Raw genomic sequence first — 72089 nt, 5'->3', positions numbered from 1 at the left:
TGTTTGATGTTGTGTAATTGTTGATGTGTTGTTAGTTTAATGCTCCTGTTCATTTGTAATTGTTCCTGTTTAGTTCTAGGTGTTAGCATGTTCTAATTCACCACTAGGGTGAAGATGAAACCTTAATGCCACTGTGTAGGAGACTACAATTTTGGCCTCTCATCACTTTGCTCTCACATTGTATGTCAGGCATACATTGTAGTTAGGATACCACTGTGATTGAAAGTGCAGCAGCCCATGTTAATTGATTATGGTCCAAACCTCAGACTAGTTATGCTCTAATCAGATAGCTAGTACCTTGGGAGGATAATTTGGTTGCAATTGGAATATCCGACTTAGTCTAGGTTAAGAGGTGGAATCAATGCCCTAGTTTGCCATCAACCTTCATTCTCATCCACAATTCCATCTTCTACTGTTTAACTTTGCTTTCTTGTTTTCTTTCATTTGTTTTACTTTCACTTCTCATTTGCTTTACCTGCACTGCTGCATTACTACTTGCATTTCTGTTTTGCACTTTCTTTACTACTTGTTTGACCTGCAACTCTGTTGCATTTCTGCTTTGCATTTACTGCACTGCTGCTACAGCTCTGTTGCTACTGCACTGCTGTGCATTTTCTGTTGCTGCTGTAGCTTCTTCAGCTGCTGCTGCCTCTCTTGCACTCCTGCTGCTTGCTTTGCTCTCCAAGGCTCACTTCACTCCTGAGCCCAAGTCCAATTCAGTGAAACCAAAGGCTAAAGGCCCAACCAACTGAGCCCAAAGCTCAGTTCACTCCCAAAAGCCTCTGAAGCCCAGTTAAGGCCAAAGCCTAGTTCACTACTAAGCCCAACTCACAAGTGAATTGTTAAGCCCAACGCTCAAACCAGTTTCCAGAACCAAAGCCCATTTGCACTTCAAAGATAACTGAGCCCAAGCTCAGTTCATTTTATTTTTAACAAACCCACTAAGCCCAATTCATTCAAAGGGCATTCAAACCCATTAGTACTCAAGCCCAATTTAAGCCAAAAGGCTTCTAAGCCCAAAGCAAATCTAGGAACCCAATTAGCTAAACACTCCAAAACACACCCGATCTCTGTGGATCGACCCGTACTTGCACGAGCTACAACTGACGACCGTGCACTTGCGGTATTACTGTAGGCCCGTTTTTATTGCGCTCATTTTTATACACTCTTCCGGACCTGCCAAGTTTTTGGCGCCGTTGCCGGGGATAAATTCTATACCCTTTTCCAAGCCTACCAAGTTTTTGGCGCCGTTGCCGGGGATTGGTGCTGTGTTTTTCTTGTTGTTTTGTTAGCTATTTTTGCATTTCACTGCATAGCATTTGCATCTGCATCTGCTTCACTTCATTTGCTGTTGGACCTGCTGTTTTGAACCTGTTTTTCCTCTGCTGGGACGCCACCAAGGAAAAGAACCAAAACCCAACTGGGTTTTTGCAACAATATCAGAGCAGCTGGGCTGTGCTAAAAAGGTAAGCCTAAACCCATTCAATTGAGAGAACCCAACCTGTGGGCTTCCAAATTTATTTAATTGTGGGCTTGTAATAATTAACCCAATTTTTTTGGGCTTTTTATTTTTCTATTTGGGCTTGTAATAATTTATTTTTGGGCTTGTTGTTTAATTTGTGGGCTTGTATTTATTTTGTGTGGGCTTGTTTAAATTTTTCCATTGGACTTGTATTTTGGACTCTGGGTTTAAACCCAGCTGATTACCGATTGTGGGCCGCAGCCTTCCTTCCATTTCATTAGAGGCTTGCACAGTGGGCCGCAAAAATAATTTTGCTCCTAATTTCAAAAACCAAAACTTTTCTCCCATTCAAAAAACCAAATTTTACTTGCTCCCATTTCAAAAACCAAATTTTATTTTCTTAATTTTATTTTCTTAAAAAAAAAAAAAAAAAAAAAAAAAAAAAAAAAATTTTCTTGCTCCCATTTTAAACCAAACTTTTCTTTTATCCCATCAAAAACCAAATTTTCCCATTTAAAACCAAATAGTGGGCTTTGTGTCATTTCAAAATGGGCCAACCTCGTGCTCTCCATGAATACATGTATCCATCAATACAAATTCCATTATCATGTATTGTCTTACCTCAAACCAATAACCCTTTTAAAATAAATGCAAGCATGATACAAATACTTCCTATATTTCGAGGGTTCGATTCTGAGAACCCCTATACTCATGTAAGGAGTTTGAACAAATTTGTCGGACTATGCAACCTGATCATTGTCCGAAGACTCTCTGAAATTGCGTTTGTTTACATTTTCTTTAAAGGAAAGGGCCAAAACATGGTTTTACGGTTTGAGACCACAATCAATCACCACTTGGGAACAACTCACTAATCAATTTTTCCAAAAATTCTTTCCACATCACAGGACCATCGCTATTCGTCAAAATCAATTGTTTTGTCCAATTGGATGAGGAAACTGTTTTTCACTATTTTGAACGTTTTAATGATTTGTTGAGTGAATGTCCGCACCATGGAATTGAGAAGTGGAGACTTGTCGTCATCCTCTATGAGGGACTAGACTTTAAATCTCGAACCATGGTTGAGTCTATGTGTAATGGTGAGTTTATTGATAAATCTGTGGATGATGCATGGAATTTTTTAGCCGAGATTGCAGAGAAAACCCATCAATGGGAATCCGTTAGGGAAACAGGAACAACACCACATGATATGAGTCACCCCATGAATTAGAGTTTTATTCTTGTAATAGCTCCGACCTTAGGATTGAAAATTATCCTAGATTGCAAAATGCCTATCATGATGATGATGATGATTATGATGTTATGTTAGAAGAACATGTCTATACTGAAAATGTTATGGAACCTTTGGGTTCAAATACATTAGGCTTCTCTGCCCCGACCTTAATGCATGATATTTCTTCTAGTATTCCATGTGATGTTTCCCCTGATGTGCCGATACACGAGAATAAATCTGTTGATGATGTTGATAATTCTGATTGTGATCTTGCCAATTTGATTGATGATTGTGAGCATGATGTGACATGTGTAGATGAGTTAGAAGATTTTGATTTGATTGATAATGATATGCCTATTCTTCTACCTAAGTCACAATCTGATGGCCTTCCACCCAACCTAGATTTGGTTTGTACCAATATAAACCAATTTTTCTGAAAATTCCTAATCTAGGATTGGAACTGTGTGCTTCCCAAGTCCTCTTGGACTATTTTGCTTCAAAATATAACACTTTTAAAGAGCCACAGTTGGAAATTGCATGTTTGCCCATCCCGAAAACAGTCCATTATGAGTTAGACCTTTTGAATCCTGAACCCTAAAATTAAAATTTTGTGCTTAAAAGTAAACCTGTTGAAAATTTAGGTTTAGGGTATTCATTCGGTTTTTCACTCTCATCCCATTTAAGTCCAATTTTAGTGTTTTGAAACTTCTTTGTCTCTACACTTTGTCTTTTGGGTTGATCCTCAACTCTTTAGATTGTTAGTGTATGGTGAATTTTTTGTATATAATCCAGTAGATAAAATTTTAAAAACCCTTTTGTTCCTTTTGTATATATTTTGCTAATCCAATATGATCTCGGCTGAAATATGTTGGATTTTTGCCTTGAATAACGGAGTTTTAATTCTGCTTTCGCCGAAATCGGGTATTCTCTCTCCTTTTACTCTACTCAGCATGTCCCTTTCCATATGTTGCATTTTAATTCTTTCCATATTTTGAAACATTGAGGACAATGTTTAGTTTAGGTTTGGGGGTATAGAGTAGATACCACGATAATATGCTATAATTGAAAACGAACTCCTTCTTCTTTTTGAAAAAATTGAAAAATTCCAAAAAAATTAAAAAACAAAATTCAAAAAAATTAAAAAATGAAAAATCATAAAAATGGAGCTCATTTACCTTGAAATGTTGACTCTTGTGCAAATATGTATTTTATTAGGAGTCTTAGTCTAGATATTTAGGCACCCTGATTCTAGCACAATTCACATAGTGATAAGAAATTTGCACGCGCACGATCTACCAATACATGTATGGCCTCGATCTTCAAGGTGTTGGATAGGAAGTTACGATTGCCAATCACTTTAGAATACTGAACGAAACTTGACTAGCTTGTTCTTTGGTTGGTTGGGATAGAAGGTGGAGGTTACATTAAGAAAGACAACCATCGAATTTAACTGGGTGCATCAAAAAGGGCTACCTCTTGCAAAGTGTCATGTAATCTTTTTTTCCTTTTGTATATGTATCAAAAGTGTTTCCTTGTTCAAAAAAAAAAAAAAAAAAAAAAAAAAAAAAAAAAAAAAAAAAAACGATGTATATATTCAGAAAAAAAAAAAAAAAAAAAAAAAAAAAAATACAAAAAAAAAAAAAAAAAATCAAGTATTTATCAATTCCATCATCTCTTGTTCCAAAAATAAAAGAGAATAGTCAATGTAAATAAGAGTCATGTAAAGTCATTTTTTGTTTCTTGTAATAAGCAAGGAGGGTGTATGCCATTGATGTACAACGCGAGTAATTGTGAAATACCTCCAACTCATTCACAATTCTCGTAAAGTCCGGACAGCTAGCTAGATTTCGACCTCAGTTCTTAGCCTGAGAAACTATCTCTTGGTGATTAGTAGTCATAACTTCAGATCTTTCTTTACACATGTGTAGATACACTTTACACTCTTATCACATGTCTTTTTTGTTATCAGTGCTAGGATTGTGCCTTCGATAGCTAGATTGACATCTCCATTTTGCTGTGAGCTTAACTGTTTTGCACATGTCACATTTGATGGAATCTGAGCTTATATTTTGTCCTTAGGTTTTGTAGGCACACCTCTGGTAAACCTTCACGAGACTTCAACTCGTCCACTAGGGACACTTAGTGGTTTAAAAGGCTTAGTGCATACGCTAAATGCATTCGAGAGACCAGCGACAGTGGTATAGTTAGGATTTCCTTAGTTTTGTTTTACTTGAGGACAAGTAAAATTCAGGTTTGGGGGTATTTGATGAGTGCCAAATATTGTATATATTTATCCCTTTTTGTTGGCATTTAACTCATCTTTTGCGCATTAATTCTACATTTTATCCCATATTCTGTATTTTCATTGTTTTCAAGAATAAATATTTTCTTACTTAATTTTGCATTTTTAGGTAACAAATAAAGTCTGGATGAAGTGCGGAGCAAAAAGAGCAGAAAAGTAGTGAAAAGCCGGGAGGAATTACGCAAGGAAGCCGCGAAGAATGTTGCGCACAAGACCAAAAAGCTAGGAATGGGCTCAAGAAGGAAGAATTGTTCTTAAAGAAGATATGGGCTTGGCATACCCAAGGCCCAAAACCCTTACCCAAATCCATTTCCTTTATCCATACCCATTTCCATGAGAGCCGTCAGATTGGATCCATCTTGTCATCCAACGGTCACCTCATCACTGTGCATCAAATCCCGATGATTCCGCCCAACACTACAGCACCTAACCTAATCTAGCACCGTTGACTTCGTTGTGTTCCACATCCAACGGTCGCTACAAACTGCTTCTCTCTTAGCCGTCCGATCTACCTACCATCTCCATATCCAGCGTCTCAGCTCGCCAAACATCGAACCAGATGCTCCCGCTTCACACCCTAGCACCGAATCCTATTATCCACCCAAACAACCCATCGCCCCAAAACTTCATCTCCTTCACCCGACAGTTGCAGAGCTCTGCAACTCCACCACCTCCCCTCTCTGCCGCTGTCACTTCCGTCACCACCACCAGTTCCATCACTGCCACTACTATCTCCATACCGACAACACCCCCATATCCCTAGCCTAGTTATTTTCTTCATCTCACAACCTCTGAAACCCTAGGTTTTGGGGTGAGTAAATAACTCGAAATTAGGGGACAATAGGAGCAGAGGAAGAGCATCAAGGACTAGAGGAGGCATGGGTCGAGCAGATTTTGGGAGTTTGTAAGTTAAATTTTGTTTAATTTAAGAAAACCCTAATTTGTAATTTGGGGGAAACCCTAATTTTATTGTCTGGGTATAAATTGAGGGTTGGGTATCACTGTTAAAACTTGTTCTTGGACTAGCCAAGTTTCCCCCTAATTGGGTTAGGTTTGATTTTAATTTCATTGTCAATTTTCATCATTTGCATATTTTTCTTCTTGTTCACTGTGTTGTGTTTGATGTTGTGTAATTGTTGATTGTTGTTAGTTTAATGCTCCTGTTCATTTGTAATTGTTCCTGTTTAGTTCTAGGTGTTAGCATGTTCTAATTCACCACTAGGGTGAAGATGAAACCTTAATGCCACTGTGTAGGAGACTACAATTTTGGCCTCTCATCACTTTGCTCTCACATTGTATGTCAGGCATACATTGTAGTTAGGATACCCCTGTGATTGAAAGTGCAGCAGCCCATGTTAATTGATTATGGTCCAAACCTCAGACTAGTTATGCTCTAATCAGATAGCTAGTACCTTGGGAGGATAATTTGGTTGCAATTGGAATATCCGACTTAGTCTAGGTTAAGAGGTGGAATCAATGCCCTAGTTTGCCATCAACCTTCATTCTCATCCACAATTCCATCTTCTACTGTTTAACTTTGCTTTCTTGTTTTCTTTCATTTGTTTTACTTTCACTTCTCATTTGCTTTACCTGCACTGCTGCATTACTACTTGCATTTCTGTTTTGCACTTTCTTTACTACTTGTTTGACCTGCAACTCTGTTGCATTTCTGCTTTGCATTTACTGCACTGCTGCTACAACTCTGTTGCTACTGCACTGCTGTGCATTTTCTGTTGCTGCTGTAGCTTCTTCAGCTGCTGCTGCCTCTCTTGCACTCCTGCTGCTTGCTTTGCTCTCCAAGGCTCACTTCACTCCTGAGCCCAAGTCCAATTCAGTGAAACCAAAGGCTAAAGGCCCAACCAACTGAGCCCAAAGCTCAGTTCACTCCCAAAAGCCTCTGAAGCCCAGTTAAGGCCAAAGCCTAGTTCACTACTAAGCCCAACTCACAAGTGAATTGTTAAGCCCAACGCTCAAACCAGTTTCCAGAACCAAAGCCCATTTGCACTTCAAAGATAACTAAGCCCAAGCTCAGTTCATTTTATTTTTAACAAACCCACTAAGCCCAATTCATTCAAAGGGCATTCAAACCCATTAGTACTCAAGCCCAATTTAAGCCAAAAGGCTTCTAAGCCCAAAGCAAATCTAGGAACCCAATTAGCTAAACACTCCAAAACACACCCGATCTCTGTGGATCGACCCGTACTTGCACGAGCTACAACCGACGACCGTGCACTTGCGGTATTACTGTAGGCCCGTTTTCATTGCGCTCATTTTTATACACTCTTCCGGACCTGCCATTAAGCTACAAGATCTCTATAGAAACCTAAGGTTAAAGGAGAATAGATTCTATCTTACAACTAGTATCACACAAGAGGTGTAGGTTTAGGTTTCCCAGTTGTTAGAGTTCTCCTTTGTATAGTCTTCAAATCAGGGTTTGCAATCTAAGTTACCTTGGTAACAAAGCATTCAATATTCACCGTTAGATGAAAACCTGATTAGATTCAAGCTAATATATTTCAACCATTAGATCGAACTTAGCTTGTTATACACACATGAAAAGTAACTTCATTTAGTTTTGAGTAACCGTACCTAAACGTGTACTAGTCGTTGGTTCCACGGTAGTTAACCATAGGTTAGCCATATGAGCACTTTCATATCAACCTTATTCTTCTTTACCACAACTAGTTCAAATGACCCAAATGAACTAGTTAGAGAGTTGTTCAATTTCTTAGATCTTATAGAAGTATACAAGACACAATCAAAACAAAAACAGTTTTGATTCACTTGAATCGATTCATGAATATTATATCCACGGTTTGCAAAGATTGCACTCCTTAATATATAAATGTCTTAGTTCACGAATTAAACAGTTTTTAGAAAATAACCTACTTAAGTAAGCATACTAGTACGCAGGCTTAAGTACCCGGATTAAGTTTGTTTTCATTTCACAAAATCCAGCAGAAATTCACGGGATGTGAACTTTCGACAGTGCGCGTACTGGTACGCGGACTTTAGTTCCGATTATCCTGAGCAGCAAAGTACGCATACTTTGGTTCAAGGATATTGGACTTACACACATATGAGTTGTCTCACAATGTTTATATCCAACCATGATTATGTATTATAAACTCTCATTTCAATCATTGAAACATTCTTAGAGGACGTTATATAGTTGTTGTTCACAAACTATTTTTCGTCAAAGCGATTTTCAAGTAATTGAAACTAATATGACTTTCATCACTGGTAAAGATGAACTTGGACAAAGTGAAAGCTTACCAACACATATTTTGAGAAATAGATAAGCGAGATAAACCCAGCTCGAAATAGTACATGTTTATAATCATAGTCTATATAGCAATACGACTTTCGTCTCAAGATAGGAGATAAAGTAGACTTTTGAGTGATTGATAAATTCAAGTCTCCACGTACCTTTTTATCGATGAAGTTCCACCAGTTCCTTGAGTAGTTCTTCGTCTTTGCATAATGAACTCCGTGGAGTCTAGAGCTTAACTACACTTTTTATCCTAGTCTGAGACTTAGCTATTAGTAGACTAGAAATCAAGACTTATAGTTTTGGCAACTAAACTTGACAAACAATCTTGAGATATCAACGCTTGCGAGTTCGACCGAGCAGTGCTCTAACACATTGGCCTTTGGTACTGTCCAAGTTATTTCTCATATCAATCAGGCTGGCGGATTTCTATCTGGTTGATTTGCTAATTGTATTGAGAAAGAGATATAAACTCTTTGATTTATTCTTGATTGAGTCTCGCTTTTAAGTTGGTGCTCTCGTAATTAAGTTGCAGTTTAGTCCATACAGATTGTCGAATGAATTATTGGGTGTGATTGTTATACCCCCATTTTTTCAATTGGTATCAGAGAAGGCAAATACGCTAAGACCTCATAAGTCTGTGTTTGTAGCAATATGATTTTTATGGAAGAGTTTATCTCTAATAACGTACCAGTTCAGAAATTACCAGAAGTTTTTCAAAGCTTAAATTCACCTGAGAAAACTGTCACATCTAGGTCAATATCTAAACATCCTCGTGATGTAGAAACTGTTGATAACTTGGAAACACACCTATAAGAACAGTTAGATGAACTTTTTGACGAAGGTGACTCAGATATTAATAGAGATGTTGATGAGGAAATCTCAGAGTATGTTAAGTTGTTGAAACAAGTGAAAACGTTGAAGACTTCTTCTGTCACTCCTTTTCTAACCCATCTATGTCGAGAAAATAAGAAATTGAGAAGAATTTACTCAAGTATTTATTCTTGGAATAACATTAACTATTCGATGCTCAAAGATCGTGTGAATGACCTAAGTAAAAAATCACTTGAATGTGATAATGTTCGTATAGATTTCTTTAAGTTGGAATAAAAACTTGCAGCAAATGAAGCAAGAATTAACTCCCAACAAACAAGTTTTGATGACAGAGAAAGCACTTATCTCGATCGAGAAAAATGTTGTGAGGCTGATTTAACTTCTTCTCTTGATAAGATTAAGATGTTGGAAGATGAGTTGAAAAAGTTCAATACTAGTTCAAGCAAATTAACCATAATGCTAGGATAAAGTAAAAATCATCGTGATACACGAGGACTGGGTTCTATAAAAAAACATTTTTAGATTACAGTCTTATAGGGTTGGATCGCACCAAACACAAATAGTTAGATCTTTCCATCTTTTCCTGCTCTGATACCAATTGAAAAGACGAGGGTACCCAAATACACCACAATCTTTTATTTATCAACCTATAAGTCTTTTACCAAGTGTGATCGTCTTTGGACAGAGTCGACACAATACAACAACTTCGGTACACACTTCGTGTTATCATCTATGGATACGAGATCGAGACAATACAACAACAATATTACTTGTGTGATTGACCATGGATTCAAGATCGAGACGATACAACAACGAAGTGATCACTTGATAATAGGTTCGGTAATAACTGAACAATATAGGATCAATATCAAATGTTACAGATTAAAGTACAAGTGCAATATACTTTAATTATGATAAAAAAATTATAATGCGAAATAATAAAGTAAATGACACAACAAGATTTTGTTAACGAGGAAACCGCAAATGTAGAAAAACCCTGGGACCTTGGCCAGTTTTGAATACTCTCAGAATTAAGCCGCGATAAAAACTCTAATACCAACTTCGTATAGTTGAGACCAAGTAGACTACCCCTAGATAATCAGTTTCCTTAGTATCCCTGCACCTTCGACTTCTAGAGTCACGTACGTGAATCACAACTCCTTTGGATCGTATTACAAATAGTAAATGATAAAAATTTGTTTGGTAACAACTCTATTCAATCTTCGTGATATGAGTTTGACAAAGACTCTTCCGTTTAATCTAATAAACTCCTTTGTCGGGTTTAGATCAATCTAAACTTTGATTACTAAAATAATCAAATTCTAGATTTACAACTAATCATATTCAGACACTGAAAAATGCCACCAAATGATAGTTGCCGATCTCACGCAACTAATAAATCAAGTCTATCAAAGATAAACCGATTCTAGTTGAATCCCAGCTGATCAAGTTTTGTGCACACAATTCACAAGATACGAAAACTAATAAGAAAAACTTCGTCGTCTTCAAATCTTCGCTTGTGTTTAATAATAACCTGCACAACACCACTTGAAATCCCTTGTGATCAATCATGCACAGATGGATTCTGTTAACAATGGATCATCACAAGATGTCTTTAGATCCGAAAATCATTCTAAAGATTCCGTCAATACTTTGATCTATTTTGAGTGAGCATTATATCAGAAGACAATTTTCTCAAGAATAAACAAACCAGGTGCAATCAGAGTTTCAACAACCCTTAATCAATCAAATCAATAATCGAAAACTACAATATGCAATTATCTAGTTTCCCACCAGCGGTACTCGTAGATCTTCTTGATACACAAAAGTATTTAAACGAGCGGTCGTAAGAGATTTCGCCTAATTAGGGTACTTTCCTCTTTGGATAGACGGGTCCACGAGAAACAACAAGAATGAAGTTTTCCCGGTCTTAGGATAGTTTGAAAGAAATGCAAACTCAAATATTATACACCAAGGTTGTTTGGACAACAAGGAAATTCTAAAACCGAAAATATTCTCAAGATACTCTCATTAAAGTACCTAATTTCGGTTTTCAACACTCGTATAAAACTTCTATTTTTAGTCTAGCATATTAACTAATAATATTTTCCAGAGGATATGCTTTAATTCTTGGTAATTAAAACATACATGATGAAAATCATAATTAAAATTTTCACATTTTCAGATATGGGATCACCTTAAGTATCAATGAATATCTTTGAACAATTAAAGATAAGAGTTATTTACATGTTCAAATAATGTTGGCATCTAGAATCTTCTCATATTAGCAAACCCAAAACCCTAATTCACACACATCATGAAGAAATATTTGAATCATGGAAACTTGGTTTTGCTCATGGAACCGATCATACCATCACTCCAAAATATGTTGTGACCGGTTATAACATGATTCCCAAGACAGTCTTTAATCGGTTACACCTTTCTCCACAAAGTAGCTTGTGACCGGTTACACCTTGCTTCCCGAAGTAGCTTGTGATTGGTTACACCTTTTTTCACAAAGGTAGCTTGTGACCGATTACAACTAATTTCCCAATTCATCTTGTGACCAGTTATACTTTGGATCCCAAAGTATCTTGTGAATGGTTCAACTTGCATTCCAATATAGCTTGTGATCGGTTAAACCTTGATTTCCAATATAAATTGTGACCGGTTATAACTAGCTATGTTATATAGGCTATGACCGGTTATACCATAAATCTCAGCAAGTTAAGATAGGTTCTACCTTGTCATCTTATATTGGTCAATCAAAAGATATTCAATAAAGAACCTGACCAATCATGGTTTCTTTTTGATTATGAAACAAGTTCATATATGTACTTCTTTTAAACAAATGCTATAAAACATCGTTTCTCAGTGTGAAATCATGCTTATATAATGCACACATAATCCAACAAATATATACAATGATTTATGTCGATGTAGTATTTATGAAGTTCAAAAGATAATCGTTATACTTCTCAATAAATTCCTTGACACTTTGATCATAATGCTATGACCAAGTCTATAACCACTAGAGTATTATTTATATACATCTTCGCATATTATGTTTTCAATATAATCCGACTTGAAATATACTTTAGGAATGAAAAAAAGATGAAGTCAATATTACTAACCTCAAGAGGAAGGATGATGTCATTGTTATAGTCATCACTTCTTCACATTCTTCAGGTCTTCGGAGTAATACTTCTACTTCTCGACATTCCTAGACTTTCTAGTCCAACCTAAACGAAGTTGTCTCTAGTATTTAATCAAGCGACTCTAGATGAGTTTTGATACTAAAATATGACAACCAAACTTGACATACCAACACTTGGTGGGTTAAACCGAGCTCTGCTCTAACATAAATTGGTTGATGGTAACTAGCATCCGAGAGATATTGTACCCTTAAAAACGACGGAAATTATTTGTTGTATTCGATGACCCTTGAAGAATAAAACATATGTGTGATTGCTTATAAAGAATTATGGGGTAATTCGATGAGCATTTGCAAGGTAAATTCAAATTGGTTAGAAAAATTTGAATTTATGGTTTCTCGATTGCGTATCAGATAATCGGAGCTTGCCAAGCGGGTTGTAACCCAACCCGTTGGGAGCAAAATATTTCTAATCCGGCACAAAAAGATTTTTAATTGAAGAGATTGATCAATGGACAACATAATATCAACCTAGTAAGATATTCAAATAAGATTTCAAGGATAAATCATACTTTGCATCTTCTTCCAACACTCATATATCAGAAAAAATCCAACAAAGACACGAAACTGCGGCCAAAACTATACTTGCATCAACACCAACAAATAATAGCCTGAAATGACGAGGGTACCCAAATACACCACAATCTTTCGTTTCAACTTATGAGTCCAATATCTTGTGTGATTGCCTATAGACAAAGTCAAAACAATACGACAACAAGATATTTACTTGAAAATAGTTGCGGTACTTAAACTGATTGACTATATGATCAATGTGAAGTAATATGGATTAACCTACAAGTGTATTTACTTTATCATAACTAAAGAATTATAATGCAGAAATAAAGTAAATAACACAAACAAGAGTTTGTTAACGAGGAAACCGCAAATGTACAAAAACCCCGAGACTTGTCCAGTTTTGAATACTCTCAAAATTAAGCCGCTATGCAAAGAACAAAATCCAACTTCATATAGTTGAGACCAAGTAAACTATCCCTAGTTACTTAGTTCCCTAAGTATCCATGCATCTTCTACCTTTTGGTCACGTTTATTTGCTTTACAAAGTAAATTCTTATGTACTCAAATCCTTTTGATCATATTCCAAACAGTAAAGGAACAAATCATTTTGGAAACCACTTAAATTCAATCTTTGGTAAAATTTATGTTGAGTTGTTGACAAAGGCTCTTATGTTTAATCTAATAAACTCCTTTTTCGGGTAAGATCAATCTGAATCAGTATCTTAGATTCATATTTAGAACTATCAGATTCAAATATTGAAGAATACCACCAAATAATAGTTGTCGATCTAAACGAATTTATGATTAGAAAAATCTAATCTAAGTCAGATCCTAGCCGATCAAGATGTGTGCACAAAATTCACAAGATACGAAAACTAATCAGATAAATCTTCTTCGTCTTTAAATCTTCAATTATCTATTAAGTACATGCACACAAAAACTTGAATCCTCTTGTGATCAATCACTTATAGAACGGAGTATGTTAACAATGGATTATCACAAAATATATTTAGAGCTAACAACAGTTATAAATATCAATACTTTGCATTAGTTTGAGTGACCCTTATGTCAGAAGAGAAGGCTCTCAAGTGCAATCAAACTAGGCGCAATCAAAGTTTCAAGGGCTTTTTGATAAAGTACCCTTACTTTTCACATTACACTAAAAAAAGTGCCCCCGTTTTTTAGAAATTTGTTAAAGTACCTCGTTTTATTCAAAAGACAAATTCCATCTAGTTAAGTGCCAGGTGGCAGTTATCTTTCCAATTAAAAGTCATATTTATCCCTGAACTACATCTCCTTGGCGGGGAGGGTATATGATCCGACGATCCTGTAAACGATGTAACGATCCTGAGCCAGGCTCGACGAACCTAAAAAATGTTGTATAAGGTCGATTTTCCTCCAACCAAAAACCCCAAAACACTTGAAGTGGTGAACCCTTTTTGGGAAATGATGTAACGAACCTGAAAGCGGTGTAACGATCCTAAACCGGACTCGACGAACCTGAAAAATGATGTAGAAAATCAATGTGGCAATAAGTAAAGGCCAAATATGTAAAATAAATTAGTCTTAACTAACACTGGATGGAAAAACTAACGTAAGGGTACTTTAACAAATTTCAAAATAACGGGGCCATTTTTTTTTTGGGTTCCTGAGAGAAGGTACTTATCAAAATTCTCAAGTTTCAACAACCGTTAGTCAATCATATCAATAATTGATAACTAAAATAACAACACAATTATCTAGTTTCCCACCAACGGTACTCGTAGAGCTTCTTGATCCCAAAAAAGTCTTTAAACAAGAGGTCGTAAGAGATTTCACCTAATTAGGGTACTTTCCCCTCCAGATAGACGGCTCCACCAGAAACAACACGAATAAAGTTTGCCTAGCTCTTAGGATAGTTTGCAATAAATACAAACTCAACTATTTATAGACCCAGGTTGTTTGGACAACAAGGAAATTCCAAAACGAAAATATTCTCAAGATATGCAATAAGTTCCTAATTTCAGTTTTCCTATTTCCAATTAATGTCAAACAATAATGCCAAAACCTCTCATAGAAAAACTTATAATATTAGTTTAGCATATTACTAATATTCATTTTTCTAGAGCTATGTTTTAATTGCTGGAAGTAAAACCTAAATAATAGAAAATCTTAATTAAAAGATTCTCAATATTTCGGTTTGGGATCACCTTGAGTATCAAAGAATATCTTTGAACAATTAAGAATCAGAATTGTGCATATGTTCAAATTATGCCTACATCTATAATTCTTCGATCTTAGCAAACCGTATTTCCAAACTCACATAAATCCTTGAAGTAGTATATGTGTGAACTTGAGATTCGATTTTTTCCTTTGGGACCGGTTCTACCATGATACCTAACATAGGTTAAGATTTGGTTCTGCCAAGTCTCCAACATGGGTAAGGATCAGTTCCAACTTGGTTCCTAACATAAGTTAAGGAATCAGTCATACCAAGTTCTTGAAATGGGTAGGGATCGGTTCCACCATGGTTCCCAACATAAGTAAAGAACTGGTCATACGTACCAAGTTCCCAATATAGGTAAAGACCGGTTCTACCTAGATTCTCAGCATAAGTTTAATAATCGGTTATACCAGCTTCCCAAGATAGGTAAGGGTCGGTTCTACCTTGACTCTCAACATAAGTTTAAGAATCATTTATACCACATATCCTACCATATGTATGATTCCATAATAAAAGACATTCATGAGAAACCAGACCAACATACCTATTGATTTCCTTTTGATGACGAAACAAGTATAGATACTTCCTTTAAATAAATGTTATAGAACATTTTTTCCTAGGACGAAACAACACATACATCCCATACCCACAATCGAGTAATAAGTTACATAGATTATGTTGATGTCACACTTACAGAGTTCAGAAGATAAGCATTTTACTTCGTAATTCAATATACTTCCTTAACACTTTGATCATATTAATATGACCAAGTCTAATACTTTCATATATATATAAACTCGCATATTATGTTTCCAATAAAAAACGACTTGAAATATACGTTAGGAATGTAAACAAGTTCATATTACTAACCTCAAGTGGAAGGATAATCTCTTCGTTGTAGTGGTTGCTTCTTCACATTCTTCAGGTCTTCCGAGTAATACTTCTAAGTCTCAACATTCCTAGACTTTCTAGTTTTAACTTAAACAAAGTTGACCCTAATAATTAATCATGCGAATCTAAATAAGTTTTGATACTAAAATATGACAACCAACCTTGATAATTGTATAGTTGGAATTGGTGTTATCTGTGATAGAGATGGAAGCGCAGTAACTTACGTTGTTATTATTATGGACAAGAGTTGTAGTTTGGGGTTGATGTGGTGCTGATATAGTATGAACCTAGATGTATGTTTAGGACATGATTTGAAAAGAAATGACTAATGCAATGGTGAGTCCAGAAAAAGGTTTTCTGATGATATAATTGCAGCTAAAATTTTGGATGGTTGTGGTGATGAACATAAATACAATTGGTGATACGACTGAAGTTGTGATGTTATTATTGTTGTTATTATTTGAGATGAAGCAAAAAAATTGCAGTTAGAGGAGTTAGGTTATGTTGCACTATGTTTATGGTGTGCAATTATTGGTGTTTTACAGGGTTTGAATTGAGGCTTCTTGTTGAAGCTGAATTGCAGGACGTCGTATAAATAATAATTACTGTAAATGAAGGAGTGTGTAGATGAATGATTAGGATTGAAGTTCTAGTGAAGATGATGCAACGCAGTGAAGTGGTGTGCGGCTGAGACATAATTGGTGGTGCTAGACATGTGAGGTTGCAGGTGTAGAAATGGTTATGAGTCTCAACTAGAGTGTAGGGGATGATGAGTTGAAGTTGTTGCAGTGTAGCTGGTAGAAGTTAGGTTACACATGAAAGGGTGAAGCGATATCATAGCTGGAGTTGAACTAATAGTGCAGCACCATGGCATAGAAAAGCTTAGGCATGTGCAATATGGTAATGACATTGAACCAACTCAACCGGTTAGCCTCTGACTCACTTATGACATCACTAAGTTGATTCCACTGACGCAGTCTGACTTTGATCCAGCTAACTCATTTGACCCGACCGAATTGAATAACTTGACCTGTGTCCGTTGACTTTTCCAGTCATTTGAGTTATTTTTTGTCCGATTTCCGTCCATTTTTCAGGACTTCCGGTGGCAGAGTTTCTACATGGGTCCTTCTCACATATGGGCTTTAGGGACTACTTTGTTATGGACTTTTGATAACTTGACCTAGTTTTATAAACAATGATAGATAGAAAAAGGGACGACTTCTACAAATTTTGGATATCTCGTATACTACTACATAAAGCTTTTGGAGATAGCCTATTACGTTTATAGGGTTTTCTTTGGTTATTTTTCATCTTCTTTTATTAATTTATTATGTTGATGAACTCGATGGCTATGAGTAGCTAAATACTTATTGTTGGTTAGGGATTAAGTTGATTTCTCAAACATGGTATTTGATTCAATGAATTAGTTTGGTTACTACTACTAGTAGTGATACATCTCAATAATCTCTATACTTGTAGTGATACATCAACCAATTTTACAAATTATTAGTACCATCCCGTCCCCATCCAATTCTCAATGGAAGCAATAGGCTTCACTCATTCCTACCTTCCAACATTTTATTTTCCATCATATTGGAAATGACTTAACAACCCATATCCAGGCTAACTAGATCCCGCACTTCCCGAATTTTGGCATGGCACAATGTTACCCCATCCAAATGGTAGTAGATATCATTGATCCTCTTTCTCATAACTGGATACATGAGAAGTTAAACAACCTACAGGTCTTGCATCCTAAAGAATCGTAAACATCTACCTACCACAAGAACGCCCCCAAGATGTGATTATTTGGCCGCATACCAAATCAGGAAAGTACAGAACTTGTTCTGGATATAAATGCCTAACCCAAGAGGATGATCAATCTCGTCAGAACCCCCTCATATTTACCAAGTTCTCGTGGACCTTACCATGTCACTAAAAAGTCAAATTTTCTTGTAGAAAGTAATTAATGAAGGCCTCCCGACTTTCTATATCATGAACCACATCTATCTCGCAAATTCTAACCTATACCCCAGTGCAATTCCGATTTAAAAACGATTGATTAATTCCTCATCCACTTCCCCAAAACAGTGACAGCCTGGAATATCCTTCTCCCACGGATCCCAATCATGACAAATACCAATGATAACACTCCAAATGTTATAACTCATCAAATAACAATTGCTCGTCTCCTAGAAGAATCATCCCCAACTCAGCTATTACATCATTATGCTTCATGTTCTTGTTTTTATGAATAATCATAAATGAGATAATTTAACGCCAAAAGCAATCAACATCGAAGGACTTTTTTTTATCTTGGGCCTTGAAGCAACGACATGAGTACACATGGAAAAACAAACCCATCATCCGGTGTTACCTGGCGATCCACCATCTAACCCCCATGATGACACCAAATCATCAACAACCATTTCAGTTGTCTGGTCCAACCCTGATATAGACTGGATAATGATCAATATAGATGGAGATGTCAGAGGTCACCTGGGGTTTGCAGATGCAGGATTCATTTGCAGGATTTCACAGGCGAGAACTGGAATGGCAATAACACAACCACTAGGAATTACAACTACGTTTACTGCTGAAACTTGGGACTTGCTACTGTCAACCAGAACCACAACAAAAATGCAATGACCAAAGGTCCTTTTTGAGACATTTAAAAAAAAATATCTCTGTTCGTTAGCTCTCATGCTACACCACCTTGGTGGTGGATGAAATAAAAAAGAAATGCATCGAATACCACACTCTGTCATCCAACACAACTACGTGGAAGGAAACTATGCGTCAGATGGTCTAGCAACCACCAGGATAGGGAAGTCAAGCTGGAAACTTGTCGACAAAAATCTTGGACCAGGTAATCCCGATTTTTCTGAATCAAATTGTTCTAAACGACCACAGCTGCACAAGACCTATCCGACTTACCCGAACCCCCCGTACCGATAAATATGTGGGTTTTTAACTCAGTGCCCACCAAATGCAAAGTATCAATAGTTTAATTTGGCCGACAGAAAAATCTATTTTGATACCACAATCGACTGCAACAACGACTAGCACCTAGAAAAATAGCAAACTTTTCTTGTTTTGGGTTTCACTTGTAATGAATAACACTAGAGTCAGTTTATTAACTTATTGTATTCCTTTTTACGCAATCAAGCAATAGATCAGAGATAATTGACAAACATATATAAAAAGAAACAAACCAAATATATCTACATTTTCAGTCAAGACGCGAACTGGGTTATAGCGAATTTCAACCCGAAACCGACCAACCAGTAAAGGACGGGTCAAAAACCCGCCCGAAATTTAGGCGGGCGGAGTTGGTTATGAAAATAAAAACCCGTTATAGTTGAGTTGGTAGTTGGTATTAGATGAAACCCGACCCATGTGCAATCTTGTAAACCAAATATCCAACGTGTAATTATTGTTTAATTTAGAAGGTTGTTATTGGGGCGTCACACTCCATTAGAGGGGCGTCACCTAATAAGACAAAAACGGGTCACCCATAAGTAATATTAGAAACCCCTTATCTAAAATAATCTTGTAATGACCAAACAACCCTTGTTTAGATAATTTTAATTTAGTTTGATTATTATCTAATCTAATTAGATTAAGAAGATGAATTTAATCTAAGAGATGGATGATTTGATAGATGGTAGAGAGGGTTTAACACAAAGTGATGATGAATCTCCACCAATTGAAGAAATAAATCCACAAAGTGAAGAACCAATGGTTGAAAATCAACATGTACACCTCTAAACTATCTCCCATGGGTTCAATTTCACTCAAAACTAGCTTAAGTACGTAAAAAATTTCATATTTTTAGACTTTCATGGAAAATTACGTCTGGGTTGGGCTTCGTTTCCAACCGTAATTCAATTTTACGCCTGGGTTTGGAAGAACTCCAAACCGTAACTGGTTTCCAATAAGACAAAAAATTGAATTACGTCTGGGTTCCCCAACCCAACTGTAAATATGTTTTGCATGGGTATTTATTACCCGTTTTACGTCTAGGTTAGATTTTTGGATTTCCAACCGTAATCTAAAACGCCTGGGTTAGATTTTCTTCAAAAACCCAGACGTAGATAATTACGTCCAGAAAAAATAAGCCACGAACCTAGACGTACACAATTACGTCTGGAAAATCAATTCACAAAACCTAGATGTAATCCAATATGAGCGAAACTCTCAAAAGATACAGGAACAATTACGTCTAGGTTAGCCTATAAGATAAACCTAGACGTAAATTCAATTCTACTGTTGGAACTAAGGGAACCCGAAAGTAAACCAACATGCAAACTATTTATACGGTAGGAATTTATCCAACCTGGACGTAAGTTCCACATAAACCAATATTACGGTTGGCGAACCTAGACGTAGCACTAACGGTGGAGGAGAGGAAGAGAAGAAAGATGAAGGAAGGAAGATGAGCAGTTTTTTTTAGGATTAGATTAGAAAAGATTAGGTTTTTATGTTTTTATTTTAATTAAAGGGTATTCTAGATATTTTGTACCTAAGTGAAGGATATCCCATAATCACTTTTTTAGATACTAAGAACCCAAATGAAGCACCTGTAAAGGAGTGTGACGCCCCAATAATAACCTTCTTGATTTAATAAATGCGTGCTTTAACGAAAAAAAAGAAACTCACGTTAGATAAACGAATCGGCGATTCATATGAGAGTTAAATGGTGCTAATTGCGAGGTTGAGGAGAGAGAGAAGGTGAAACGGTAACCATGGTTAAAACTGAGGTACAGCAGGACTGTGTCTGTGCTGAGCCTGTCTGTCTCTACTATCTCTATCTATCCATCTATCTTTTCGGCTACTACTCTACTGAGTCTACTCTGTTTCTTTGTCTCTCTGGTCTGGCTTACTAAAATACTCACTGTGCAAAAGACAACGGTTTACGCGCGCTTTGCTCATAAAGCTAAACTAAAACTCCTGAGGGTTTTAAAGAGACGCGTGTAGTACAGTTTCCAGAGGGACACAGAGAAAAAAAATACTGAACTAATTTTAAACGTTACAGATTCTCAGAGCAAGTAGAGACCAGAGAGAGAAAAAAAAAACCCAAAGACAAGTTCATCTCTCAAGGAGATTTTTAGTGGTGGTATGTGAAAGTTGAAGAGACCCACTAAGATTTTAAGGGTTTTTAGAAAAATTTACAGACATCTTCTTCTTCTACTACTACTAGTTGTAGTGAGGGAGAGAAATAGAGATGGGTATAGATGGTGTGGAAGAGAGGTTGTTGAACTTGGAAGAAATGTTCCCTAATTTGGAAGAAGGTCCTGCTACTACTACTACTACTGCTTATGTGCATGAGGGTTTGTCCCATACAAACAACCAATGTAATGAACCTTCTCTTCTCTTTTCTTTCTGTTGGTATTAGTACTCTATTTTTTGATGAAGTTGCTTGTGGGTTTGTTATTTGGGGACAAAAGGGCTCTACTATACTATATTATTCATTTGAATTTTTTAAGTGGGTAAAGTTTATTGAAGAATCTGAGAAAAACCCACCCATTTAAAAAGAATTTTTGGGGGATTTTTGGATTTTAAAATCATGTGTAATACTTAATTCAAATGTTTATTTTCATGTGGGTTTTAATGTTGTTTGCTGTCTGTGTGTTCAATTTTTAGACGAGAAGGATGAGCTATATACTGAACTCTGGCATGCTTGTGCTGGTCCTCTTGTTAACATTCCCCATGTTGGTGACAGGGTTTTCTACCTTCCTCAAGGTCACTTGGAACAGGTTATGTTCGAAACTTTGTACATATATACTGTTACATCAATTCGGTAGTTAGTCTGTATACGTGGGAAGGTGATGTTAACTTTTGTAATTTACATTTGATTTGGGTTTGTAGGTTGAAGCATACACCAATCAAGAATTTGATTTGCAATTGCCAAAGCACAATTTGCCTTCACAAATTCTCTGCCGGGTTGTATATGTGCAGTTAAAGGTATATGAATCTCTATGAGTCTTAAAAGACAACAATGTTATGTGTTCAGATTAGTCAATTTTCATTTAGTTCTGTGAGATTTTGACTTTGGTGGGGATACTTGTTGTTTCAACTTGGTATTGCAGGCTGAATTAGAAACCGATGAGGTGTTTGCGCAAGTGACTTTGCTTCCTGAGACGAAGGTCGGATACTCATTCGATTTGTTTATGTGGTTGTTTTTATTTGGATTGTGCATGTGGCTAATGCCTCGCATCCTCACAGGAAGAGATGTCTGGTATTGAGGAGGAAACTTCTAGATCTTTTATTGGGAGCCATTCACGTTCTTTTAGCAAGATTCTCACCGCTTCTGATACGAGTACCCATGGTGGCTTTTCTGTTCTAAAGCGGCATGCTGATGAATGCCTTCCTCCACTGGTCGGTTTTGTAATTTAAGTTTATAAAAACTTGGATTTTGCATAGTGTTATAATGTACCAAGTATATATGCTGTATTAAACCCATTCCCCTTCAGGAAAATTTAGCATCGCATAATTTTCTGTGTATCAGTTTGAAGCTAATTGGATAGTTTCTTCAAAGGTTAGCCGGTCAGCTAATCTATTTGTTTTGTTACAGGACATGTCTCAACAGCTGCCGTCCCAAGAACTAGTGGCTAGGGATTTGCATGGGGCAGAGTGGCACTTTCGCCATGTATACCGTGGTAAGCTGAACTCTAATTTGATCTTTGAATCCAGAGTCAGTGTTTCTCAATACTGAATATTTCTGGCAGGATGAAATCAGATTATGTTTTGTTAACATCCTGACTCGTTTTTTTTCAATTTTTTTTGGGTTTCATTACTATAGGTCATCCGAAGCGGCATTTGTTTACCACTGGTTGGAGTAATTATGTGAGCTCGAAGAAGCTTGTTACTGGAGATACTTTTGTCTTCCTTAGGTTTGTTCCCTTTTCTTTTCATTACTTCACGTAGACATTTACGATGAGGCTGCCCAGAAGTAACCTGCATTTTCTTGTTCAAAATGACTTGCTTTAGAACTTAAGTTTCAATGGTTTTTAAGGGATCTTTTGTGCGCAGGGGTGAAAATGGAGAACTTCGTGTTGGTGTTCGCCGTGCAATGGAGACACAACAGAATGCTTCTTCGTCTGTTATATCTTGTCGCAGCATGCAACTTGGTGTACTTGCCACCGTATCTCATGCTATATCTACTGGGACCATGTTTAGCGTATACTACCGTCCTAGGTAAGAATAATTAAATTCTGCAGTCTACATTTTTATCTTGCTTGCACATTGTAGCTGGTATCTGTCGATCTTTCACAGGATGAGTCCGTCCGAGTTCCTAATTCCGTACAATGAATACATGAGCTCAGTTAAGAACAAATACTCCATTGGACTGAGGTTCAGAATGAAATTTGAGGGAGAAGAATGCCCAAAACAAAGGTGCATACAAATGTGTGTTTTAGATTCAGCTCTTTGTGTCAGTAGGTGTAATATTAACTTCTGTTTGGTGTATTTTAGAATTGTGGGTACAATTGTTGGAATTGACGATGTTGATCCAGTTAGGTGGCCGAGATCGAAATGGAGATGTCTCACTGTAAGTTTCAGTTATGTAATTTGTATTGAATTTTTCGGAATACAACTTTCTAGTTAATTTTCCCTGTGTATGATCCTCTGTCTAGGTTACATGGGATGAACCTTGTTTAACAGCTGTTCGTCCTCAAAGAGTTTCTCCCTGGACAATTGAACTATCTGACAATGCAAGGACCAATTCGCTTCCAGTACAGTTGAAAATGACAAGAAGGGTCCGAACCCAGCACTCCTCATCTGCTGATTCATCTATCCTGGATGATGGTTAGTTTTCAATGTCTGTCTTATTTATGTCACAAATAGCTTTTGGATAGCTTAGTAACTTCCGAGTTTTTTATTAAATTCTACCTGTTTTTTGGATCCCTTGCATTCCCGAACTAGTATTAGGTGCTTTTTCTAATTAGACCTGAAAGTGCTGCTTCTAAGGCTGTCAAGGAATGTGTCTTCTGATGTTATTTTTACTAAGGAAATCTTAGAGTACCTTCCAAAGTTTTTTCAGAAAATTATATCATTTCTTATGGTCGCTTGCATTTTCGAACAGTATTAGGAATTTTTTCTAATGTTACCTGAAAGTGCTTGCATCTAAGGTTATTGCAGCATGTGATTTTTGATATTTTAATAGCTCAGGAAAAATCCAAGAGTTTTAGTTATTTGTTTGAGTTGTGATATTCTGCCATGTGACTGATCTATCTGGACTGATTTAACTTTTCAGGTTCTTCAAAGAATACATTCAATCAACCACCACCACGAAAGAGACACTCAGGGGTCTTGCAAGGTCAAGAAAGTGCTATAAGCGCTATCGAGTTGGGCACTATACGCCAACCACCACTAGCACCTTCCCTTATCCCAAACCTAGAGTGGGGTCAGGCACCAAAGAAATTTGAATCTGGAAATCACCTCAACATTCAGTTCTCTCCAGATTTGTGCTGCACAGTACCCATTTCCAGTTTGATGCCTAATGATTTTGGACTCAACAACTGCATCCCCCTTTCATCTACTTATGATACACGTGGTAACACCGGCTTAAGCCTTAGCAACTGGTCTGTTCTAAATGAGAAGCACAATAAACCTGAATCCAAAGAAACGAATGTAGTAACCAAGTCAAATTCCGATGGCAAGTGCATGCTTTTTGGTGTTGATTTGGTTAAGCTTCCAACTGAGTCTGCTTCACCGCATGTCATTTCTCCACCAGAGTTTGTCAATTCTGAACAACTTTCTGGGCCATCCAAGATGATGAAGCGATGTGATTCTAGCAATTCTGACGGTGATTCTGAGAAATTGCTTCAAAACTGTCCTGTTACAACTCGAAGTTGCACTAAGGTACTTGATACTGCCAAAAGGAAGTAAAGAGGGCTTTCGCTAGTGTAATTGGCAGATGTATGTAACCTGAGCACATTTTTCAGGTCCTGAAGTATGGTACTGCTCTTGGAAGATCTGTGGATCTCATGAAACTTGGAGGATATGATGAACTCATAGATGAGCTTGATCGGATGTTCGATTTCAATGGAGCACTGATCGAGCGAAGTAATGGTTGGAATGTCATATATGTTGATGACGAAGGGGATACTATGCAGATTGGGGATTACCCATGGCAGTTAAGCATCTGAACCTTATTCCTCTCTCTCTCTCTCTCTCCCTCTCTCTTGCTGTCTCCCCCTGTACCTAGAGATGTTTTTTCCAAGTTAATTTTGCTAATTTGCTTAATCCTCTCATCTGTTACACTCAGGGAATTTCAATTGATGGCACGAAAGTTGTTGATATGCCCAAAGGAAGACATGGATGGATTGAATCCATTACCCGGGCCGTAAATGTTTTCCTTACGAAAAAGCTGTTCTGTACTTAGGTGGGTGCGTATATATACCAAATGCATACAGGATTGTGTTTCAGGCAAAAGTCAATAGTAGATTTCCTAAGGGGACTGTAGTGATCCAAGCAGAAGCTGTTGTAGTTTCTGTTTAGCCTTAGGGAAGTAAAATACATTTGTCTGTTAGTCTTTTTATTTTGCTTAATATCATCCTAACTGTGAACATGAATACTCGGAGAATATCTTCAAAATACAGGAATACACAGGCAATTCTCACTCTTTTATGTTCTTGATTGGTTAAATTTACGTTTCTTTTGTTATCATCATCTGTTCTCTTGTTGGAGAAAAAATAAGTAGAAACTGCCTTTTAGTTCTAAAAACGCAGTTGTGCACCACTGCGTGGTTAGGCAAGTATCTAACTTAGTAATAAAAAATCGTGGACGGCAGGATTCGAACCTGCGCGGGCAAAGCCCACATGATTTCTAGTCATGCCCGATAACCACTCCGGCACGTCCACCTTTGCTGACATCTCTCCATACACATACAACATATCGATAAAATTGCTTTTTTTATATATTTGGAATTTCTTGTACTTGTAGATGCAGAGCTGCAGTGAATCCCAGGAAGCCGCCTCCTCCTCCCCCTGGAAAGGGCAGGAAGCCACCGCAAACACATTCTATAGCCTCCGTCTCAGAGATTAGAATGACGAATATGAGCAAGTCGTCCGCTGGAAGAGAAGAAAATTGGAATCATAAAGCACCACAAAAGGATAACCAGAGTAATCAGCAATAAAATTAGGATGTCCTATTTGTAAACCAATTGATCTTTACTTTTAAGGTCTCCTAAATTTCTATGTAACAGGAATGTATGTTATGAATTTCTAAGATGGTTAATTGCATAATGTATGTTGAACTCGTTACTTATTTAAGACGCAATACTGGTTTGGGACATCAAAGGCCCAAAATGATATCTGAGAACTGAGTCAACTGACTGTGATGAACTCAGTCGCTTCCAGTTGAAACATTTCATTTCCTGTCCAAGGATATCCGAGTAGCTTTCTTCAGAAACAATGTTATTATAGGTTTCATCTTACCTTGCCACACACACACACACCTGACATTTTGTCATTTGAAAAAATTGCTTGTATATTTAGAATCTGTCAACGCGTACATATTGTGATCAAATGAAAATATGGCAACTATGCTAATGTTTCACCTGTTCAAGATTGAGTGAACTTCAATAAACTCTTCAGTTCCAAACCACACTAGAGAAGTATCCAGCATGGGGCTGAAAAGATCAACAACTAACATTCACAAACATGCGAGAAAAAGCAAAAGAATCTTCCCATCAAGACTTCAATCACTTCCTACATCGACACCTCTCTGCTTCAAGAACTCCTTAGCCTCAACAACATCCTGCGTCACAAGAAGACAGGTTGAAATTTTAAAACAATTAGGAGGAGGAAATACATTGACTTTGGCTCAATCCACCAGCTTCAATGGCATTTTTGGAGACAATCGAACAAGAAACCCACATGACATTTCAGTATGCATATTACTTGTTCTGTTCAGGTAGGCGTTTCACAACGAGACCAGAGGAATCGTGAAAAAATTAGTTCTGTTTAGTTATTTTACTAGCGCAATTCAAAACCATTTATACTTGTAGCAACGAAGAGAAGTTTAGAATCGAACAAGGGTGGGTCAATTAATATGGAAACTCGTTCATTTCAACTTGCAAGGTGTAACATCACTTAGTTATCTTATAATTCACAAGAATAGATATCACTAACGACAAATGTCACAAACATTGTCCAAAAAATATTAAAATAAACAAGAATAGATATCACCTTAGGGAAAAATTTAAATGCAACACAGGGGAAAACATACAGAAAAGAAAGAATACCTTTTGCAGCAGCACAGCTTCTTCGGGACATGTTCGAAATTGTATCAAACCAACTCCAACCATCAGAAGACCGTAACATCCTAGTGAAATGGTGAAATAGATGGGTAGCTGAAATAAAATACCAGGAGAGGAAGATTAACCCCTCGCCAAGAAAAACAAAGACAACAACAAATAGGACCAGTATTTAGCGAATATAACCCACCCACCAAGATCAAAAACTCACCAGCCATGTATAGCTACGTGGAAGCATAGAGGTTTCCAGAAGACCAATCCAGAAGGCAATGATGGCCACAAGCAATGTTAAAATCTTTACAATATGCTTCATCTGTCTTTACAATGAGAAGATGCCCTGAATATGTAAAAATTAAAACAACAATTGGTACATAAGAAAACATCATAAATCAAAATACAGTTTTCCCATATGTCAAAGTCTTCCAATATATTTCATTAGCTTTATATACGTATTGATTGTCGTAATAACTTGCATCTCATGTTTGGCATGCTTATAAGTGCGATACAGCCAGATCAAACACTACATTTGTCATCGGCAGAAGCTAATTTTTAGTTTTTGATCAATAAGACTTTTGCAAGGAGCGTTCAGAATGTTAATTCCTTGAGTGAAGCGTCTGACAATCCCGTAATATTAATTAAATCACATAGGCATGGAAAATTTTAGAGTTATCATGCATTCTTACGCTAATATGAGACTTAAAAAGTTAGATTCAAACATGGATTATTAACGCACTAATACTAGCTTACTCTCAATGAAATGTTGAGAAAATAATGAATTTATATAAACATCATTAGATTGAACCAGAATGTGTCTATCCCTTTCTTTATAGATTAGCTAGTGCAATTGCAATAATAAGGATATTTTGCAATTTCAATTATAAGGACTAGACGCACGCGCGATGCGCCTGCCTTTCCGTTTCGAAAAAGGAAGAAAAAAAATTGAAGCATTTGATAATTTTTTTCCTTACAACACCCAAAATGATATTGAAAGATAATGTATCAAGATGTTATATCAAACAGTTAGTATCCAGAAAGAAGGAAAGATAATAACACTGCACCAAGAAGGTAACAAACCCACATCAATTCTAAGCAACTAAAGTGCATATATTTAAAATTTTCAAACCTACTTAACTTTATCAAATAACTTTACCAATCTATTTGCTGAGATGTAGAGAAGAAGTGAGAAATTCTGTATGGGCAAGCTTGAAACTAACCAACATCTAACGCTCCAAAAAATGCGTAGTGCAAAATTGGGAAATCAGCGCCTATAGCAATACAATATGTGACACTTCGATGGTAACCAAGAAGGTAATAAACCCACATCAATCCTAAGCAACTAAAGTGCATATATTTAAAATTTTCAAACCTACTTAACTTTATCAAATAACTTTACCAATCTATTTGCTGAGATGTAGAGAAGAAGTGAGAAATTCTGTACGGGCAAGCTTGAAACTAACCAACATCTAACGCTCCCAAAAATGCGTAGTGCAAAATTGGAAAATCAGCGCCTATAACAATACAATATGTGACACTTCAATCTCCAAAATAGTAAAATGCAAAAACATGTATAGTAAGGCAAATACCATTCAACATGTTCAAGTAAGTACTTCAATTTTACTAAGATGGATCTCCAAAATAGGCTTACTATGCAATTATTAAGAACATGTTGGATGGTGAAATTCCATTTACTTCAATGATTTACTTCAAATCCTTTGTCCATGTACTAATTTACAATACCTACTGGGAATTTTTGGCCAGATTAAGGACCCATATATATATATATATACACACTGGCACATCACAAGAAGTGTGACTCTAGAAATGGTTGATAATCATTATCTGGCAAGAAATATAAGGGCATTCTACACTATCGATACCAATCTCAGGTTGTGGTGCTACTTTAATGTAATAATAATCACCAAATTGCATATATGCAATTTGCAGTAAGCTAAATTGAGACATTGTCATATTCACTATTTGGAAAGTTCCTGAAACTTTATTCAACCAAGTTGGGGCATTCTACAGTATGAATACCTTTTTGCTAGTACACTCTAAGCACATTACTGCCTACTCATTAAATTTGAATTTTGGTTTGTAATAAGAGTAGAGAAATACTGGTTCCTCAAAGTAAGACTGAATCAGCAGCTGTAAACTTATCACTGAAATTGAACTTTAAACATGTATTTTCTATTAGGAAAATTAACAAAGAGTTGAAGTTCACAAATTATGGTTTTAGGCCTTTCCTGAAAAATTATCATTCTAATTAAAGTGTGGTATTAATATTAGTAAGATCATCATTTCATAAAAATCCATTCAAAGATTAAATGTTGAATTTCATGAAAACCCATTCCAAAAATATGTCGTTCTATGTGTGAAAATAAACAAACCTATTGTTAATTCAAACCTAACGATCAAGAGATGAATCGACAAAGAGAATAGAAAGTAAAAAGGATGAAAACCTACCATTCACGACTTGTAGAGATGAATATGGATGACTAAATATTTGCCCCAAACTTAAAAGAAGAAGCCTAAATCAGGTGAAGTAATTCGTTTAAACCGAAATTAAATATGGAGGGAGACTAAATCAGAAGAGAGCTCAGAAAAAAGAGAGTGAAAGGAATTGTAAAATTAAGAAGAGCGAGAGCGAAAGAAGACCGGAGTTGTTTTGCAAATATGCAAATTTATTATATAGTAAGATATTTCAACAGTAGTTTAACAAAAAAAAGCTTGATTCCTAAATTATCGAAGACTTCAGAATAGTTTAGATACCCGGATCATATTCAATTGGTGCAACACATACGTAATGTCAATTTGGAAAACCCTAGAGAGCAATTCCACTATAATTTGGTAGCTTAGAAATTAATTCGACAACAGCGATGATATATATCATTCAGAAAACTAAAAGGGAAAAACCTAGAATCAATAAGTCTCTTACCTCTTTTGATATGTAGATGATTCAATCCTCAACACAAGGAGATTGAAACTGAAAGGAGAGATAGAGAGAGATCCAATTTCCCTCCCAGGTAATCCTCGCAGTAATATAATCCACCCAGATTTCTTCCCGACTGAACAATTTGGGGACTGTCAAATACCGCAACTCACAGACCCATTACCCACCAAAAGTTGTGAGGTTCGGTCGGTGGGTCCTCAGTCTTATTTATTTTTATTTTTTTTTCTTTTTCTTTTTGAAGCAAGAACCTGAGTGGCCGCCGGCCGGTTATATACACAGTTGCCGATGATATGGATATTCACTAGGAGTAGCCAGTAGCCACCAATACTGTACAAATACTCTCTTTCTCCCTCGCTCTTTCAACCATCGAGTCCACTGCAAATCTTCGAATTCCTTTCTCTATCTACAATCTAACGGAATCAAGTAACATCTCCACACTATATTTATCCTTATTTCGAACAATCTCTCAACCTAATTTTCTCATTTTTTTTTCTGGTTTTGGTTTTTCTTTTGTTGTTGTATGGAATGATTAATGAATGTTCAGTTATCGGGGGGAGGAATGGGAACAAATTCGACATTAAATATGTGCTCCGATAATGGGGAAATCTATCAGTCAGATGTTTACTGATATGTCCAAAGCTAAAGAAACTGGAGTTGATATCATTGAGATCAGATTAGATTACTTATCAACCTTCAATTCTCACCAAGATCTTCATACCCTAATAAAAAATTGTACCATGCTAACTCTTTTCACCTACAGGTTGGCATTCCTTCTTTGAATGAGTTATGTATCTTGTTGTTTTACATAGACCGAAATGGGAAGGTGGTGAGTATGAAGGTGATAATAGGATTCGATTGGATGCACTTAAACTTGCAATGGAGTTGGGAGCTGATTATATTGATGTTGAGCTTCAGGTCAGTAGCATTATTGCCATTATGATGTTCATTGAGGTGTACTAATAAATACTAAGAAATGGTTGATACTTATAGTTTTGTTTTTGTCTCAAGGTTGCACATGAGTTTATTAGTTCATTAGAAGAGAAGACACGTGAAAAGTCTAAAATTATCGTTTCTTCTCATAACCACCATGCCACTCCTTCAGTTGAGGAAATAGGTGATCTTGTGGCAAGAATACAATCTAGTGGTGCTGACATAGTGAAGATTGCAACAACTGCTGTGGATGTCACAGATGTCGCTCGCATGTTTCAAATAATAGTGCATTCCCAAGTAAGCCATGTAAATTCCTTATCCTTTCTTGGACAATCTTTTAGTGAAAACAAGTGTGAAAAAACTTTATCGCTGTTGTATGTGTTTCTTCTCATTGTTGTTTACTCCTAGAGTATGTGTAAGAATACACCGCTAGTATATAGGTTCAATCAATAACTTGCATGAACTAGTTTACTTCACTATGTGCTCTTACACTTCGGGAAATCTCCGCATATCCGTAACTCTTTCATTTTTGTCAGTTGTTGGTATAGGTGCCAACTGCAGGATCCATTAGTTATTTTCGCCGTACTTTAACATCTTGTTGAATGTTTTCACACTTATTCTCACAGATTGATTGCTCATTTCAGGTTCCATTTATTGGATTGGTAATGACTGAAAAGGGTCTGATCTCACGGTTACTTTGCCCTAAATATGGTGGATATCTCACTTTTGGTACTCTTGAGGAGGGAATTGTATCAGCTCCCGGACAACCAACGGTGAAGGATTTATTGGATAAATACAACCTCAGACACATAGGTCCTGATATAAAAGTATTTGGAATTATTGGGAAGCCTGTGGGACACAGCAAGAGCCCTCTTTTGTTTAATAAAGCCTTCCATTGGTTTTAATGGAGTTTATGTGCCCTTTTTGGTGGATGACCTTGCAAAGTTTTTGGCTACATATGCATCTGCTGATTTTGCTGGATTCAGGTTTTAAAACTAAAAACTTACTCTAATAGATGCCAAAGGTTCCTGGGTTTGCAACTTAATATTGTCGAACAACCATCTAGGAAGATATTTTTGACCAGTTGAGTAATATATTTCATTTGGGATGCAGTTGTACAATTCCACACAAGGAAGCTGCACTTAAATGCTGTGACGAGGTTGATCCAATTGCCAAGGTAATTGGTACCTGTTCTTAGCACAACTTTCACTTTTCTGAAATGAGTCAATGGTTGGGTACTGTGAGTAATGGATTGACTTCAATTAGTTTATCCTCTTGATGAAATCCTTACAGTTAATAGGAGCTGTTAATACAATTGTTAGGAGACCAAGTGATGGGAAGTTAATTGGTTACAACACCGACTATATTGGTGCTATATCTGCCATAGAAGATGGGCTGAGAGGTTTCTTGCATACTCCACAAGCTTCATTTAGACCAATGTTGCTTATAGAGTGCCCCATTTTATGATTGTACTTTTGCAGGTTCAGAGATTTACCAGGGAAGTGGTTCACCCTTAGCTGGTAAATTGTTTGTAGTTATTGGAGCAGGCGGTGCAGGTAAGGCCCTTGCTTATGGTGCAAAAGCAAAGGGAGTGAGAGTTGTGATAGCCAACCGCACTTATGGTAAGGTTCCAGAATTGATTTGTTGTCTTCCTTCCTTAAAGTTTCTGGGTGATAACTTTTATGTTTCATCTCCAAGAGCGCGCCAGAGAACTAGCGGATTTGGTTGGAGGAGATGGAAACTTTCTTCCCAGAGGATGAAACGATTCTTGCAAACACGACATCTATAGGAATGCAGCCGAAAATAGAAGAAACACCCATACCAAAGGTTTGAGTCCTATTTCAGTTACATCTAAAGTCGTGATGCTTTTGCTTTCTCCTGTTCCACATACTCCTGGACTATTAAAACTTTAAAGTATCCCGTATGATTAAGTAGAACAGTTTTTTAGTCTTGCAACCAATGAAAGCTTACAGATAGAAAATGCTTTTATATGCAGCATGCCCTAAGTGCTTATGCACTGGTTTTTGATGCCGTTTACACTCCAAAAATGACAAGACTCTTGCTGGAAGCAGAAGAATCAGGAGCTGCAGTTGTTACTGGGGTAGAGATGTTCATAGGGCAGGCATATGAACAATACGAAAGGTTCACTGGTTTGCCAGGTTATAATCATTCTCTTCTCTTTTGTTTTTCTCCCCTTTCCTATTTAACCTAGTCCTAACACTTGCATTTTCCCTCTTTCTGCAGCGCCCAAGGAACTCTTTAGGGGGACCATGTCTAATCTGTAATTAGTACGCTCTTGGCCTATTTTACATCCCCAATTTTTTCATGTTATGTGGTTAGTTTTGGGTTATACTGCGACCCTATTGAAATCGTGTTGTATTTGGTGTTCTCAGAAATAAAACAATTTTTTTTTTTGGTTGAGTTGCTATAGTAAATTTTCTTAGGTTATACTATTAAATTACAGATCGATTAACCCCAGTCCATGGGGGTTGTATTTTTAAACAATTCATGTTTTTGTAATTTCAGTGGTTTATGTTTCGAAAATACATTTGGAAGCTTATCAATTTTTTTTTTTTTTTTGAAGCGGATTCATATTCAGTGATTTATGTTTCTAGAAGATACATGTGGAAGCTCAATACATGTAGTAGCTGATTGATATTGTTGTTGGGTTATGTAATTTTTCTCCTTTTTTCTTTCTTTCTTCCAGATTCCATTTATTCTCTCTTCTCAGCTGGTAATGTACTACAACAGATTCATAAGAAATCATTGCTTTCAATTCCGTATTTTTGTTTCTTTTATATTGTAGAAGATGATATTTTTGGCTTAATACCGGCCACTGATTCGTGCCAGAGTTCGATCTCGAGAAACATATGCACAGGTTACTACTATCTAGTTTATTTTATGAACTTGAAAATCGCTAGATAGTAGGATTTATTTTAGAGAAAGCCTCATCTTAGAAATAATTTCTTTTAAACTGTTTATGCTTCCCTAACAGTAACAGGGAAAGAAATTTATTTAAGAAGTGGGAACTTATTATAAGTCAGAATAAGCAGCTGTCTTTATAATTTTTTTCCCATCATAATGGCAAATGTTTAGAGTCTAGCTACTGCCCTTGGGCAGGAGAGTTACACTCGAATTATCGCTCACCATGGGGTTCTGACTTCAGGATCTAGGACTTACTCAAGGATTCCAACAGGATATTTACCATATTCAGAGTTTACTTTTAGAATCAAACAGTAGTTTAAAGGTGGTCTGTATTACTTCTATTACCAACTTATGTTAGGAAACTGAAAGGAATTTAGATGCAGGAAGCTCTGCCAAGTAAACTGAATGGAATTTAGAGGCAGCAATTCGAGTCAAGATGGAAGTTTAACCTATACTCAGTCGCTGCACAAACTTTGCCAAGTAGTTTTAGTTTTGTTTGAACTACATGCTATTTGTTGTTTCCCTTATTAGTTCTATGGATTTATATCAATGGCTGAGCTGAACTTTATTTATGTAGCTTGTGGATAGAAAGATATTGGTGCTAGAAAGGTAGCTGCAGTTCTCATTTATGTACCAATGCCCATTACAATGCTGGCTTGTGCTCAAGTTGCTGTTATTCACTCGGTGCCTCCATCTTCACACCGAGATTGTTGGACCAAAATAACTTCTGCTCTGAGTTCATGTGCTTGCATTTTAATTCTCTGGAAATCTATAATTTCATCATCATAAGCCATACAGCATACAAAGGCGAAGGAGCCAAAGCCTCTATTTTATTCACGTGTTTCATTCCGAGACCTGATCAGGTGATGGGAACGTAAGACTCTTGAAGGAGGTGAAGCCACCATCAACAACCAGATTATGACCGCTCACATACTTAGCGTCTTCAGAAGCCAGATAAAGTGCAGCTTTTGCAATATCAGCAGCTTCACAGTTAACTCCTTCCAACTCGCCAGCGTCGTGAATGACCTTCACAAGACGGTTAGCGTCAACCCCTGGATAAATCTTAACCATATCATCCATCGCAAATGGCGTCGGAATGGCAAAAGGTGAGATGCAATTAACCCTGATTCCATACTTGCAGAGCTCGGCTGCCACAGACTTCACCATCCCTGTAACAGCAACTTTAGAAATACTGTATGTATGTGGTGCTAATCCACCCATGATCCCAGTTACACTGGCAGTGCAAAGAATGGAACCTGTTCGCCTTGGGATCATAACACGCGCTGCATGTTTTATCCCAGTAATAACTCCCCGAACGTTAATACTCATGACATGGTCGAATTCTGTTAGGTTAAGATCTGTAATGCTTGGTGACAATTGGCCTGATACTCCAGCATTATTGAACATGATATCAAGGCGACCATATTTAGAGACTGTGAAATCAACTGCAGCAGAAACATCAGATTCTCGAACAACATCGCAGAACACAAATGTTGCTCTTTCCCCTAGTTCTGTTGCCGTTTCTTGGCCAAGTTGTTTCTGAATATCTGCAATCACAACCTTGGCACCATGGTTAATGAATTCTTTAGCTGTTGCTTTTCCAATACCACTAGCTGCTCCAGTGATCAATGCAACCTTGTCTTCTAACCTAGCACATTCATATAAAACCTGTCATTACAAAACTTATTTCTTACACTCAAGCTACAGCTCTAATATGCAAAGAAACAATAAAACAAGCACATCTTGAGTGCCTTGCCACCAATTACAGTGAAAAAGAAGGATCATAATATGTACCTTTTAGTTTCAGTGGAGAAAAAACTTGAGCAACATCTTCTTGATATTATGCTGGAAAATTTTCTGTTTATTAAATCGAAAACAGATATCAGAAATTCATAAAAGAATTAGAAATTTCCATTGAAGTAAATTCAAGGTTCCGAAGAATCAAAAACTGTAAATGATGATGATGATGAAAAAGGATTACCTGGTCCCAATCCTGAACATAATATTTTTTCTCCTAGAGATGCCGATCTTTCTCAGTTTGTCTTTGTTGTAAATCAAGGTCTAAGGGATTCTCTCAGAGTGAAACACTGTGTATACACGATTTATTTGTGGTAGGAATGGACCCTACCCATGTTACTGCAGAATATGACAACTTTTTTTAGTGGAGAAGCTACTGAAACAGAATAACTACTTGGCAATTATAATCAGGCACCCCAGGCACTATCTCTGCAACAAACTTGAATTTGTGGCACACAAAAACTCTTGCAGGCATCATCCAAGGGAACCTGTTAGACAACTCATTAGGGGTATAAATGTTTGGCGTCAATGGTGGGTAGGGCTTACTTTGTAGGAAAAATGCGTGACACTTATCATTTTCGAATTTGTAATCCTACATCTATTCCGATGAAAATGGGTTAGCAGTGTGAGTGTCTATTTTCTGAAAAAAAAAATAAAATAAATTGAATTAGGATATTTTGTTCACGCGCCCTTATTTTTTTTCTTTCTTTTCCGGATGGTTTGAAATGAAAATTAAGGTGTGACTTAAAAAGTATTAGTAAAGTTAAGGGCAATCCTATGGCTATTAGCAAATATTGTTTTTTGTTGAGCCACGTGGATTAACAAATGCGTTTTTGCATTATAGTAAATTACAGCAAAATGAACAGATTTGGTTATTAAGGGTCGCAGACCCACTACTATTTCTTTTTGTTTGGGTGAAAAACAGATATAGGCCTGTTTTTTTCCAGGGTTACAATCATAGGCCCGTTTTTTTGAAAGTTATAAATCTAGGCCGATTTTGACCGTTTTATTGCAAAAACGGCTAACGGTGGTTATCCACCTTTTTGGCACCGTTAGTGTGTCGGGAAAAGACTTGTAAGCCCTTCGACTCATAAAACTCACCGTGTTAATCTTTGAATCGTCGATTCTGCGCAGGGACTCGGTGCTGACTGTGTAAACACGTGTACGCTGCACACGTCATAAATTCTGCCACGTGTCAGTAAAAATGTGGCCCCCACAGTACCCAACGACAAGATTATCTCCCATAAAAAGCATATCTTCTTCATATCTTCTTCTTTGTCTCATTTTCATTCAGATCTAAAAATGGTTGGTGGTGTTCATCCTTCATCAAAATGCAGCACTAGCAGCATCAAGGTGCAGTGTGATATGTGTGACAAAGAAGACCATGAAACCAAGAGTTGTCCCTGGGTATACTCAAGGTGCAAACATGTACCTTGTAATGGAGTTCGAGCATTATTGAGATCTAAAACCGATCAAACAAATGGAAGGGCCTTCTTCGAGTGTTTGAACCCCACCTGCAACTACTTTGAGTGGTTTGATCTTGCTTCTTCTCCAGCTACATCACTTCAAATCAAGCTTCCAAGCCAACATAGCTGCATTGCCTGTGGAGATGAGAACCACTGTTTCAATAATTGTCCATTAAACAATCACCCCTGCTTCAAACAAAACTGCAATTCAAAGTTAGAACTAAAGGTTTGTAAGAATCAACACAATCTGAATATAGCATATCTGTTATGTATGAAAAAAGACTGTGATGCTTTCAGATGGGCTTCAGATGCACTTGTAATTGAAACAAAAGAGACATTGAAAGGAAAAGTACTAGAAGTATGTAATGAGTTTAAGAAAAATCTGAAAATGTAATGAAACAAAAGTTGTAATTGAACATTTCATAAAATGTATGCAAAACAAACTTCCAACATACATTGTCTTAAACTTCATTATCCTAAAACTGCACCAACAATCCAAAGTGAAAAAGAAACTTCCAACATACATATCTTCTACACAAAATGAAAGTTAATCAACATAACCAACTCAGATCTTCATATACTTCTTTGTTTTCTTCTTGATCTTTGGATCTGACACTGTGAAGTTGACATTGTTGCTAACTGTACCAACCTTCTTGAAGTTCTGATTCATACATGAGGTTTGAGAAGTTCCAACTTTTGCTTTTGTCTTTCCCTTAACACCTTTTTCAGATCTTGCAGCAGCTTGCTTAGATGATTCACCAACACAACTCTGGCTATTGGATTTGGTCTTAGTTGCACCCCTTACACTGGTACTTTGACCTGCAGATGAACCATGAACAACTTTTGCAGCTTTCTTGTTCCTCTTTAATGGACCAGGTTCATAAGCTGTGAAAGTATCACCATCAACACATAATCTAGCCTTTGGTACCTTTGGATTAGAACCAACTGCTCCTCCAGCACAGGTCTTTTCATAGTGACCTGGTTCTCCACATCTCTTGCATCTTCTACTCTTCTTTACTGTGGGTGGAGGTTCATCATATGATCTAATTCTCTTAACCCTTGGTCTACCTGGTTTTCTGATGCTCACTGGAGGTTTAATCATCTCTTTCAATGTTGTCTGGATAAGAAGAAGAAAACAAAGAAAGTATCATATATAAATGAAAGGCTGAAACCCTAAAGGAATCAAATATGGATATTTTATTTATTGCACAACAAATGAAAATGACAAAATCAAGAATGGGTCAAAGACTTTTCATAGTGATAATGTACCTTTTCATAGTCTTCTGGGCCCAACAATGGGTTGAATTCTGGAGCATATGTTCTCTTGTAGCTGTCAACCCAATAATACTTGTCACAATACCTGCAACAATACCCAACATGTAAAAAAGAAATCCGTTAGGACAAACCAATTAAAATTAAGAAATGTCCAAAGTACATTATCACTATGAAAAGTATAAAAATATTATAAGGACAAAGGGACAATACTTACTCAGCCCAAACAGGTCTCAATGGCTTTAGAGCACAGACAGCATGCTGGCAGACAAAACCCCTCAATTGCCATTGCAAACAGCTACAATTCCTCTTTGGAAAATTCACAACAAAGATGGATCCATGACAACTTGTAACCTCATATACTTTCCCCCTAACATCATTCTCTAGTTGAAAATTTGTGGTCAAGTCACACATCTTGGTAATCAGCTGCATTGCGTTTGGAACAAGGTCACCATCCTTCCATTTTGCAGCTTCATTCCTCCTGTTGTTGAGAAGTCCCATCACCAGTTTTCCATACATCAGACCTAGCTTGCAGATTGGCTTGTCTCTAATCTTCTTGGAAATATTATTGAAGGATTCTGAGAAGTTGTTGTTGATGTGCTCACATTTGCTAGTAGTTGGAAAATGAGCCCTAGACCAGGTTTCAGGCCTTTTGTAGGATCGGAATCTCGCAACAATAATGCCTCAGCGAAATTATTAACAACACAACACAACAGTGTCGCAGAACAACTTCAGAAATGACGTAATAAACGACATTAGCTAAATCATGAGAAAAGCGTGACGATTCTGCGAAAATAAGGAAGTTTGCGAGATTAGTATTTGTAAGATTGCAAGAATATCGCAAACCATATCCGAAAATAAAGGACAAATTAGCTGTCATCCACTATGTAATTTCCTATAAATAGCCATTCGGTTGTAAAGGAAAGGAGAGAGATCTTTTTAAGTGAGAAGCAAATAAATAGGAGAGAGAAAATCTTGAGCAGTGGTTCTTCTTGATTCCTTTATATTTTCTTGTAAGATTGTTCAAAGATTCATCAATAAAATTAAGATTGTTAATCCAAAAATGAGTTGAATGTTAATGAAATCTTATGAGGGGTGTAGTGTAGGATTTCCTGCAACTACATAATGGCGCTAGAAACAGGGAGTTGAAGATTGAAGATTGTTCTAGAAAAAGTTGAAGATTAATATTGTGATTTATTAGAATTGAAAGTAATTGGTGAAAAAACTTACATAATATCTTACAATTTGTTAGTATTGAAAGAATGACTAGAAGGAGAAATGTATCGGAACAACCAACAACTACTAGAAGAAGAAGTAAAAGACTTGCTGGAAGGGAGAGAAATGAAATGGGAGAATTTACTAGAAGGAGAAATGGTGGAGAAAATCAAATTCAACAACCAGTTCAACAAACACCGGTACAAAATAAAACTATGGATTATGAAAGAATGAGCATACACACTTGGCGATCAAATTCAACAGAAGAAGTAGAAGAAGAGCAGCAAACCAGGAACCGTAGACAGATAGAGAGAAATCAAGAAGTAGATGAAGGAATAATTCATGGAGATGAGGAAATTGGAGCGTTAGAAACGCTGAGACAAAGAATACATGAAGAAAGAAGAGCTGAGGCGGAAGAACGTGCAAATCTAATAACGCAAAATCACGAATTGAGGATGGAAAATATGAAACTACAGAGTAGAAGATCGAGAAGTTCTACAAGATCATATTCAAGATCGACTAGAAGAGAGATGAGGTGAAACTCACCCACAGTTAATGTTGAAAATAATATTCAAGAAGAAATACAAAATCCTAATGAAGAATATCGCGAAGATAGAGAAAGGACTGATGATCGTTACGTTCCATAAAATGAATTTTTTGATGATAGGCAAAATGGTAGAAATCAAGAGAATGATTAACGTCAGGGACGAAATAATCAAGATGGCGAAGAGAATCGAGAGGAATGAAGGAGAATTTTACATGAGAGAGAAGCTCAAAGAAATCAACAAACGATTGAAGAAGAAATTGAAAGACATTATGCTGAACAAGCACGTTTAATTTGCGAACGTGAAATATTGAGAGCGAAAATGGAAGAGCAAGAACTTCAGGAGACAATTCGCCAGAACAATCACGACAATCGAGAAAGAAGGCGTACACAAAACCGGAATAACAATAATCTCAATGAAGAGTATGATAGAGTACAGAGAATGGCTGAAAGACAACGAATAATGAACATAATCATGGAGGGGAAAATGAAAGACATCATCATATGCGAATTCAAGATAGAGATGAGGAAGAGAATAGCAGGAGAAGACGAGATGAGGATGATGAAGAAGAAATGCAAAATTTCGCGAGAGAAGAAAGACATGAACGCAGAAGAAGGGAGGCGAAATTAAAAAGACCAATGGATCAAAATTCAGGTGTAAATGAACAAATCTTAAAAGAATTGGAAGAAATGAGAGGAATGCTAAATAATAGAGGAGAAATAGGCAGAAGACAATTAGATGAAGCTATAGAAGAAGCTGCGAAAACTCCATTTACAAAAGAAGTACAACTAGGAGGAATACCTACGAAACACAATTTGTCTGCGTTAACCAACATCTTTGATGGAACAACTTGTGCAATTCAATACATAAAAGCCTATGTGAGATGCATGTTACAGTAGGAAAATCATGATGCCGTATTTTGCAAGTATTTTGCATCCAGTCTAACAAGAGAGGCATTAAAATGGTTCGAAGGTCTACCAAAAAATACAATAACATCTTTCAATCATTTGCAGACCACATTCTTGGGGGCATATATAAGTAATAATTCTTCGCGACCTGGTATTGAAGATGTGTTTGGATTAAAACAAAGGATTGTCGAAAGTCTGAAGCATCTGACCAAAAGGTGGAGGACTATGTGTAGTGAGATGGCTGGCCGTGTGGATGCGAGATATCTTATCTTGTCATTTATCAATGCTATGTTCGCAACCAATCTATTATATGTCCAAATTTTCAGAGTCAAGAACACCATCACAATGACCGAACTACGAGAACTTCAGGAAGAGTATATTACTCTAGAGGAAAGACAAAATGAAATGGAATCATACCCAGTTGCGAACACCAATTCACAAGCAGCGAATGCAAGCTTATTACCTAAACTAATAAACACAGTGGCGAGCACTTTTCAAGTACAACAAAAAAGGTTACGGGCAACAATCAACAAAAACTGGTGGCCGAGATCAAGAGAAGTATGAAAGAGAAAGAAATTTCTACAATCGTGGTGGAAATAATAAGATTCAAAGACTTGATCATCCGCAAGAAACTTATGGAGGTCAAAGACAAAATTATAATAGAGGACAAGGAGGTCACAAAGTAGTATGGGAAGAAATCAAAAAGCCGCCTCTGAATGCAAGTGTAGAGAAAATATGGGAAGATATAATTTTGATGGAGAATATACCAACACCATGGAACATGGGAACGTAACCACCTCAAAGCCACAGAAGTCATGAGTTCTGTTCTTATCATCATTTTCACGGACATACTACAAATGATTGCAGAAATGTAAAGAGAATTATTCTGAGAATGATAGATCAAGGAAAACTAAACCACTTTCTGGTAGGGCACCCACAATCTCAACCATTGTCGCCACCAACCCTAGAGCATCACAGAGTAAACACGGTAAAAGAAAATGAAACATTCTTCGTAGAAATTGGTGCAAAAGCAAAGAATCTATTCTGTCACTCTATTGTACATTCATACAAGACAATTGAAGATTTTCATGACAATTTTTTGAGTAGAGTGTTCGCAAGAGACAATGATGGAAGAGAAATTATGAATATTGCGAAAATCTCGCCGCTAGAGGAATGGTAGAAACAGACTATTTCTTTTACCGCAAAAGAAGTCCCTGAAGGTGGAGAAGTACATGACAATCCATTAGTGGTAAAATTAGAAATTAATCCAAAACCGAAAGAAGATGAAGTTGATGAAGCTGAAGACTCGTGGGAAATTAATAGGATTCTAATCGATACCGGAAGTTCTGTGAACATCTTATTCTATCATACTTATAAAACCATGGGAGGGAGAGATGATGATCTTATACCATCTACATATAAGATATATGATTTTAATGGTACTGCCAGCAAGCCTAAAGGGGAGGTTACTATGTGAATTCCATTGAAGGGAATATCTTCTGAAATCCTGTTATGTGTTGTTGACGTAGAGTCACCCTACAATGCATTAATTGGTCGACCTTGGCTACATGGGATTCTAGGTGTAGCTTCAACTTTCCACTAGTGCATCAAATTACCTCACCTCAGCGGTGTAGGAATCATAAAAGGAGATTGGGTTGAAGGAAAGAAATGTTACGAAACTGAGGTAGAATCCTGCGAAGGAAGAGCAAACAAGAAGGAAAGTTGGCGACACAAAATCAAAGAGACACAAAGAAGTGAGAGATTGATGGTGGATGCAATCGAACGAAAAGAAGAAGAAATGTTGCGAAACTAATGCTAGCTCAGAATAAGAAATGGTGAACATACCACTACCAAGGAAGCAGTAGCAGAAAATAAAAAAGAAGCAGAGAATGGCCAAGGTAATAAAAATAAGAAGTGTATGAATGATTGATTTTTTGCGACACTCTCGCAACAAATAAAATTCTCAAAAATGCATTTTACTGAATGATGAAAATGAGATTGAGAAGTACAAATACGAAATGATGATATGCGAGAATCTCGCAGAGATAATGAATTCTACAAAAGACAATCAGAGAACAATGACAAAAGAGAAAGGGGCGAACCTTTATGGCGTACACCCTAGTTCGCGAATACAATTTCGCAAGAGGCAAATGTAAGACCTAAAGTACGTCATATAAGGGGGTACCTGTTGCATGGCTCAGGGAAAGTCTACACCGCCCCCGGAACCCGAGTCATGGAGATTTGGGGTCAATAAAGCCCATACGGGAGAGGCACCTTGGATTCTCAGCTTAAGCATATGACTTAGGTTGGGTGACTAAGGTAATAAGGACTCTCCCAAGGAGTGCAGAATCTGACCAAGGCACCGAGGTACACGGTTGAGTCAAGAGTGCCAGGGGCGTCTGGAGCGTACCTTGCCATTCTTGACAAGTCTTGGCTTATACTGCACTCGGCCCGAAGAAAAGCCCACTTAGGGTGCAGTCTCGTAACCATAATCCCTATAGGTAAAAGGGATAAGAGGCTGCGAAAACAACAGGTTGTTGTTAAGACCGGATGGAAGGAGCCAACCTTGTATGGTAGAGGTACGCCTCCTTGAAGGGGCAACCAGGGGGAAGATAAGGGCGACACCCTCCATTAGGGAGCTGATAAGTGTCTTAAGACGCAAATGTCATGAGTATTTTTACTCCCAAGGGTATTAAGGCTTGTCATATTTGTGCGACAATCCTGAAGAGGCAATAATACAAAAGAAAAGGATAAGACGAGATCAATGGGTTTTCGCATGAAAGTGCGAAGACGTCCTGCGATTTCGTCACAAGACGGTAATGTCATGCGCTTTATTTTCGCAAGAATATTTAGGCCTGTCATATTATCGCAACATTCCTGAAGAGGCAATAATAAAAAAAAAAGGATAAGGCAAGATCAATGGGTTTTTGCATGAAAATGCAAGGACGTCCTGCGATTTTGTCACAATGACAAGGGGTGGCATGATAAGACCTTTAACTAGGAAGGCAAAATAAGACCACACAAAAATGAAATTTTGAAAAGAATCAAAATTCACTTCGCATATGATTGCGAAATTATACAGAAACAATTGCGAAGCTGAGGCACAAAATAAGAGAAATCTGCAAAATCTCTCATTTGGATACAAATAACAGGAGGGAGAATCTTTGTAGGTATTTGGAAAGGTTCAATGATTTATTAGCCCAATGTCCTCATCATGGCATAGAAAAGGTTAGGCTAGTTCAGATCCTTTATGAGGGTTTAGATTATTCGACAACAACCATGGTTGAGTCTCTATGCACTAGTGGTTTTGAAAACCAAACTATGGATGCAACGATGAAATTTTTGAATGAAATCGCTGAAAAGACCCACCAATAGGAAAATAGTAGGGAATTCAAGAAAACAATTCTTTTAGGCAAAGGGAACGTTAATAGGGTAGAAGGAAGCTTTAAGTCAGATGCCAAAATTGCAGCAATAGCTAAAAGGTTAAAAGCTATAGAATTGGGTCACACTAGTGGTAGAGTAGAGCCTTTTTTGGAAGGCCAGACAATGGAAGAGCAAGCCAATGCTCTTTATAATAATAACACTAGATTTGATAACCGTCAGAAATTTGACCCATATTCAGAAACCTATAATCCTGGTTGGAGAAACCATTCGAACCTCTCATGGTCTAAGGACCAGAATCAAGGTCAGTTTAGTAATTAGAATGCTCCCCCAGGTTTTGGCTATACTAAGAATCCTTCAGGACCAACTCAGTTTCAGAATCAATCCGATAAGAAAATTTTAAGTCTTGAGGAATCTCTTGCCGTTTTAACCCAACAAACTACATCATTTCATCAATCGATGATACAGGGTTTAGAAGAAAATAAAAAGCTGGTCCATGCTTACTCTCAGGCTATTTACGAGTTAAAAACCCAGGTTGGTTTAATAAATGAATTCTTGAGATAAAAAGGTAAGTTTCCTAGTCAAACACAACCCAACCCTAGAGGAGTTCATGAAGTAGGTGCAAAACCATCACACCAGTTGAATTCAATTAGAACCCTTACGAGTAGTAGAGTTGTAGAAAATAAGGTAACCATGCCCAATAGTGAGCATACTATGGTTCACCCCTCAGGTCCATCCATAGTTGAGGAGACTAATGAAGTTTATGAGGATGCCAATTCGGTTCCTGAGAGGCCCTATTTTATGCCTAGAGCCCCATTTCTACAGCTATTAGTACCAACAAAGAGTGAATCCAACTTTAATGACATAATAGAGGTTTTTAAGAAAGTTACCAAAAACCTTCCGTTGTTAGAAGCAATTAGGAAACTGCCGGCTTATGCCAAGTTCCTCAAGGATATGTGTGCACGAAAGCAAAAGCTTAGTGTCCCTAAAAAAGCCTTTTTAGCTATTCATGTAAGTTCGATCATTCATAACCCCACAACTCCTAAGTATAAAGACCCAGGTGCACCTACCATTGCTTGCACGATAGGAAAATATCGGGTAGAAAAAGATTTACTGGACTTAGGAGCTAGTGTAACTTACTTCCATACCATGTGTGCTTACAACAAGGATTTGGTGAATTGAAACCTACCAAGAAAACACTGCAGTTAGCTGATAGGTCTATTAAAATTCCTCGTGGTGTGATAGAAGATGTTCTTATTGAGGTCGACAAGTTTATTTATCCTGTGGATTTCGTGGTCTTTGATACCCAACATGTCCCTGACCCAGAGAACCAGATACCTGTGATTTTAGGTCACCCATTTTTAGTTACGTCTAATACGATCATAAACTGCCGAAATGGTATTATGAATCTATCTTTTGGTAGCATCTGAAAAAGCGGGGGTCTAACAACACCACCCAATATTTTGATTAGCAATCTGTATAGACAAACTCCAATATACTTTTTATGAGAATCAACTAGACAATCAGACTCAATCAATAAAAAGATATATCAGAGAGTTTATATCTCAATCTCTCGATTTGATTTTTACTCATCAATAGCGAGTCTTTATCAAAGAGAGATAACTTGGACGGTACCAAAGACCAATGTCCAAGGATCAATCAATATCAATCAACAACCAAAGGTTGGATTTCCAATTGATGATCACGAACGCACAACCTGTATCATTTCAATTATATAAAATATAATGCGAAAAAGAAATAACACATACACCATAGATTTTGTTAACGAGGAAACCGCAAATGCAGAAAAACCTCGGGACCTATTCCAGGTTGAATACACACTGTATTAAGCCGCTACATACACTAGCCTACTGCAAACTAACTTCAGACTGGACTATAGTTGACCCCCTATCAATCTGCCACTGATACAAGGTACAGTTGTACTCCTATGCCTCTGATTCTAGCAGGATACTGCGCACTTGATTACCTTAGATGATCTCACCCACAACCAAGAGTTGTTGTAACCCAAAATCACAGACTTGATAATAAACAGATCCGTCTCACACAGAAAAGTCTATGAAAGGATAAATCTGTCTCCCACAGATATACTCGGCTCGAAATATCAAATGTGTATGATCCAGTCTATATAGCATATGACTTTTGTCTCATAATAAGTAGGAGATAGAATAGATAGACTTTTGAGTGATAGATAAGTTCAAGTCTCCACATACCTTTTTGTTGATGAAGTTCCACGGTTCCTTATATAGATATTCGTCGTTGTCGTTGAATCTCTATGAAGTCCTTGAGCTTAACTACACATTTCTTATCCTAGTATGGGATTTAGCTATGTAGGCTAGAAATCAAGACTCATAGTTTTGATCACTAACATTGACAAACATGCTTGAGATAGCAACGCATGCGAGGTTGACCGAGCTATGCTCTAATAATCTCCCCCTTTGTCAATTTTAGTGACAAAACTATTAATACATATGGAATACAAAAAAGATAAACTTTAGTGGCTCCTATTCCATAGTCTAATCTTCAACGTTCCTTGTAATCTTCGTCCTTCCAAGTACTCCAATGATCCCAAAGGTTGTAAGTTTAGCATCACCGTTGTTGAAGATCCGTAGCTATAACAATGAGAGAAATCGAGATTCTCGATCATTATTATACAGTGTCATAGTACTATTATGTAATATCAAAGTCCAATTGTATCACGACTTTAACAATAATACTACGGTGATATGTATCACTCCCCCTTAGTCAATACTCCATCTCGATCATGGAAACCACTTCCCCTTACACAATGATCCGAAAACCATATGTATTTGTAGTGTGAACTACAATATTTCTCCCCCTTTTTGTCAATAAAATTGGCAAAGGCACAAGAACGGGATCATAATGAAATTTCCACAAGAGATATTTCATAGACTAAAATAAAAATACATACCAACTTAATTTAAATGCAATCATAAAGCCGAAGATAAATACATTCATCAAAGAGTTTTAAGATACAAGATAACCCCTATTAAATTCCACAGCCGCACTCCCCGCAAGATATTACCATTAAGCACAAGTTCAAAAGAACTATCCCCCATTTGATGTCATTCCCGAAAGAACAACAAGAGCGACCTTAATTTAGAAAGAAAATAAGGATTTTTATTTGGACACGAAAAACCATGTGAATGATTTTCTATATCCAACTCACAACCAAATTAATCACAAGTAAACCCATGATTAATTCAATTGGAATACGCAACTAAATCAAACCACAAAAGTGATCAATTTAATTGAAAAGTGCTCAACATAAGTAAACCTACGGAGCTACGACCAAGTTAATCATATGGAGGTGACCAACTTAACCGTTCAAATACTCAACATAAGGATAACCTTACGGAATATATGAATACTCTACATAAGGAAAACCTTACGGAATATGGACTATATTAACCAATAAAAAATGATTAGTATAGCCGTTCATATACTCAACACAAGAATTTATGGAATATATGAAAACTCAATTAGATTAATTACAAAAGAACCTATAATTAATCCAATTGGACTACAAATAACCAAACTAATCATCGAAGTAATCAATTCAATTATTTTGGGCTCAACATAAAAGAACTTATGGAACCCCGACTAAGTTCATCATAAAAGTGACAACCTTAACCGTACATGTACTCGACATAAAAAACACAACTTATGGAGTACAAATTAAATAACCAAACTAGTTGATTAATTTAGTTCCTAATGCTCAACATATAGCATCTTATGGAACAACCAACAAGCCAATAAGAATCGACTTAGTTGTATCGTGCTCAACATAAGACACACAATGGATCCTTCACGGTAAAACATAATAAAATGGATCAATGAAGATCAATACCGTGGATAACATACAAGGATATATTCTATTTTCCATCATAACGATATAATAAACTTTATCCTTGTCAAACAAAAGATTTTATCCTATTTTCCATCAAATATATGTTTGCATAGGCATAACTTTTGTAATTGTCAAGAGTCCATTCGTCCTTTCATCAATATGAATACCGATTTTATGAACGACTTTTGACAAAATATGGGACCTTCAAGTTCACGGACGCAAACAATACATATCCCATAAAAATGTTGCAATATATCAAACCATTAAAATACTGCAATAACAATCATCCTCCAAATATTTTTAGAATTTAATACCAATAAACCTAAAAAAAAATAACATAAGAATATGAAAAAAAAAGATAGCTATGTGTAGTCACAATCATCGCTATTCAAAGCACTAGTTATTCTTCCAACTAAACGAAAAAGAAGACATCCTAGGCATCATAAACAAAGCAGACTCTTAGGTCAAAAACCAGACACTAAAGATCAGATGGACGGTTTTGGATACACACGAGTCTTGTGATCATCGAGCTTACGAGCGACAACAACCTCATCAACATTTGAGGAAACATCCTTATTGAGAGGTTCTTTCACGCGGTTCTTCATGAGTGCAAGGTTACAGTTAACCTTTTTCAACTCAGCTTTTACAACATCCAAACACTTTATGGTTCCAACAAGTTGCTGAGAATCAATGATCACCTTGGTTGGAATATTTTTTCCAATATCTGAGTAAGAAGTACGATATTGAGGAAAAAATCCATCAACTTCAACAAGGGTTCCTTTCTTTTTATCAAACTCAAAGTATATACAACTATCAACAAAGTCTTCAGGCAAATCCCATGAAGAAGAAGCCATTGATGAGAGGCCTAGAGTGAAAGATTTAACACAATAGGAAGGGTATATAAATGTTTTGAGGGAATTAGGGTTTAAAGATAGGTCTATGAGAAAAAGTCCAAAACTGTACATGTACCCTTACGAGGACCCAACACGAAGAAACAAAAACAATACAAAAGAATGATAAAATACTCATGCAAAAGTGTATGACTGATTATCCATCTAAGAACGATAAGAAAATAGCTGGATAATCATAGTTACTTTGCACAGAATATACCTATTTAATTCTCACACAACTAGGATTTTTGATGAGTGAGATATCAACCTTGTGATTAATTCGCACAAGTATGAGCATTCGGCTCATTAAATGAATATTGCTTTTGTTTAGCCTTCCTTCTTTGATTATCCCTCAGCGTAGAAGAATAAGACATAGCTTGTTCTGCATGTCTTTCTGAAAACTTTCTCTGAGGACTAAATCTAGGACCTCTTGAAATTGGTTCAAGTGAATCAGTATAGATGGGAATCCATTTTCTAGATTTAGTTTTACCAAAAGAATAAACACGGGGAGTACATTCATTAATAACACGAGAGTCTAATTGATTATAATGTACCTGTGATCTGCGATAACTTTTAGGAAGGGATCCATGTTTATAACACTCTTGGTTTTCTGTGGGTATTTGATTCACTGCTGTAGTCGATTGACTATTTGTTCCATTGACAGTGGATAGAAGCAAATTACGAAGTTTAGACATTTGTTTCTTTCTTGCAAAACAATGGATAATATAGTGATTTCCTTTCCCACATAAGGTACAGGTTCGTGGAGGTGAAGCAACAAAAGGCACTTGTTTAAACTTCATATCCACTGGAGAAGATTATAAGTTATAAAAACTTTTCTTGACACAATCTTCATCTGGAGAAACTTTCATTCTGTACAGTAACTCATGAGAATTAGAATGTGCAGAAGGATTTTTCTTTAACACAAAGTTTTCCTTTTCCAAGGATTTGCACTGTTCATGGGCTATGACAAGTGATGCTTCAAGTTCCTTTTTCTCAACATGAAGACTGTTAAGATTCGACGAATGCGTCTTGATCAAACCTTCTTCTCTAATTGAGCCTTCTTTTACCAGCTTTTCAAGATTACAAATCTTTTCACGCTGTTGATTATTTTCTTGAAAAAGTTTCTCAATTTCCTTAGAGAAAGACTCTATAATGTTATAGAGTACCTGTTCACGATCAATAGCCTTTTCAAATTCATCGACGAGCTGTACATGATCCTTGAGATCAACAAACTCTATATAATTTTTTGAAATTCTGGTGAGCTCCATTTCAGCTTTAGCCATTATGTCCAATGTCTCATTAGAGGAAGAATGATTCACATACGATGGGACATTCTTCTTTCCTCGGGATTCGGAAGAACCAGCTAAGAAGTGACCCTTTGAGGTATTTCCGAGACTTTTGACAAAGTTGACAGCTTTAGGAGGCATTTTGGTATGCGTATGAGATTCTGTCCACAGAGTCAGATCGCTACAAACACACACTGATGAGGTCTTAAATGTGTTTGCCTGCTCTGATACCAATTGAAAAAGCGGGGGGGTCTAACAACACCACCAAATATTTCGATTAGCAATCTGTATGAACAAACTCCAATATACTTTTTATGAGAATCAATTAGACAGTCAGACTCAATCACTAAAAAGATGTATCAAAGAGAGATAACTTGGACGGTACCAAAGACCAATGTCCAAGGATCAATCAAAATATCAATCAACAACCAAATGTTGGATTTCCAATTGATGATCACGAACGCACAACCTATATTATTTCAATTATATAAAATATAATGCGGAAAAGAAATGACACAGACACCAGAGATTTTGTTAACGAGGAAACCACAAATGCAGAAAAACCCCGGGACTAGTCCAGATTGAATACACATTGTATTAAGCCGCTACAAACACTAACCTAATTCAAACTAACTTCAGACTGGACTGTAGTTGAATACACACTGTATTAAGCCACTACAGACACTAATCTACTACAAACTAACATCGGACTGGACTATAGTTGAACCCCTATCAATCTCCCACTGATACAAGGTACAGTTGTACTCCTACGTCTCTGATCCCAGCAGGATACTGCGCACTTGATTCCCTTAGCTGATCTCACCCACAACCAAGAGTTGTTGTAACCCAAAATCACATACTTGATAATAAACAGATCTGTCTCACACAGAAAAATCTATCAAAGGATAAATCTGTCTCCCACAGATAAACCCTAGGTTTTGTTCGGTCTTAAGATATAAAATCAAGGTGAATAGGAACCAATTGATAATCCGGACTTTTATTCCCGAAGAACAGCTTAGATTAATCAATCGCCTCTCTACGATCCTTCCTGACTACACAAGCGGATTGTCGAGGAATCACAAATAGTGAGATGAAGATGTTTGTGACTTCTTTATCTTGCCTATCAGAGAAATCTCACGATCTCAAGCCAATCAATCTATTTTACTCGTACGATAGAAGATGCAAGATCAGATCACACAACTACGATAAAGTAGTATCGGTCTGGCTTCACAATCCCAATGAAGTCTTTAAGTCGTTAACCTGATTTTAGAGAAGAAAATCAAAGGTTAATGGACAACGACTCTAGCGAGTGCACTAGTAGTACACATACGTGTGGGGATTAGGTTTTCTCAATGCTAGATGTCTCCTTTATATAGCCTTCAAATCAGGGTTTTTCCTTAGTTACAAAGCAATCGTTATTCACCGTTAGATGAAAACCTGATTTAGATTCAAGCTAATATTTCTCAACCATTAGATCGAAAACTTAGCTTGTCACACACACTTGGGTAAACGTTTACTGGGTTCGTGAAAACCATGCCCAAATGTGTAAGTTCATGTTGGTTCAACATAGTAACCAAAAAGGTCAACCATATGAGCATTTCATATTAACCTTGTTCTTCTTCACCATAACTAGTTCAGTTGACTCAAATGAACTAGTTAGAGAATTTTTCAATTGCTATGAGATCTTATATAACTACAAAAGACACAATTGAAACAAAGATGATTCGATTCGATTGAATCGGCTCATGAACATTATAGCCACGGTTTGCATAAAGCATTCCTTAGTAATTTAATGTTTCATGTTCAGAGCACATCTTTAGATCATAACCTCTTAAGTTCACAAACAAGTTCGCGGACTTAAGTTAATCAGTTGACTTTTCCAAACTCAGCAGAAATTCTCGGTTCGAGAACTTCCGCCAGTTCGCGGACTACAAACGAGTTTTGGAAATCCCAGCAGAAATTCTCGGTCGAGAACTTCCGACAGTTCCCGGACTGAGTCTGCGTACTGGGTTCGCGGACTTGGCAAGCCAATTCCACAATCCTCCCGATTTCTCTTAATCAATAAAGTTCAAAAACTTCGGTTCAAGTAATACATGGTTATGTAATCTAAACTCACATTTCAATCATTGAGACATTCTCAGAGGACGCTATGTAGCCGTTATTTAGAGACCGATTCACGTTAGAGCAATTCTCAAGGTGATTGAAACTTTCATGACTTTCGACACTAGGTGAAGATAAACCTGATCAAAGCGAAACGCTTTACCAACACACGATTTCGAGATAAAAGATAAGCAATGAATGCTCAGCTCGAAATGTCAAGTGTGTATGATCTAGTCTATATAGCATACGAATTTTGTCTCATAAGAAGTAGAAGATAAAATAGATAGACTTTTGAGTGATAGATAAATTCAAGTCTCCACATACCTTTTTGTCGATGAAGTTCCACGGTTCCTTGTATAGATCTCCGTCGTTGTCATTGAATCGCCATGAAGTCCTTGAGCTTAACTACACTTTTTCTATCCTAGTCCGAGACTTAGCTATGTAGGCTAGAAATCAAGACTCATAGTTTTGATCAATAACATTGACAAACATGCTTGAGATAGCAACGCATGAGAGATTGACCGAGCTATGCTCTAACAATATCACTATTGAGTTGAATATTTTTAATGTCATTAAGCTACATTCTGAGCTAGATAAACGTGCATTGAAGAGGTGAACATGATAGGAACCTTAATTCAGGAGTCATTACCAAACATCATATCGGAAGATCCATTAGAGAGTTATCTATCCCACTTTAGCATGGATTTCGACGAAGATAGCAACATCGAATAAGTGAATGCTTTGTTGGATTATATTCCTGTGTTAGATATTGATAAATGGAAAGCTAGGTTCGAACCATTACTAGTTTTGAGTCTAGATTAATCCCTTAGCACTTCTTGGGAGGTAACCCATGCTCATGCAACACGGTAATATCTTTCCTTAACTCTTTTGCTTCAAATAGTAACAGTTTCTCCTTGTTCATGTTTTTAATTTTATCTTTAGAACATTGAGGACAATGTTAGATTTAAGTTTGGAGGTATGGGAGAAACTTTTTAGTTGCAATAAATAAACTCCAGAGCCTAGAAATTTATGCCTATTAAGGATAACACTAACCAATCTAAGTGGATGGAAGCATCTTGGTTGTAGGAGTTAAGGAACCAATCTGATTAGATGGAAACATATAAAGAGTTTATTCATAAAAGCACAAAGATCAGGTGTTATAAATAACATGTTGGGATCCTAGTCACACATTGGTTAGATGGGGCTTAATTAGTAGTTTATAATTCAATGGGTTCCCTCTTCTAGTCAACGGTTTCCTTTTTTTTTAACCGGTTTTCGAGTTGAGTTCTACCCATGGGCTTATGACGAGTTTAGGGTCGGTACCCCAACATTTGGTATTAGAGCCAACCACCACGATCCATGCCCGCTCCACAGAAGGGGTGACCTATAGGCTAGATTAAAGTGTTGGGGCACCTATGTATGGGCGTAGTTGTCACCCGCATTGAATAATGATAGGGGAGTGAAGCCGCCATAAGATAAAGGGCTACCTTCGCGTCAGTGTCGATAGAGTGGGCCAACGAGGACGTTTGGTCTGGAAGCGTGGTGGGATGTTGGGATCCTAGTCCCACATTGGTTAGATGGGGCTTAATTGGTAGTTTACAAGTCAATGGGTTCCCTCTTCTAGTCAACCGGTTTCTTTTTTTTATTAACCGGTTTTCGAGTTGAGTTCTACCCATGGGCTTATGACGAGTTTAGGGTCGGTACCCTAACATAACATGGTAGTTTCGCCATATCTCGTTGAGTCCTTTTTACTTCTGTTTTTATATTGTTTTCTTTTTAAAATATGTTTATCTAAGTGATTAGGTGGGGCTCACGAATCAAGTTGTTACCACTGATAGGATGAAATAGAGTGATTGAAATACCAAAAAAAATGAAAAAAAAAATTATTATGAAAAAATGAAAAAAAAGAGAAGAAAAAAAAAAGAAATTGAGACCAGACCACCAGACTAACCGGAATAAATTCAATAAAGTCGACTACTGGTACCCTTGTATATGCCAGTTGTGTTGACCTAGAGTTTGGATTTTTGACCACTGGTTCCCTTGTATATCCCAGTTATGTTTATATTAGTCAGACTAGTATCTCAGTCCATTAGGATAGGTTCATTTTGGCAGTGGTCTTCAGACAGAAATGAGAAACACCGTTCACCTTGTCAACATCAAAACCTTCTATGTTTTTATCTATATCCATCTCTTAGTCTGTCCATGTGATTTGTTGACTCCATATATTGATGTCCATAGTGCGACTATCTAAGTAGAGCTCTGTCACTTATATATGAATTTTAGTATGCTTGAGTGCAAACTCGTGTACAACAATTGGAATTTCGCATCAGGGTACTTTCTCCTGTAGTCAATAAGTATGCCAACCAAGGAGATTCTTTAGTGATATTCCAAGGTTTTGCGTAGGTAGTCAGGGTCTGGAGTAAAGATTTTGTGGATATATCTCTGGTAAGCCCTCCCGAGACTATAACTCGGCCACTAGGGTCACCTAGGGGTTTAAAGGCTTGTTGCACATGCTAAGTGCAACTGCGATGCCTGCGACAATGAGTTAGGATTTTATTTTGTAGATTTGATTTGCTCGAGGACTAGCAAATAATAAGTTTGGGGGCATTTGATAGACGCATTTATGTGTCTATTTTGTACTCAATTATGTGTATTGTTAGTGCTCGATTTTGTATTTATTTGATTATTTTATGTTTTTGTAGGTGTTTTTGAAGAAATAAGCTTTTGCGGAGAATTTGGCTCGAAAAGTGGTATTTGGACCCCCGAGATGAATTACTAAAAGCACCCAAAGGACGCGATAAAGGCACCCAGAAGAATTCATAAGATATTCAGGAAGATTACTATGCGCACCCCAAAATTACTATTTCCGCCCCAGTTGCTAAAGGGAGACCAACACAGGATAGGGGGAGGTCATCTTTTACACTTTGAATTTTCAAAATTGGCGGGAAAAACTTGTTTTCACGGAACAGATTAGGGTTGGATTTTTGGGGGATTTCTGAAGAGATTCAATCAGCGGAAATAGTTTGGATGGACTCATAAGAGCTAAACAGGCCTGGTAAGGTCGCTGGATTAGATCAAATTTGGCTAAGACTCGAGATTAGAACAAAACAGGGAGTTTGAAGTTCCGGTAACCTGTATATTTTCAGGGATGATTTCGGATGAGATTTTAGCAACCTTTTCGTGGATTTGGTTTGTTATGGGCCCGTTAAGGGTAATAAGGCTTGGTAAAGGTCTTTGAATCGAAAATGGAAGGATTTTTACATGCGTGGAAGAAAACAGGGAGGTAAAGTTTTCTCGGGTATATTTGATTTTATTTGTGGAAGTAGGGTGTAAAGATGAGGTTAAAATTTCCTCTGCTGGATTTGTTTCTATCATAGAGATATTTTGAAGCCACCCACAGACGCGTAGAAAATACAGAGAAGGAAAGAAATCTTGTGGCCTCCGGAGAAAGAAAAGAGAAGATTTCATAGAGATTTCTTGTCCAAGAGGATTTTTGTGTGTATAAATAGGACATGGGTGAAGTTTAGAACACTGCAGAGCGAGAAAGAAAAAGTTCCTGCTGCTGCAAGGGAGGAAGAACACGGAGAACATTGGGCTGATAGAGTCAGTCGCAGAAAGCATTCTTATATCCAACCACATAAGAGAACTATCGTTGTTTGTTCAGTTGCAAAAAGCTTTCTATGACTGTTGTTTTATTCTTTTTTAATTCTTTTCACCTTTGTAAACACCTTTTGAGCAATGAATTCATATTTTGAGCGTGTTTCCAACAAGATGAGCTAATTACCTCGTAACCAAGGCAACGGATGAAGCTACTTACACATGATTGATGGGTAACTATTTTATTTTCTCTACTTTATTACATAATTCACTTAATCACTGCTTTTGCAGAGTTTCAAACTGTTTGCGTGATTGTCCTAATTATTTGTCATTCAATTTGATAGGTTATGCTTTGTTAAATCTATTGATAATCTATGCTTAAGGTTTACAAGTAATATTTGAGAATATGTCTGATTTTTGGTGAGTTAAGATAAAAAGAGGACTTAAAAGTTGATTAGAGTTTTCAAATCCTTATCAATCAATCATGAGTAGTAGTGGAATTCAAAGTCTTGGTTATTTCTAAAACCCCGATATAACTTTCACTTAAGTTTTATTAATTTTAGCATTAAAAATTATTCTGAAACCAAAAATCTCTACAAGTCTTTGAACGAACTTTTCTTATCACTGTAAAAACTACATCAATTTTTGGCGCCGCCGACGCGGACTTGTATTTAGGTTTAGGTTTTAGGTTTATTTTAAATTTTTTTAGGTTTTGTATTTTGTGTTTTTTTTAATATTTTTTTTGTTCTATTTTACATCTTTGGTATTTTTGTTTTTGTTGTGCAGGATTGACTCAATGCTAAAAGTGGAAAGTTGAACTTGCCAAAAAAGGAGAAACCGAAGATATTATTTTTGGACTTTTATTTGTTAGTTTTATTTTATTTATTTTGGACTTGTAATTATTTTTGTTCCTTGCTTGTTTATTTTTATTTATTATAAAAAAAAACACACTTGCACACACCAATTTCATTTTCGTCCGGCACCGATTTTAGGAAAACAAGTGGTTTAGTATGGTGCACCCTCTGGGCGTTATCATCTGAAACACCAGAAACCCCAGCCTCGTACGTTTGGGTATATTTTGATGTGGTAACCCAAGCCTACCTAAGTTAGTTAGCCCAACATTTGCATGTGCACAGTTTTTGGTTGAATTCGTATATACCAGAACATAAGAGAAACGCTCTAGGACGGTTTATGCGTGAAAAACCTAGAAGTGATATTGTAGGAAACAAGAGTCTTGATTACCTTAATCTAGAGAGTAATATTTTTGAACGTCCTGATTTTACTAAGGAGAGAATCCCTATTACTCAGGTAGAGCCAGAATTGCAACTTTGAAAGCTTTGTTGAATCCGACTAGGACTATTCGTCCCTCGTGCATCAGGTTAGTTGAAACTGAAGCAAATTATGAACTTAGACCTGGGACCCTACAGATGCTCCCAATCTTTTTATGGAAGGAAAATAAAAACCCCTATTTCCATGTTAGGGATTTTGAGGAAATTTGTAGTACCCTAAAAATTAGAAACCTTGATAATGATGCTTTGAAACTTAGGTTATTCCCCTTTTCTTTGAAAGATAAAGCCAAATCATCGCTATATAGTTTAGTTTCCGGGTCAATCGAAATATATGAACAACTTAATTATATCTGCCTTTTTGAGCAATTTTTTCCCTAGGAAAAAAACATCGTCTATTAGGACGCAAATTTGTACGTTTTCTCAACATGAGGGAGAATCTTTGTATAGGTATTTGGAAAGGTTCAATGATTTATTAGCCCAATGTCCTCATCATGGCTTAGAAAAGGTTAGACTATTTCAGATCCTTTATGAGGGTTTAGATTATTCGACAACAACCATGGTTGAGTCTCTATGCACTGGTGGTTTTGAAAACCAAACTGTGGATGCAACGATGTAATTTTTGAATGAAATCGCCGAAAAGACCCACCAATTGGAAAATAGTAGGGAACCCAAGAAAACAATTCTTTTAGGCAAAGAGAACGTTAACAGGGTAGAAGGAAGCTTTGAATCAGATGCCAAAATTGCAGCAATAGCTAAAAGGTTAGAAGCTATAGAATTGGGTCACAATAGTGGTAAAGTAGAGCCTTTTTGCGAAGGCCAGACTATTTAAGAGAAATCCAATGCTCTTTATAATAATAACACTAGATTTGATAACCGTCAGAAATTTGACCCATATTCATAAACCTATAATCCTGGTTGGAGAAACCATCCGAACCTCTCATGGTCTAAGGACCAGAATCAAGGTCAGTTTAGTAATTAGAATGCTCCCCCAGGTTTTGGCTATACTAAGAATCCTTCAGTACCAACTCAGTTTCAGAATCAATCCGATAAGAAAATTTTCAGTCTTGAGGAATCTCTTGCCGTTTTAACCCAACAAACTACATCATTTCATCAACCGATGATACAGGGTTTAGAAGAAAATAAAAAGATGGTCCATGCTAACTCTCAGGCTATTTACGAGTTAAAAACCCAGGTTGGTTTAATAAATGAATTCTTGAGAGAAAAAGGTAGGTTTCCTAGTCAAACACAACCCAACCCTAGAGGAGTTCATGAAGTAGGTGCAAAACTATCACACCAGTTGAATTCAATTAGAACCCTTAGGAGTAGTAGAGTTGTAGAAAATAAGGTAACCATGCCTGATAGTGAGCATACTATGGTTCACCCTCAGGTCCATCCATAGTTGAGGAGACTGATGCTGTTTCTTAGGATGCCAAGTCGGTTCCTGAGATGCCCTATTTTATGCCTAGAGCCCCATTTATACAACTATTAGTACCAACAAAGAGTGAATCCAACTTTAATGACATAATGGAGGTTTTTGAGAAAGTTACCATAAAACTTTCGTTGTTAGAAGCAATTAGGAAACTGCCGGCTTATGCCAAGTTCCTCAAGGATATGTGTGCGCGAAAGCTTAGTGTCCCTAAAAAAACCTTTTTAGCTAGTCATGTAAGTTCGATCATTCAGAACCGCACAACTCCTAAGTATAAAGACCCAGGTGCACCGACCATTGCTTGTACGATAGGAAAAGATCGGGTAGAAAAAAACTTTACTGGACTTAGGAGCTAGTGTAAAATTACTTTCGTACCATGTGTGCTTACAACAAGGATTTGGTGAATTGAAACCTACCAAGATGACACTGCAGTTGGTTGATAGGTCTATTAAAATTCCTCGTGGTGTGATAAAAGATGTTCTTATTGAGGTCGAAAAGTTTATTTATCCTTTGGATTTCGTGGTCTTAGATACCCAACATGTCCCTGACCCAGAGAACCAGATACCTGTGATTTTAGGTCGCACATTTTTAGCTACGTCTAATGCGATCATAAACTGCCGAAATGGTATTATGAATCTATCTTTTGGTAATATCACTATTGAGTTGAATATTTTTAATGTCAATAAGATACATTCTGAGCTAGATGACACGTGCATTGAATAGGTGAACATGATATGAACCTTAATTCAGGAGTCATTACCAAACATCATGTCGGAAGAGCCATTAGAGAGTTGTCTATCCCACTTTAGCATGGATTTAGACGAAGATAGCAACATTGAACAAGTAAATGCTTTGTTGGATTATATTCCTGTGTTAGATATTGATAAATGAAAGCTAGGTTCGAACCACTACTAGCTTTTTAGTCTACCTTAATCCCTTGTTTAGAAGAGACTCCTAAGTTGGACACTAAATATGCATTTTTAAGACCATCTGAGACTTTTCCTGTGATTATAGCTTCCGATCAGGAGAGTAGGCCAGAAATCATGCTTCAAGAAAATAAGGAAATGAAACATATAAGTCCTTATAACTTGTATGCCTCAAATGCATTTAGAGGATGAACCACCTGATTACAACTTAGAGAAAGCAATTGACCTTTTTCAAGAATCTGATGGTTTAGAAATTAGGAATATTGTGACTAGTCTATCTAGAGACACCCAAAATTCTAAGTTTAGGGGTAGTGATGGTCAAGTATCCCCGTTAGAACTCCCTAACTTGGGACTCGATCCTAGTGTTCCTGAAGTTACCTGAGTCTCTTCCGACTATGCAACCTGATCCACCTAATACTGTCCAGGAGGAAATCCGTCCATTAGAGACCGGTTGTTCGAATGAATATAGTTCTCAAGACACTCATATGAAGCCTAAGTAGGCACCGCAGAAAAACCCAGTTGTCTTACAAGAAATTTTAGATCAGGTTGTATGTCTGTTCATTTTTCTAATCTGGTGCAGTTGTCTCATAATTGTGGCAGTCTTATTTGGTTTTGTTGATCCACAGTTGTTTCGACTATTGATATATGATTTGAAAAGGTAATTAGCCATTTTGTGGTATACATGACGTCTGGCTAAAGAATTTAAACTTATCACTTCTTGGGAGGTAACCCATGCTCATGCAACACGGTAATATCTTTCCTTAACTCTTTTGCTTCAAATGGTAACAGTTTCTCCTTGTTCATGTTTTTAATTTTGTCTTTAGAACATTGAGGACAATGTCAGATTTAAGTTTGGAGGTGTGGGAGAAACTTTTTAGTTGCAATAAATGAACTCCAGAGCCTAGAAATTTATGCCTATTAAGGATAGCACTAACCAATCTAAGTGGATGGAAGCATCTTGGTTGTAGGAGTTAAGGAACCAATCTGATTAGATGGAAACATCTAAAAAATCTATTCATAAAAGCACATAGCTCAGGTGTTATAAATAACATGGTAGTTTCTCCATATCTCGTTGAGTCCTTTTCACTTCTGTTTTTATATTGTTTTCTTTTTATAATATGTGTATCTAAGTGATTAGGTAGGGCTCACGAATCAAGTTGTTACCACTGCTAGAGTGAAATAGAGTGATTGAGATACCCAAAAGAAAAAAAAAATGAAAAAAATGAAAGAAAAAACAAACAAACAAACAAACAAAAATTATTATGAAAAATGAAAAAAAAAAAAAAAAAGAAATTGAGACCAGACCAACCAGAATAAATTCAATAAAGTCGACGACTGGTACCCTTGTATATGCCAGTTGTGTTGACCTAGAGTTTTTATTTTCGACCACTGGTTCCCTTGTATATGCCAGTTGTGTTGATATTTGTCAGACGAGCATCTCAGTCCATTAGGATAGGTTCATTTTGGCAGTGGCCTTCAGACAGATATGAGAAACACCGTTCACCTAGTCAACATCAAAACCTTTTATGTTTTTCTATATATCCATCTCTTAATCTATCCATGTGATTTGTTGACTCCGGATATTGATGTCCATAGTGCGACTATCTGAGGAGAGCTCTGTCACTTATATATGAATTTTAGTATGCTTGAGTCCAAACTCGTGTACAACAATTGGAATTTCGCATCAGGGTACTTTCTCCTATAGTCAATAAGTATGCCAACCAAGGAGATTCTTTAGTGATATTCCAAGGTAATGCGTAGGTAGCCAGGTTCTGGAGTAAAGGTTTTGTGGGTATATCTCTGGTAATCCTCCCGAGACTATAACTCGGCAACTAGGGCCACCTAGGGGTTTAAGGGCTTGTTGCACATGCTAAGTGCAATCACGATGCCTGCGACAGTGAGTTAGGATTTTATTTTGTAGATTTGATTTTCTCGAGGACTAGCAAACAATAAGTTTGGGGGTATTTGATAGACGCATTTATGTGTCTATTTTGTTCTCAATTATGTGTATTGTTATTGCTCTATTTTGTATTTATTTGATTATTTTATGTTTTTGTAGGTGTTTTTGAAGAAATAAGCTTTTGCGGAGAATTTGGCTCGAAAAGTGGTATTTGGACCCCCGAGATGAATTACTAAAAGCACCCAGAAGAATTCATAAAGATACTTAGGAAGATTACTATGCGCACCCCAAAATTACTATTTCCGTCCCAGTTGCTAAAGGGAGACCAACACAGGATAGGGGGAGGTCATCTTCTACATTTTGAATTTTCAAAATTGGCGGGGAAAACTTGTTTTCACGGAACATATTAGGGTTGGATTTTTGGGGATTTCTGAAGAGATTCAATCAGCGGAAATAGTTTGGATGGACTCATAAGGTCTAAACAGGCCTGGTAAGGTCGCTGGATTGGATCAAATTTGGCTAAGACTCGAGATTAGAGCAAAACTGGGAGTTTGAAGTTCTAGTAACCTGTATATTTTCAGGGATGATTTCAGATGAGATTTTAGCAACCATTTCTTGGATTTGGTTTGTTATGGGCCCGTTAAGGGTAATAAGGCTTGGTAAAGATCTTTGAATCGAAAATGGAAGGATTTTTACAATCTTGGAAGAAAACAGGGAGGTAAAATTTTCTCGGGTATATTTGATTTTATTTGTGGAAGTAGGGTGTAAAGTGAGGTTAAAATATCCTCTGCTGGATTTGTTTCTATCATAGAGATATTTTGAAGCCACCCACATACGCGTAGAAAATACAGAGAAGGAAAGAAATCTTGTGGCCTCCGGAGAAAGAAAAGACAACATCTCATCGAGATTTCTTGTCCAAGAGGGTTTTTGTTTGTATAAATAGAACATGGGTGAATCCAGAAGGGTTATCGAGAGTTTGGGGGAGGTTATCGAGTAGTTGGGTGAAGTTTAGAACACTGCAGAGCGAGAAAGAAAAAGTTCCTGCTGCTGCAAGGGAGGAAGAACACGAAGAACATTGGGCTGATAGAGTCAGTCGCAGAAAGCAGTCTTATATCCAACCACAAAAGAGAACTATCGTTGTTTGTTCAGTTGCAAAAGGCTTTCTGTGACTGCTGTTTTATTCTTTTTTGATTCTTTTCACCTTTGTAAACACCTTTTGAGCAATGAATTCATATTTTGAGCGTGTTTCCAACACGATGAGTTAATTACCTCGTAACCAAGACAACGGATGAAGCTACTTACACATGATTGATGGGTAACTATTTTATTTTATCTAGTTTTATTAATTTTATTTTATCTAGTTTTATTACATAATTCACTTAATCACTGCTTTTTCAGAGTTTCAAACTGTTTGCGTGATTGTCCTAATTATTTGTCATTCAATTTGATAGGTTATGCTTTGTTAAATCTATGCTTAAGGTTTACAAGTAATATTTGAGAATATGTCTGATTTTTGGTGAGTTATGATAAAAAGAGGACTTAAAAGTTGATTAGAGTTTTGAAATCCTTATCAATCAATCATGAGTAGTAGTGGAATCCAAAGTCTTGGTTATTTCTAAAACCCCGATATCACTTTCACTTAAGTTTTATTAATTTTAGCATTAAAAATTATTCTGAAACCAAAAATCTGTACAAGTCTTTGAACGAGCTTTTCTTATCACTGTAAAACTACATCAGTTACCTTGGTAACAAAGCATTCAATATTCACCGTTAGATGAAAAACCTGATTAAACCAAGCTAATATCTTTCAACTGTTAGATCGAACTTAACTTGTTACACATAAATGAAATGTACCCTCATTTAGGTTTATGTAACCGTACCTAAACGTGTACACCATTTGGTTCACAAATAGTTAACCAAGGTTAGCCATATGATTACTCTCAAATCAACCTTATTCATCTCAACCATAACTAGTTCAAATGAATCAAATGAAACTAGTTTAAGAGTTGTTCAATTGCTATAGAAAACACAATTGAAACCAAATCGGTTTGATTCACTTGAATCAATCATGAACATTATAGCCAGGTTTTTCAAAGATTACATTTCTTATGATTTAAATGTTTAAGTCCATGAACTGAACGATTTTACAAAGTAACCAGCTTAAGTATGCGTATGGGCATGCGTACTTAAGCAACCTGATTTGAGTTTGTTTAGTTTCCAAACTCTGCAAAAATTTTCGGTTCAAAAACTTCCGCCAGTATGCGTACGGGTGCGCATACTTAAGGTGACTAGTTAAGAGTTCGTCAAAACCAAACTCAGCAAAAAAATTTGTTTCGAAAACTTCCGCCAGTATGCGTACGGGTACGCATACTTAACCTGTCTCCTTTACCAATTTCGTATACACACATATGCATACACTTGGCTCACGGTTTATGGATTTATACACTAATGTGTGAATACGCTATATATGCTTATATCCAAACAGGGTTACATTCTCAACTCTTTATTTAAATCATTGAAACATTCTTCTATAATGACAATAGCCATTTTCACACACTATTAGCATCAAAGAAATTTTCAAGATATTGAAATAATCATTATCGAAACATTCCAAGCCTACATCAAATGATTGTATCACACAAACCATGTAAGATGTTACTCGGAAATTTTCTCATGATATAAGCTTAACTTGGTCGAAGCGAAAGCTTAACAACACATATTTCGAAAAATATGTACGCGAGATATACTCAGCTCGAAATCTCAAATATGTATCCAGAAAACTATATCTTAACACGACTTATGTCTCAATATAGGAGATAGCAGAAATAGACTTTCCAAGTGATATATGAGTTCAAATCTCCACATACCTTTTGCCGAAGAAGTTCCACAAGCTCCCCTCAGTAGTTCTTCATCTTCAAATGATGAACTCTATGAAATCTAAGCTCAACTACACTATATATGTCCTAGTCCGAGACATCTATAAATAGTCTAGAAATCAAGACTTATAGTTTTGATCACTATCATTGACAAACATGCTTGAGATAGCAACACATGCGAGTTCAACCGAGCAGTGCTCTAACACCATTCTCCCTGCTTGTGACAAGAGTTTAGCTTTCTACTTATTTAGAGCCTTATAAAGCCCAGCCTAACAAAGGTTCAAAATTTAAAGCTTTTCTCCTATTAAAAATAAAGGTGTCCCTAAATATTTCTCATCCTTTGATATTCTTTGCACCTTTAACATTTTAGATAAGATTTTCGCGTGCTTATTATGAGCCTTTTTGCTAAAATAAACCCCTGACTTGTGAAAGTTGATTGTCTGTCCAAAACAATAACGACTCTACAATAACACTTCAATACCATGTCTCCAAAGAGTCGTTATCATTTCAATAACGACTCTACAATAACGAAACTTTAGAGTCGTCATTGATACAATAACGACTCTACAATAACACTTCAATACCATGCCTCCAAACAATGACGACTCTACAATAACGACACTTTAGAGTTGTCATTCATAAAATAACGATACTTTGGAGTCATCATTGGATCAATAACGACTCTTTAGATTCATCATTGAAACAATAACGACTCCACTAGGACCATTACTTTTTGCATTAGCTTTGCACACTCTGTTAAGTAAGATCGCTGCACAATGTTCCTTGGACCTTCAGGACTGGTACCTAGATGATGGTACGATTATTGGTGATACTTTGAAAGTCTCTAAAGTTCTTCAACAATCATACAATGTGAAGGTCCGGCACTTGGTCTTCATCTCAATCTTCAGAAAACTGAAATTTTTTGGCCAACTGTTGATGAAAGAAGTCGACATGAAGATGTTTTACCTGCAGAAGTTGCCAGACCAACTGAAGGGGTTAAACTTCTTGGGGGACCTGTCAGTTTGAATCATCATTTTTGCAGTGATATTGTTCTTGATCGTGTGAAGAAAACAGTACAATTGATGCAGGTCATTCACAGTTTAGGAGACCCCCAAAGTGAGCTCTTGCTACTGCGTAATTGTGCACGTATGTCCAGGTTATATTTTACTATGAGGACTACTTGCATTGCTCGGTCGAACTCGCATGCGTTGCTATCTCATGCATGTTTTTCAATGTTAGTGATCAAAACTATAAGTCTTGATTACTAGCCTATTATAGCTAAAGGTCTCGGACTAGGATAGAAAGTGTAGTTGAGATCAAGACTCCATGTCAATCATCATACAAGACAAAGGACTACTCAAAGAACTGGTGGAACTTCATCGACTAAAAGGTATGTGGAGACTTGAACTTATCTGTCACTCAAAAGTCTATTTACTCTATCTCCTATTCTTGAGACAAAAGTCGTTTTGATATATAAACTTTGATTATACACATTTGCTATTTCGAGCCGAGTTTATCTCACATATCTATTTCTCGAAATATGTGTTGGTAAGCTTTCGCTTTAACCAAATTCACCTTTACCTAGTGAAGAATGTCATGTTATGTTTCAATCACTTTGGAAATTGCTCTGACGAAAAATGGTTTGTGAATAACGAGTATATAACGTCCTCTGAGAATGTTTCAATGATTGAAATGAGAGTTTAGATTACATAGGCATTGGTAGGATATAAGTACTGTTGTGGTAACACATATATGTGTAAGTCCTTATTCCTTGAACCAAATTTTGCGAGCTTTGTTGATAAGGAGAAACGGAATGTGGCGTGAGCCAAGTCCGCGAACAGGCGGAAGTTCTCGACCCGAGAAATTCTGCTGGAGTTTGTGAACTCCTTCCGTGAGCTTAAGTCCGTGAACCCAGTCCGCGAACTTAAGTAGGTTATATCTAAAATCGGTTGTTCTTGAACTCATGTTTATATAAACTAAGGAATGCTTTTGCAAACCGTGGTTATAAAGTTCATGAACCGATTCGAGTGAATCAAACCGTTTGTGCTTCGATTGTGTCTTGTGTAGTTACATAAGATCTAAGCAATTGAACAACTCTTTAACTAGTTCATTTAAGTCATTTGAACTAGTTATGGTGAAGAAGAATATGGTGGATATGAAAGTGATCATATGGCTAACCATTTGGTTAACTATTGTTGAACCAACAAATGTTAATGTTTGGGAACGGTTACATAAACCCAAAATTGGACATTTCATTTGTGTGTAAGAAGCTAAGGTTTCGATCCAACGGTTGAGAAATATTAGCTTGAATCTAATCAAGTTTTCATCTAACGGTGAATATTGAATGCTTTGTTACCAAGATAACATTGATTGCAAACCCTGATTTGAAATATTATATAAGGGAGAAATCTAGCAACTGGGAAACCTAATCCCCACACCTTCTGTGCGATACTAGTTGTGCTAAGCTAGAGTGGATTCTCCTTTTAACTTTGGTTTCTTCTTCTAAACCAGGTTAACGACTTAAAGACTGGGATTGTGAAGCTAGACCGATACTACTTTCTCGTAGTTGTGTGATCTGATCTTGTTGTTTCTATCGTACGGGTACAATTGTAATAATTGGATTGAGATTGATATCTCTGATAGGCAAGATAGAAAAGTAATCACAAACACTTCGTCTCATCATTTGTGATTCCACAATATGGATATTGATGAAACTGATGACGAGGATATGCCTCAATGCTTTAAGTGTAAAGGATTTGGTCATTTTGCAAACGAGTGCCCAAATCGTAGTAAATACACTGGGAACAAAGGTCTTGCTGCAACTCTTGATGAAATGTCTGACAACTATGATTCTAATGAAGACGAGAAATCAAGTGTTGCACTTCTTTGTGAAAATATTGATTTTGATAATTGTAGCAATACATACATCAATATTGATATTCTTTCAGAAGATAATCCAACTAATCTGGAAGAAAAAATTGACCCATTTCTTGGAAACTCTATTTGTAATGTTTCAGGTTCCACCATGTGTCTAGATGCGTGCACATCTCAGAAGCCTGAATTTTATCCTAGTTCGACGTGCTCGTATTGTTCTCTAAATGGTCATGAACTTTCAAGGTGTTACAAGTAAAAACACCAATTGAGGCACGTCAAGAAACTTCAAAGAAGAGCAAATCAATTAGCAAATAAGCTTAAACTTGCTCAGAAGACCTCTAAGGTATGTAGGATTTTATCTTCGTCTAAGAAGTTAGTTTCCAAGGATAAACCAAGACCATTAGAGAAGAAAGTATGGTCGAATCGTTTTGATAGATAGAGGTTTGAGGATTCCTCTCAAGAGGAAAATGGTGGAAAAATTGTTATTCACCGCAACGTAACTTGATTGTGTTGTTTTGGAAATCTTGTCTCATGTGCCTGATCAAAAGAGATAATGATTTTGTACCTCTCAGGCTTTAAGAAAAGTTTTATTTCATCTTTTCTTAGTTTTTTTTGTTCTTCCATGTATATCAACAAAGGAGGGTTATTATCGACAATTCTACTCTTTATAAGGTTGTGAGTTGGACGTGTACGAACATGTTTAAAGGTTTCGAAACCCTACATTCTATTTTCCTTCCTCAAAACCTCTTTTTATCTCAAGACTACTTGTTGAGTACAATTTGTGATTTCCTCTCACAAACCCATACGTTATGGATACTCCAAGCATGATGTCTTCTGATAGAAAAGATGTTAATATGATTGTTAAGCCATCAATCATGAAGGAAAAGGAGAAATCTCTGTTATCTCCTACCTTGAAAAGAAAAAGAAGGAATGTGAGGAAGCCAAGAGCCATTCCTTCAAACTCTCAGAAGTTTTCTGGTGTTCTTGAAGAGTTGAAGGAGATGCGAAAGGATATTCAACAAATAAAGGCTTTTGCGTATAAGACTCATGAGATTCAGAAGGCACTGGTTCGACAACATCAGCCGGGAGTGTTTATTGATATAAACTCCTACCTTAATGAACCTTATGTCCCAATGGCTGTTGACGACAAGGAGTTCGGGGACGATAAAGAATTCTTCAAAGGTCTTATTTCTTAGTAAATCTTCTATTTCTTGTTTTTGTTAGAAGAATAACTAAAGTTTGGAATAGCCATTATTGTGTTTACACATAGCTATGTCCAACGTTTTCATCTTCATGTTTTTAGATTTATTGGTTTAAATTCTAAATTTGTTTGGAAGATGATTTTTGCAGTATTAATATTTATGGTTTTATATATTGCAATATTGTTATGGGATATGTGTGTTCATGTCCGTGAACTTTGATTGTCCCATACCTTGTCAAAACTAAAGTCTTTCGTATGTCGATATGTATGTATTGATAAAAGAATGAATGGACTTTTGACAAATACAAAAGTTAAGCCTATATTGTCAATTATTGATGGAAGATAGGTTAAAATCTTTTGTTTCCAAGGATTATGTCTATTGCATGTCATGGTGCAAATTGTGATGTAAAATAGAATGAATCCTTGTGTATTCCGCAGTAACTGATATCCCTGATCCATATTCTATGTATTATTGTGAGGCTCCATAATGTGTCTTATGTTGAGCACTAAACAACCAAGTTGATTGATTTTATGATTAGCTATGTTGTTATTCCGTGAGGTACTTTATGTCGAGCACTTTCAACTAAATTAATCATCTTGTTTGGTTATTTAGTTGTTGCTCCGTAAGTTTTCTTATGTCGAGCATGACCAATTAAATTGATTACTTTTATGATTAGTTTGGTTGTGTATTTCGATTATATTAGTTATGGGTTCTCTTGTGATTAATCTAATTGTATGTTTTTGAGTTTCCATAAGTTCACTTATGTTTGAGCAATTGTCGATTAAATTAATCATGGGTTCTCTTGTGGTTAATTTAATTGAGTATTTTGGATTCAAATTCATACTTGCATGTAATTTTTTATGTCCAAAGAAATCCTTCTTTTCTTTCGAAATTAAGGTTGCTCTTGTCGTTCTTTCGGGAATGACATATTATGGGGGAGAGTTCTTTTTGAACTTGCGCTTAATTGCCAAATCTTTGTGGGGAGTGCGGCTGTGGAATATTATAGGGGTTATCTTGTATCTTAAACTCCTTGATGAATGCATTTAGCTTCGGCTTTATGATTGCATCTAAGATGATATATTTTTGCTTTCTTTTGGTCAAGAAATGTCTCTTTCGGAAATTTCATTAGGATCCCGTTCTTGTACCTTTGCCAATTTTATTGACAAAAAGGGGGAGAATTAATATGTAGTTCACACTACAAATACATATGGTTTTCGGATCATTATGTAAGGGGGAGTGGTTTCCATGTGAGATGGAGTATTGACTAGGGAGGGGGGGGGGTGATACATATCACCATAGTATTGTTGTTGAAGTTGTGATACAATTGGACTTTGACGGTGTGTAATGATACTATGTCACTGTATAACAATGATTGAGAACTATTGTTTTCTTGTTGTTATAGCTACGGATTTTCAACAAGGATGATGCTAAACTTACAACCTTTGGGATCATTGGAGTACGTGGAAGTGACGAAGATTTCGAGTAGTGTTGAAGATTAGGCATGTGGAATAGGAGCTACAAATGTTAATTTATTTATTTTTGTATTCCATCTGTATTAATAGTTTTGCCGCTAAAATTGACAAAGGGGGAGATTGTTAGAGCATTGCTCGGTCGAACTCGCATGTGTTGCTATCTCAAGCATGTTTGTCAATGTTAGTGATCAAAACTATAAGTCTTGATTACTAGCCTATTATAGCTAAAGGTCTCGGACTAGGATATAAAGTGTAGTTGAGTTGAAGACTCCATGACAATCATCATACAAGACGAATGACTACTCAAGGAACTGGTGGAACTTCATTGACTAAAAGGTATGTGGACACTTGAACTTATATGTCACTCAAAAGTCTATTTACTCTATCTCCTACTCTTGAGACAAAAGTCGTTTTGATATATAGACTTTGACTATACACATTTGCTATTTCGAGCCGAGTTTATCTCGCCTATCTATTTCTCGAAATATGTGTTGGTAAGCTTTCGCTTTAAACAAATTCATCTTTACCTAGTGACGAATGTTATTTTATGTTTCAATCACTTTGGAAATTTCTCTGACGAAAAATGGTCCGTGAATAACGACTATATAACGTCCTCTGAGAATGTTTGAATGATTGAAATGAGAGTTTAGATTAATAACCATTGGTAGGATATAAGCATTTTTGTGGAAACACATATATGTATAAGTCCTCATTCCTTGAACCAAAGTTTGCGAGCTTTGTTAATCAAGAGAAATGGAATGTGGCGTGAGCCAAGTCCGCGAACTGGCGGAAGTTCTCGGCCCGAGAATTTCTGTTGTAGTTTGTGAACTCCTTCCATGAGCTTAAGTCCGCGAAACCAGTCCGCGAACTTAAGTAGGTTATATCTAAAATCGGTTGTTCTTGAACTCATGTTTGTATAAAATAAGGAATGCTTTTGCAAACCGTGGCTATAAAGTTCATGAACTAATTCGAGTGAATCAAACCGTTTTTGCTTCGATTGTGTCTTGTGTAGTTACATAAGATCTAAGCAATTGAATAACTCTCTAACTAGTTCATTTGAGTCATTTGAACTAGTTATGGTGAAAAAGAATATGGTGGGTATGGAAGTGATCATATGGCTAACCATTTGGTTAACTATTGTTGAACCAACAAATGTTAATGTTTGGGAACGGTTACATAAACCCAAAATTGGACATTTCATTTGTGTGTAACAAGCTAAGGTTTCGATCCAACAGTTGAGAAATATTATCTTGAATCTAATCAGGTTTTCATCTAACGGTGAATATTGAATGCTTTGTTACCAAGCTAACATTGATTGCAAACCCTGATTTGAAAGACTATATAAGGGAGAACTCTAGCAAATGGGAAACCTAATCCCCACACCTTCTGTGTGATACTAGTTGTGCTAATCTAGAGTCGATTCTACTTTAACCTTTGGTTTCTTCTTCTAAACCAGGTTAACGAATTAAAGACTTCATTGGGATTGTGAAGCCAGACCGATATTACTTTCTCATAGTTGTGTGATCTGATCTTGATGTTTATATCATACGAGTACAATTGTAATAATTGGCTTGAGATTGATATCTCTGATAGGCAAGATAGAAAAGTAATCACAAACACTTCGTATCATCATTTGTGATTCCACAATATCTTTTTCACTGCGTCGATTAAGATTATTGTGAGGTGATTGATAATACTAGGCTGTTTTTCGGGAATGTAAGTCCGGTTTATCAATTGGTTCCTGTTTACCTCAATTTATCAAAAGACGGAACAAAACTCGTAGGTA

The 72089-nt window shown here is 36.7% G+C and overlaps 3 protein-coding genes, 1 non-coding gene and 2 pseudogenes across 6 annotated transcripts; 2 read left to right on the top strand and 4 right to left on the bottom strand.

Annotated features, from left to right (window-relative positions):
* Positions 1-20915: 20915 nt before the first annotated feature.
* LOC113361649 (auxin response factor 2B-like) lies at positions 20916-26082 on the top strand. The gene is made up of 15 exons (XM_026604823.1): positions 20916-21281; positions 21571-21683; positions 21796-21891; positions 22017-22073; positions 22153-22305; positions 22502-22586; positions 22730-22820; positions 22960-23124; positions 23203-23322; positions 23401-23476; positions 23562-23733; positions 24182-24789; positions 24873-25063; positions 25196-25312; positions 25873-26082. The coding sequence occupies exons 1-14, from the start codon at positions 21152-21154 to the stop codon at positions 25275-25277; spliced, it is 2139 nt and encodes a 712-aa protein (XP_026460608.1). The 5' UTR covers positions 20916-21151; the 3' UTR covers positions 25278-25312; positions 25873-26082.
* On the bottom strand, positions 25709-25790 carry TRNAS-AGA. The gene has a single exon. It is a non-coding gene; the product is annotated as a tRNA-Ser (tRNA).
* Positions 26083-26399: 317 nt separating the features above from the next.
* On the bottom strand, positions 26400-30306 carry LOC113357425 (dolichol-phosphate mannose synthase subunit 3-like). Of its 3 annotated transcripts, XM_026600808.1 has the most exons (5): positions 30123-30279; positions 28581-28695; positions 27399-27524; positions 27176-27283; positions 26400-26688 (listed from the first exon to the last, which is right to left on the bottom strand). In XM_026600808.1, the coding sequence occupies exons 3-5, from the start codon at positions 27498-27500 to the stop codon at positions 26629-26631; spliced, it is 270 nt and encodes an 89-aa protein (XP_026456593.1). In that variant the 5' UTR covers positions 27501-27524; positions 28581-28695; positions 30123-30279; the 3' UTR covers positions 26400-26628. The 3 variants fall into 3 exon arrangements, with proteins under 3 accessions (XP_026456593.1, XP_026456592.1, XP_026456594.1); XM_026600807.1 differs by lacking the exon at positions 28581-28695 and having other exon boundaries at positions 30123-30306; XM_026600809.1 differs by lacking the exons at positions 28581-28695; positions 30123-30279 and adding an exon at positions 28338-28480.
* A 155-nt stretch (positions 30307-30461) lies between these two features.
* On the top strand, positions 30462-33588 carry LOC113357427 (annotated as a pseudogene).
* An 867-nt stretch (positions 33589-34455) lies between these two features.
* Positions 34456-36161, bottom strand: LOC113357424 (zerumbone synthase-like). Its single transcript, XM_026600806.1, has 3 exons — positions 35974-36161; positions 35787-35849; positions 34456-35640 (listed from the first exon to the last, which is right to left on the bottom strand). Exons 1-3 carry the CDS (start codon positions 35991-35993, stop codon positions 34836-34838), a joined length of 888 nt encoding a protein of 295 aa, XP_026456591.1. The 5' UTR covers positions 35994-36161; the 3' UTR covers positions 34456-34835.
* Positions 36162-58025: 21864 nt separating this feature from the next.
* Positions 58026-58125, bottom strand: LOC113362361 (annotated as a pseudogene).
* Positions 58126-72089: the final 13964 nt, after the last annotated feature.

Source organism: Papaver somniferum, chromosome 3 (assembly GCF_003573695.1).
Source record: "Papaver somniferum cultivar HN1 chromosome 3, ASM357369v1, whole genome shotgun sequence".
Taxonomy (NCBI): Eukaryota; Viridiplantae; Streptophyta; class Magnoliopsida; order Ranunculales; family Papaveraceae; genus Papaver; species Papaver somniferum.
The sequence above is the reverse complement of the archived record's forward strand: the minus strand, read 5'-3'. Positions and strand labels throughout refer to the sequence as shown.

Excerpts from the sequence above, each read along its gene's own strand:
- LOC113361649 (XM_026604823.1), top strand. The coding sequence starts at position 21,152 with ATGGGTATAGATGGTGTGGAAGAGAGGTTGTTGAACTTGGAAGAAATG. Across the intron at positions 23,477-23,561 it reads CGAAATGGAGATGTCTCACT|GTTACATGGGATGAACCTTG; the intron begins GTAAGTTTCAGT and ends TCCTCTGTCTAG. Across the intron at positions 24,790-24,872 it reads CAACTCGAAGTTGCACTAAG|GTCCTGAAGTATGGTACTGC; the intron begins GTACTTGATACT and ends CACATTTTTCAG.
- LOC113357425 (XM_026600807.1), bottom strand. The coding sequence starts at position 27,500 with ATGAAGCATATTGTAAAGATTTTAACATTGCTTGTGGCCATCATTGCC. Across the intron at positions 27,284-27,398 it reads CACGTAGCTATACATGGCTG|CTACCCATCTATTTCACCAT; the intron begins GTGAGTTTTTGA and ends ATTTTATTTCAG. Across the intron at positions 26,689-27,175 it reads AAGCTGTGCTGCTGCAAAAG|GATGTTGTTGAGGCTAAGGA; the intron begins GTATTCTTTCTT and ends CTTGTGACGCAG.
- LOC113357424 (XM_026600806.1), bottom strand. The coding sequence starts at position 35,993 with ATGTTCAGGATTGGGACCAG. Across the intron at positions 35,850-35,973 it reads ATGTTCAGGATTGGGACCAG|AAAATTTTCCAGCATAATAT; the intron begins GTAATCCTTTTT and ends TTTAATAAACAG. Across the intron at positions 35,641-35,786 it reads TTCTCCACTGAAACTAAAAG|GTTAGAAGACAAGGTTGCAT; the intron begins GTACATATTATG and ends TGAATGTGCTAG.